General features: G+C 48.8%; 4 protein-coding genes across 5 annotated transcripts; 2 read left to right on the forward strand and 2 right to left on the reverse strand.

The window, feature by feature from the left end:
- Positions 1 to 20065: 20065 nt before the first annotated feature.
- Positions 20066 to 22823, reverse strand: LOC309381586 (GTPase IMAP family member 5-like). The gene is made up of 3 exons (XM_081932745.1): positions 22746 to 22823; positions 21546 to 21604; positions 20066 to 20943 (listed from the first exon to the last, which is right to left on the reverse strand). Exons 2-3 carry the CDS (start codon positions 21559 to 21561, stop codon positions 20093 to 20095), a joined length of 867 nt encoding a protein of 288 aa, XP_081788871.1. The 5' UTR covers positions 21562 to 21604; positions 22746 to 22823; the 3' UTR covers positions 20066 to 20092.
- A 377-nt stretch (positions 22824 to 23200) lies between these two features.
- On the forward strand, positions 23201 to 30958 carry LOC309381558 (GTPase IMAP family member 9-like). The gene is made up of 4 exons (XM_081932712.1): positions 23201 to 23210; positions 23747 to 23881; positions 24613 to 24668; positions 29528 to 30958. Exons 3-4 carry the CDS (start codon positions 24656 to 24658, stop codon positions 30184 to 30186), a joined length of 672 nt encoding a protein of 223 aa, XP_081788838.1. The 5' UTR covers positions 23201 to 23210; positions 23747 to 23881; positions 24613 to 24655; the 3' UTR covers positions 30187 to 30958.
- Positions 30959 to 44083: 13125 nt separating this feature from the next.
- Positions 44084 to 47256, reverse strand: LOC309381553 (GTPase IMAP family member 2-like). Of its 2 annotated transcripts, none has more exons than XM_081932695.1 (3): positions 47123 to 47256; positions 45995 to 46037; positions 44084 to 45310 (listed from the first exon to the last, which is right to left on the reverse strand). In XM_081932695.1, the coding sequence occupies exons 1-3, from the start codon at positions 47153 to 47155 to the stop codon at positions 44541 to 44543; spliced, it is 846 nt and encodes a 281-aa protein (XP_081788821.1). In that variant the 5' UTR covers positions 47156 to 47256; the 3' UTR covers positions 44084 to 44540. The 2 variants fall into 2 exon arrangements, with proteins under 2 accessions (XP_081788821.1, XP_081788822.1); XM_081932696.1 differs by having other exon boundaries at positions 45995 to 46022; positions 47123 to 47175.
- A 4173-nt stretch (positions 47257 to 51429) lies between these two features.
- LOC309401063 (GTPase IMAP family member 7-like) lies at positions 51430 to 54750 on the forward strand. The gene is made up of 2 exons (XM_081970001.1): positions 51430 to 51486; positions 53525 to 54750. The coding sequence occupies exons 1-2, from the start codon at positions 51468 to 51470 to the stop codon at positions 54181 to 54183; spliced, it is 678 nt and encodes a 225-aa protein (XP_081826127.1). The 5' UTR covers positions 51430 to 51467; the 3' UTR covers positions 54184 to 54750.
- The last annotated feature ends 15283 nt before the right edge of the window (positions 54751 to 70033 follow it).

The following is a 70033-nucleotide window of genomic DNA, read 5'->3' on the forward strand; positions in this document are numbered from 1 at the left end:
GCTGTCTAGTCCGACCCCCTGCTCGAGCAGGAGAGCCTTACAGAATCAGAGTTGCAAGGGACCTCAGAGGATATCTAGACCAACCCAATATAGTGCCCTTGCTGACCTTAATGGGGACACTAAAGAGATAGGTCAAGGTAGTTGTGATAATGATGACTCAAATAAGCAGGGGATTGTGGTCCAAAACGAAGAACCTTCTTCGGAAATGCAAAATGGGGAATCAGGTATCACATATCAGTCCCAGAAGAAGAGCAAGGTAAGCAAAAAGAGAAGTCACCTTCTGGTTGGTGATTCAATCGTAAGGGATGTAAATTTAGGAGAGGATATGGAGGTTTTAAAAGAGGTCAGGTGTCTGCCAGGTGCTACTGCCAGCAGAGACAAGAGGCGTATTCTTAAGATAGTCAAGAATGCAAGTAAGGACTGTGATGTTGATGCTATTATACATCTTGGCACTAATTATCTGTCCCAGAAAGATGTACTTTCTGTGCAGAATGATTTCCAGAACTTGGGGTATGAACTTAATAGTATAGGTTGTAGGCTTATCTTTTCAGAGGTTTTACCTGTATAAAAGGAACAAAAAGGGAAGGGCCAGCGTGTAGCAGAGTTTAATGTGTGGCTAAAGGAGTGGTGTAAAAGGGAAGGCTTTGGTTTTATTAGTCATGATGCCTGTAGCTGGTCCAATGAAAAACTGTACAAAAGAGGTTGCACCCATCCAAGAAAGGGACTGAGTTACTTAGCATTAAATTCACAGATTTTCTTGATAAACATTTAAACTGAAGAGCGGGGACAGAGAATTAATAGATACAAAACATTTCTGTCCCCAGCAAACTAAAATCCATAGGGTTATAAGTGCATGTAACATAGATGTATGTGTGGGTAAGATTATCACTCCTGCTGTCAAGCAAAACCAAGCATTTAATAGTGATTGCCATACCATGTGCATGAATCACACAAGTGGCAAGAAAATAGGGGCAGTCAGGCATAACACAGGTTATGTAGACAGTAAACACAAGGTCAATCAAAATGGACTCAAATGTCTATATACCAATGCACAGAGTATGAGGAATAAACAGGGCGAATTAGAAATTCAAGTAAAAGAGGGCAGATACAATATTGTTGCCATTGATTACAGAAACTTGATGGGATGAAACCGACAAATGGAACATACAGCTAGAAGGATTTAAATTATTTAAAAGAAATAGACCAAATAAAAGAGGAGGTGGAGTTGCACTATATATAAGAAATACCTACGTCTCTACAGAAATAGAGCACAACAATGATGAGAACTATCTTGGATGCATTTGGGTCAATATTAAAGATTGTGGGGGAAATGACATTGCCATAGGTCTATACTACAGGCCACCCAACCAAGCAGAGGAAGTAGATGAACTTTTTGCTAGTCAGCTAACTAAGGTATGTAGGAAACACACCACAATAGTAGTGGGGGATTTTAACTACCCTGACATCAACTGGGAAACAAACTCTGCACCAAGTGGAAGATCCAACAGGTTCCTAACAAACCTAGCAGACAACTTTGTTTCCCAAAAGGTAGAGAAGGGAACAAGGGGATCAGCCATATTGGATTTAATTCTCACTAACAGAGAGGAAATGAGATAAGGTGTTGAAGCCACAGGAACCCTGGGGGCAAGTGACCATGCAATATTGGAATTCAACATTATGCAAACACAAGTAGTAGAACAAAGTCAAACTAGAGTCTTGGATTTTAAGAGAGCTAATTTCAATAAACTTAGGGAGAGCTTGGGAAAAATTCCATGGATGAGAATCCTCAAGGGGAAAACAGCTCAAGAAGCTTGGGAAATTTTGAAAAATGAGATTACAAAAACCCAGTCTAGCACAATACCAATGAAGAAGAAAAATATCAGCTCCCAAAAGAAACCAGCATGGCTGCATAAAGAACTATCTGACAAACTGAAAGACAAAAAAGGTAAGTATAAAAAGTGGAAGGAGGGGGACATAACTAAGGCAGAGTATCAGCAAACAGCCCGAGCCTGTAAAGATGAAGTGAGGAAAGCTAAGGCTCACAATGAAGAAAGGCTTGCCACAAAAGTAAAAATTAACAAAAAAAGCTTCTTCCAACATGTTAAAAACAAGAAAAAAGTTAAGGAAACAATTGGTCCATTGCTGGGAGAAAATGGCAAGAAGGTGACAAGCAACAGGGAGAAAGCAGAACTATTTAACTCATGTTTTGCATCTGTCTTTACACAAAGGGATAAAACAGTCCAACCTATCAAAAGCAGCACCACAAAAATCAGATTAGGAACACAAATTGAAATAGGAAGAAAATGGTAAGTGAGCACCTGTCTACCCTAGACGAGTTCAAATCACTGGGACCGGATGGATTACACCCCAGGGTTCTGAAGGAACTAGCAGACGAGATCTCAGAACCACCGAACTATATCTTTCAGAGATCCTGGAGCACCAGGGAACTACCAGAGGACTGGAAAAGAGCTGATGTGGTTCCCATCTTCAAAAAAGGTAAAAAAAATAGATCCAGGAAACTATAGACCTATCAGCCTGACCTCAATACCAGGAAAGATTCTGGAAAAAATAATCAAGCAACGAATTTGCGAACACCTAGAAGCAAACAAAGTAATAGCCAAAAGCCAACATGGATTTGTCAAAAACAGATCATGCCAGACTAATCTTATTGCATTGATTGATAATGTGACAAAATTAGTAGACCAGAGGAATGCCGTTGATATAGTTTACTTGGACTTCAGTAAAGCATTTGATAAGGTAGACCATAACCTACTACTAGATAAAGTAGAAGAATGTGGGTTAGACAGCATCACCACCAGATGGATTCGTAACTGGCTGACCAACTGCACTCAACGGGTAGTCCTCAATGGAACTGCATCTACATGGAGGGAAGTATGCAGTGGAGTACCCCAAGGCTCTGTTTTAGGCCCAGTACTCTTCAACATCTTCATCAATGGTTTGGATGAGGGAATAAATGGGGAACTCATCAAATTTGCAGATGACACCAAGCTGGCAGGAATAGCCAACACTCCAAAAGACAGGCTTAAGATACAGAAGGATCTTGACAAACTTGAACATTGGGCACTATCTAATCAATTGAAATTCAATGGTGAAAAGAGTAAGGTTCTACATTTAGGCAACAAAAATGGAATGCACAGGTACAGTATAGACAATACCTTGCTCAGTAGTAGTAACTGTGAGAGGGATCTTGGAGTCCTAGTGGACAACCATTTAAATATGAGCCAGCCGTGTGCAGCAGCTGCCAGTAAAGCCAACGCAGTGTAGGCTGCATCAACAGAGGGATAGAATCAAGATCACGTGAAGTGTTAATACCACTTTATAATGCGTTGGTAAGGCCACACTTGGAATACTGCATTCAGTTCTGGTCGCCACGATGTAAAAAAGATGTGGAGACTCTAGAAAGAGTGCAGAGAAGAGCAACAAAGATGATTAGGGGACTGGAGACTAAAACATATGAAGAACGGTTGCAGGAACTTGGTATGTTTAATTTAAGAGAAAGAAGGACTAGGGGAGACATGATAGCATTGTTCCAATATCTCAGGGGTTGCCACAAAGAAGAGGGAGTCAAATTATTCTCCAAGGCACCTGAGGGTAGAACAAGAAGCAATGGGTGGAAACTAATCAAGGAGAGAAGCAACTTAGAACTGAGGAGAAATTTCCTGACAATGAGAGCAATTAATCAGTGGAACAGAAGTTGCCTCCAGAAGTTGTGAATGCCCCAATACTGGAGGTCTTTAAGAAGATGTTGGATAGCCATTTGTCTGAAACGGTATAGGATTTCCTGCCTAGGCAGGGGGTTGGACTAGAAGACCTCCAAGGTCCCTTCCAACTCTACTATTGTATTGTATTGGTATATCTCCTTTTTTTAAGAAAAGAGATACAAATAGAAAGAGAAAGGAACAAAGTGTAAAACAAATAACTCAGACGACACATTATTAAATTGGGCGGGGCGGGGTGGAATAGGAAAGTATTAAAATGCAAGTATACAAGTTCAAAAAGGATATAAGTGGAATTGTTATCAGGAATAAAATGTAACAGAGAACATTATTTGTATGGAAATATAAAGTTAGGGATTGCTGAAATGTCACCCCAGGAACCCATCAGAGAAAGCAAATAAGCAAGGGCAAGAACGGGAAGGAGGGAGGATGAGGAGGGAAAGGAAGAAAGGGTAAAGCAGAGAAAGCAAAGGAGGGGAATTAAGAGTAGGAGAGAGGGTAAGAAGGAGGAGAAGAGAGGAGGAAGGGGGAAAGAGGGGGAAGGAGAGGAGGAAAGAAGGTGGTAGAGGTTGAGAAGATGGAAGGAGCAAGGTTTTTGCAAAATAAGATGGAAGCAGGGGGTGGCAAGAAACACTGTATTCTGTATATTTGTAAGAAAATAACGATAAAGTTTAAGGATGAATAGATGAATGCTAACAGCAAATATAAGGATGTATATTTGTGAATAAATTTGAAAGAGACAAATAAAAAAAACTTTTTAAAGAAGAATGTAGACTCACAGAGTTGGAAGGGACCTTGGAGGTCACCTAGTCCAACCCCCTGCTCGAGCAGGAACTCCTCTGCCGTTTCTGCCTCTCTGGTCCCAGCTCAGCTGCTCCGGAGCGCCGGGCTCTAAAGTGGGGCGCTGTTGCCTCTAGCTCGGTTCCCACGGCCTCATCTCTCCTCCCCTGCTTCTCTCCTCTCCGCCGCAACCTGGGCGCAACTGGAGCGCCGAGGTCCCAAAGACGCTGTAGGAAGTTATCACCTAGCCCTCTCCCAGAAAAATGAAATATCCTAGGAAATATTGAAAAGGCAGAATATTATATTTTCCTGGATGTGAAAAAGGGAGAAACACATTTTAAACACTAAATTTTTACAGCTTCCTGCCCATCCCCACTTTTGTCAATGGGCCATTAAGAAGGCCAAGCTAGTCCACTTAACATAATAAAGAGTTCTCCTCTTCAGCTGTGATGGGATTAAGGCAGGATGATAAGCCTTTACTCAACTGACCACATGGCATCTAAACTCAATCAAACCTGGATTCAAAACAGCCTAGAGGGTTGCCCTTGCACGGGCCCATGGGAGTCTGACAACCAATCAGAATACACTTCTTACACAGGAACAGGAAACAGAGAGGTGGGGCAGAACAGATTATAAAAATCCCTGCAAGCCCTTCTTCAGCCCTTCTTCTTGTCTGCTCTTCCCCTTCTCTTCCCTTGTCTTCTCTTCTCCACCAACATTGAAGCATGTGATCACCTTTGCTGTTCAGGGCTCAGGCCATGTGGTCCTGTCCACCATTAAAACCATCTTTCCAAGCAGCTTCCATGTCTCCAGTGTCTTTTTCCCCACTTGGAGCCGAACCCAGAAGGACATTTCTCCCAACAATTGGCGACCCACAGATGGGACTCCAAGCTAGCCTAACAAATGGATATGGCCCAGGTAAGCCTCCCATGCCGACACAGACCCCATTGAGTCTGTGGATGGACTTTATCTTGGCCTTAGCCATTTGGATCTAGGCTTTAAAGGGGTTTTGAGTTTGAGCTCAAAGGCTGCCTGGAAAGAAGGTGAGTACCTCTAAATTTTAATTCTCTAAAATTTAATTTTAAAGCATGGGAAATGTGTGTATGCCTGCCTGTGTGTGACTAGTGTGTGTGAAAATGGATGGAAAAGTGAATGGATTTTTTATTTTTTGTTGTTGCTGCTGTTTTTGTCCTGTGAGAGAAAAAAGCTAAAGCCCATAAGAAAGTTAGTGAGAAAAAGGGAGGTACGCATACCCGCTCCGACAGCACCCCTCCTGGGTCACTGTGCGGCTGGTCCTCCGGGTCTCTTTCCCCAAGACTTGAAACTGTAAGAAAAGTCCCTGCGTGAAAGGGCGCGAATCGAGAGAAGGTTCCCGCGGTGAGGAACGCGTCAAAAGTCCCTCCGAAGGGCACCCCCAGAAAAGTCCCTCCGAAGGGCACCAATAAGACCCTCCGAAGGGCAAACAGAGAAAGTCCCTTCAAAAGGGCGCGAAAGGTCCTCTAAGGACGCGAAAGTAAAGTGGGGAAATACGAAGTGGCAAACCCGGCTAGGACGAAGTGAACCCACATCTAAACGGGATCATGGGAAGCGGTAGCTCGAGGGTAGCCATGGAAACCCCCCTAGGGGAGTTGTTGGGGGCCTGGGACGAAAAGGAAATGCCCGTCCTGGCCGGAATGAAGAAAAAAAAGAGCAGATTGTAGAAAATGGGCTTTGCTGAAAGATGATACAGGAAAAACTAATTTGGCTGAAAAGGTACTTAAAAGGAAATGGTGGGATTTCTTTTTTTTTCTCTTGTCTGTCTCTTTCTCTGTCTTCTATGTAACCACGTGGTTTTTGTTTCTTAAGATTTGTGCCTTCCCCAATTTAACTGAAATTCATGGTGGGAATGATTTTGTTTTTCCCTCTTTGTCTCTCTGTGTGTATGTCTAAGTCTTTGTGCACCCTCAAGGTAATTGTAACTAAGATGTCTCCAATCCAAAAGACAAGAATTTTAAAGTGTTCAAAGAAAGAAAGGAGTAAACTGGCAGAAATTGCCTTCGCTCAGTTTGTTGGGCCTAGAAAACTAACTGAAACTGGGAGGGGTCTTTATTTTGTGTCTGTTCTGGCCAGCAGAAACAGAGTAAAGATTTTTTTTTTCCTTCCTTCCTTGCCCATACCTTAAAGTAACAACCCTGGAAATGTTTGCAAGAAAAGTTTCATCCTTGCATTTATTGTGTGTCTAAATGATTTTACCTGTTCATTTCTTTCCTGAAGCATGTGAATCCAGACTCCATTTCTCATCTGTGATATCCCCATAATGTTTATCCCCATAATGTTTATCTGTTTATCTGCTTAGTAACTAATGGTTTTATTTTTTTCAAACTCTGCCTGCAAGCTATCTACCCCCCCCCCCCCGCCCCTCCCTTACCTCTAATCCTCCAACAATGCCTTTTCTGTGGGGGAGGGAACCTTGTTCTCATGTCTTTCAGCCCTAGAAGATTGTACTCTTCAGGTGAGTATAGATTTTTTTTCCTTTTGGGGGGAGGAGGAGAGTGTTGCCTTGTGTGTGCATGTATGAAATGAAGGAAATTCCTACTAAAGGTTTGCCTTCAACCTGAGTAAAAAACCCTCTGCACATTTTTCTGACCAACCTACTCTTATTAGTCCTAAAGTAAAAACCTGGCCTCCAGAAGGCAGTTTTGATTTAGATTTTGTCAACAAATTTGCTAATTTTCTGGCCACCATCAGATGAATCAAGGGCCCCACCCAGATGCAAATGATGTGTTAATGAAAGTCTCCATACATCTTGGATCTTTAAAAATATGCCAGCATGTGCTGGGAGCGCCAACCTAGAACACTGGCTGAATGCAAACAATGTGTGGACAAACATCTCTGTACATTGTTTCTATACATCTTGATATTTAAAAATGCCAGCGCGTGCTGGGATATCAAGATAGAATTTGGATCTTTAAAAATTAGCCAGCGTCCGCTGGCAGGTCCAAATTAGAAACGAACACCCCAGGGCAGAGACAGGCATTAACAATCTAGTGCGTGATCATTTCCAGACCTGGAGGGAAGTTGAGATCCTTTAATAATAGAAAATGGAGCCCATTGGCTTATGTACAGCTCCCTGAAGTAATTGTAATAACTGCCTTGCATGAAGAACGAATGAAATGGGATTTTTGTATGTGAAATTAATGATTGCAGTGCAAATGTGAGTATGTTGATGGTAAAGTTGGTATGAATGTAGTTTGATTCCCTTTCATATAAAGAAGCAGTCAGTTACAAGGTTGTTTAATGGTATGTGTGTGTATGCATGTGTGTTATCATTTCCAAACCTGAAGGGAGGGTGAGATCCTCTAATAAAAGAAAATGAAGCTTGGTGGCTTGTGAAAAAAAAAGCTTCCTGAAATACCTATGATTGTTTGGCATGAGCAAGCATGAAGGTCTGATTGCAATATGAATGTGAGTATGTGTCCCTCATGCCCCAGGGAGTGATAAGTGAATGGATCCAGAGATCCACGTGATTGCCTGTGTGAATTCCCTCTACCCCCCCCCCCCAATCTTGCTTCTGGGTCATTCTTTGGAGGGAAGTAGGAAAGGCGGGGAGAATGAGTGTCTGCTCATTTTTACCATGAGTGTGTGTATGAAACGCCCCAGTGATACCTGTGAATGCCTCTGGGCATTCCCCCCCTCCTTCTTTCCCTCCCCTCCTTCTTTCCCTCCTTCCTTTTGGGTCAGTAAAGGAGGCTAAATTTTTTTCTCCTCACTTTAACCACATTTTTTTTTCCTCTCTCTTCTGAGAAATTTGGAGTAAATGGGTGATCTGCTCCCGCTTACCTTTCACTATTGTGATCTTTTATCTGCATATAACAATTATGCAGTTACATTTCTTTGCTCTGAATACAATTTTGATTTTTTTTTCTTGAAATTTCTGAGGTTTAAAATGCTTAATTAAACCTATAAAAAGGAATGATTTTGAGATATTTTGCTTACGTTTGTAAATGTTTTAACATACTTAATGAGAATTTGCTTCCATCTGAATGGAATTTGATATTTTGTAGTGTTGACTCAAAGTACCTTTTTTTTTTAAAATTGCATTTTTTTTAAAAAAGCTGTTCTTCTTACCTCCCTCTTTTACACCTGAGTGCATTTTTAAACGCTTATGAGTCAAGGTGCTCTACCCTATGAGATTTTGTTTGTTTGTTTGTTTGCAACACAAGTTGTTGTCCCTCTTGGAAATTTACTCATCTTACTGCAAAAGTGTTTCAATCATACAGGCAGTGGGAATGTCATGTTCCATGAAATTTACATCGTCTGCCTCCTGAAATAATGTTTGGATTTCCACACTTGGACAGAATTGGTGAGATTCCACAACATGAGACTAAAGATATGTCTGTAAAGAACTGTATTCTTGGCCTCTCCTCTTTTTTTACCTCAGAAACAAAGGACTGCTAGCTCAAACCATAACTCTCCAATTTGCTGCTGGTGATTGCGTGCTGATAAAACCTGACATGAGGAAAAAAACTTAGCCAAGCCTGGAACAGACTGCCAAGACTGACTGACCACTCTTACCAGCCTTACCACCAAACCAAGCATGCCACCCTAGCAGACATGAAAGAACCCTGAAGGAGATGAAGAAGTAAAGACCAAAAGACTCTCTTCTATCCCCAGAAGGCAGCTGTAAAGACTATGGGGGAGGGTGGAAACTGATTGTAAAGTTTTGTTTCTTTGCCTCCTTCACAGAAATTGTAATTGTAATTCTTCTTTCCTGTCTCATTTATATTGTAATCAGTTTAATGTATTCATGTAAGAATTGTATTTGAGAATGGCTAGCACAGCAAGTCCTGAACACCTTAGATTTCTGGCTGGTGGGAGGGAAATTTCGTCCAAAATGTCTGTATTTTCTGTATTGTAGAAGCAGCTACACACACACACACACACACACACACACACACAAAGAGAGAGGGAGAGAGAGAGTCCCCATTCAGAATTAGATTGAAACTATCTCCTTGACTTAACTCCACAAAGCTTTTCCTAGGTTGATTTTGCCCTTGCACAAAAGCAGATATCTCCCTTTTAATCCCATGGGGGAGGGTCAGTTCCCCTCAGGCAATTCCCCCACTTGAAGAGTAGCAGAAAGGATCTTCAAAACTCAAACCCTGTGACTCAATTAAAAAAAAATGCTGCTGCCCAGTTGCCCAGTAAAGCAGGACATGGTGCACTGGTGGTCTCTGATAGGAGTCCCTGGGCTCATTGTGTGTAACTTTAAAAAAAAAATACTAAATAGTCTGGATTGCACACTAGCTAATCTCAATTTGGCCTCACTAAAATAAGAGCCAGGGCAAGTTAAAGAAATACCTTGGAAATGGGCAGCCTGTACTTCTTTAAAAGGAAGAATCCTTCAATGGCTGTGAAGTTTTTTTTTTGGGACTTCTGCTTGCTTGTAGTCTGGAAGCTCACAGAAAGTGATATCAAACACCTGAAAATAATTGGCTTGGTAAATTGGATATTGTAAATTTCTTTCCAGAAATTGTGCCCTGGTTGCTAAGACCTTCATGGTTGAAAGCTCTCTGGGAGCCACTGAAGGGATCCTTCTGCTGTCTCTTTCAATGCTTTTCCATCAGAAAAATTAAGTTTCCCTGATCTGACCAATTTTATCTTTTGTCAAAAACATGTGTGTTCCACTCACATTTTTTTGAAAAAAAAAAAGGAGGGATTGTAGGAAGTTATCACCTAGCCCTCTCCCAGAAAAATGAAATATCCTAGGAAATATTGAAAAGGCAGAATATTATATTTTCCTGGATGTGAAAAAGGGAGAAACACATTTTAAACACTAAATTTTTACAGCTTCCTGCCCATCCCCACTTTTGTCAATGGGCCATTAAGAAGGCCAAGCTAGTCCACTTAACATAATAAAGAGTTCTCCTCTTCAGCTGTGATGGGATTAAGGCAGGATGATAAGCCTTTACTCAACTGACCACATGGCATCTAAACTCAATCAAACCTGGATTCAAAACAGCCTAGAGGGTTGCCCTTGCACGGGCCCATGGGAGTCTGACAACCAATCAGAATACACTTCTTACACAGGAACAGGAAACAGAGAGGTGGGGCAGAACAGATTATAAAAATCCCTGCAAGCCCTTCTTCAGCCCTTCTTCTTGTCTGCTCTTCCCCTTCTCTTCCCTTCTCTTCTCTTCTCCACCAACATTGAAGCATGTGATCACCTTTGCTGTTCAGGGCTCAGGCCATGTGGTCCTGTCCACCATTAAAACCATCTTTCCAAGCAGCTTCCATGTCTCCAGTGTCTTTTTCCCCACTTGGAGCCGAACCCAGAAGGACATTTCTCTCAACAACGCCAACCGCGGAGATGGCTGCATCAAACCCGAGACGCTGTGCGGTAGACCCCATGCCGGGAGAGAGAGGGAGGAGGGGCTCGTGTCCTGGGGAGAGGCGGCTGGCCGTGGGGGGGGCAATGATAACTCTTACACTTAGGCAAGAAAAACGCAAAGTGCACATATAGACTGGGTGAAACCAGGCTTAATAGCAGAAACTCTGAGAGGGATCTTAGTGGACAATCAATTAAATATGAGCAAGCAGTGTGCAGCAGCTGCCAAAAAGACCAACACAATCCTAAACTGCATTAAGAGAGGGCTCCACCCTTCCCTCCTGGGGGCTGGGGAGGGCACAAATGAGCAAATCAATTCTCCCCCCCAGGCCCCAGGAGCACTCTATAACCTTCCTAAAGGATATTCATGTCCTTTGGGGGGGGGGGAACAGGCCCATGTCCATGAAAAATGGGCCATTTTTGGGAGGTTTGCAGAGTGCAAAAACCATTTTTTTTTATTTGCCTCTTCAAAACTTGGTGCGTCTTATACTCCAAAAACTACGGTAATCCAGCAGCTCCCGACTCTGATACCTGCATTCCAGTCTACCCCAGTTTATGTTTGTTTGTTTATTGGATTTATATGCTGCCCTTCTCCCGAAGGACTCAGGGCGGTGTATAACATTCAAAAACACATATTACAAAATTAAAAGGAAATTAGAAACAATCCAAGAAACAAACCAACTTAATATAACACTAACACTTTAAAAATTAGATAAAATGTAACAGGCCAGGCCGGCTTGCTGGAAAAGCCAACTTTTTAGGGTGCGACGGAAGGACCGGAGATCGGGGATTATGCGAAGCTCCGGGGGAAGCTCATTCCAGAGGGAAGGTGCTCCCACAGAGAAGGCTCTCCCCCTGGGGGTCACCAGCAGACACTGTCTGGCCGACGGCACCCTGAGGAGGCCAACTCTGTGGGATCGTACTGGATGGTGGGAGGCTACTGGTGGCAGTAGGTGGTCTCGCAGGTACCCTGGGCCTAAGCCATGGAGTGCTTTAAAGGTCATAATTAATACCTTGAATCGCACCTGGAAAACAACCGGCAACCAGTGCAGGCCGCCTAAAAGGGGTGTAACATGGGAGCACCTAGGTAACCCCATGATAACCCGCGCGGCCGCATTCTGGACCAGCTGAAGCCTCCGGGTGCTCTTCAAGGGCAGCCCCATGTAGAGAGCATTGCAGTAGTCCAGGCGAGAAAGGACGAGGGCCTGAGTGACTGTGCACAGAGTATCCTGATCCAAGAAGGGGTGCAACTGACGTACCAGGTGAACCTGGTAAAAGGCCCCCCTGGTCACGGCAGTCATGGGGTTCTTCTAAACTAAGCCGCGTATCCAGGAGGACTCCCAGATTGTGGGCCCTCTCTGAGGGGGCTAAAATTTATCCCCCTATCGTCAAAGATGGAACAAGATGCACAAATTGGGATGACGGAAACCACAGCCACTCAGTCTTGGAGGGATTGAGCTTGAGCCTGTTCCTCCCCATCCAGATCCGCACAGCCTCCAGGCATCCGGACATCACGTCGAGGGCATCGTTTGGGTGGTTTGGGTAGAGATAAAAAGTTGGGTATCAACAGCATATTGACGATACTGTACCCCCAAACCACGGATGATCTTGCCCAGTGGTTTCATGTATATGTTGAACAGGAGGGGTGAGAGAACTGACCCCTGGGGCACTCCACAAGTGACATGCCTCAGGGTCAATCTCTGCCCTCCAGTCAACACAAACTGCGACCGATCCGACAGGTAGGAGGAGAACCACCGTAAAACGGTGCCCCCCACTCCCAACCTCCCGGGTCGTCGCAGTAGGATACCATGGTCAATGGTATTGAAAGCCGCCAAGAGGTCTAATAGGACCAGGACAGAGGAGCAGCCCCTGTCCTGGGCCCACCAGAGATCATAAACCAACATGACCAATGCCGTCTCCGTGCTGTACCCGGGCCTGAAACCCGACTGAAACGGATCCAGGTAGACAGCTTCATCCAGGTACTGGGGAAGCTGGCGTGCTACCACACTCTCGACAACCTTTGCTACAAAGCGAAGGTTGGAGACCGGCGATAGTTTGCTAAAGAAGCTGGGTCCAGGGAAGACTTCTTGAGGAGGGGCCTCACCACCGCCTCCTTCAAGGCGGTGGGAAAGAACCCCTCTCTCAATGAAGCGTTGGTAATCGCCTGGAGCCAGCCTCGTGTCACCTCCCGGGAAGCCGAAACTAACCAAGATGGACACGGGTCCAGCACACAAGTGGCAGCACTGAGTCTCCCCATAATCCTGTCCATGCCTTCGGGATCACAGGGTCAAACTCATCCCAGATTGTCTCCTCAAGATTCATCCCCGTCGGCTCGCCTGAATCTACCCAGTCAGAGTCCAAGCCTGTCCGGATCTGAGCGATTTTATCCTGCAGATACTGAACAAATTCTTCAGCCCTACCCTGCAAGGGGTCTTTCCCAGTTCCTTGGTTAAGTAAGGAGAGGGTCACCCTAAACAGGGCGGCTGGGTAGTTATCTGTGGACGCGATAAGAGCGAAAAAATGTTGTCGTTTTGCCGCCTTTATCGCCACTAAGTAGGATTTAATATGAATTCTTACTAGTGTTCGATCAGATTCGGACCGGCTGGCCCTCCAACCACTCTCTAGGCTTCTTTTCCAGCATTTCATCTCACGGAGCTCCTCGGTAAATCAGGGAGCCAACCGGGATCGACACCGGGTCAGAGGCCGCAAAGGCACAACGTGATCCAAGGCCCCAGTGGCTACCCTATCCCAGGCTCCCACTAGGGCTTCTGTCGACTTGTGAACAAGGGATTCAGGAAAAGTCCCAAGCTCCATCAGGAACCTTTCAAGGTCCATCAGGTGCCTGGGGCGGAACCATCTAGTCAGTTCCCCCTCCCTGCGGCGAGGGGTAGCAGTATGGAAGTCAAGCCTGATGAGGAAATGATCAGACCATGACAAGGGTTGAATAGAAATATCCCCTAAATCTAGATCATTCATCCACTGCCCAGAGACAAAAATCAGACCGAGTGTGTGTCCCCTATTATGGGTGGGGTCTTGAATTAACTGAGTTAGGTCCATAGCCATCATGGAAGCCATGAACTCCCGAGCTGACTTGGATGTCTCGCCAATGGAAGGCAGATTGAAATCCCCCAGGACCATAAGCCTGTGGAAATCTACCGCCAATCCGGCTAACAAATTCAGCAGCTCCGGCAGGGCCGATGAAACGTAGCAGGGAGACAGTCACGTAACAAAAAAGCCCACCTGAGCTCCAAGGCACCACTTCATAAAAAGGGACTCACACCCACCTATCTGAGGCACAGTGACCTCCTGAGGTCTGAGACTTTCCCTAATAACCACCGCCACCCCCCCACCCCTGCCCTGGGTTCTCGGCTGGTGAAACGCCCGGTAGCCTGGTGGGCATAGTTCACTAAGGGGAACACCCCCTTCATGCCCCAACCAGGTCTCCATAATGGACGCCAGGTCCACTCTACCCTCTTGTATGAGGTCGTAAATGAGGGGAGCCTTATGTACCATGGACCTGGCATTAAGCGACACCAGCTGGAGACCAGGGTCTTGTAATCCCGAGCACCTGGGGGTGCGAGAAGGGCGATGAGGGTCGGAACGTGCAATTGCTCTTAAACAGGGAACCCGCGTCCCACGAACATAATTTGGCCCTCAGCCCCCACCATATCTGCCTCTCCCACAAACAGTAGAGATGGTGAACCCCCAATGGAATGGCTGATTGCGAGGTGGTGATGCGCCCAGTGATGGTGGTGGTGAGGACAGCAGCGGCAGTGACGGCTGCTCCAACCTCAATGACTCCCACAGCTAAGCTCCGTCCACACCAGCCGCACTCATATCTGTCGCCAGGACCGCACTCCGTTGACCCAGTCCGTAGTGTCACAGGAGGAGGGGCCAAAAGGCCAAATGGCACAGTGCGGTGGCCCAGGCAATGGCGGTGATACCAGAGGGGACCACAATGAAGGACCCTCCCCACACTCCAACTGGGCCCATGCCAACTACTGAAGCCATCTTCCGCTGGCATCAATATCTATGCCAGCTGCCTTAGCCACTCCCCGCTGATCCAATTGATCATGTCCATAAGCAAGGTGGAGGGGGGGGGAGCAACCGGGATAACACCACGGCGTGGGGAGCAGCAGCTGCAGAGACCCCAGGCTGGGCATCCCACTGCCACTGCCGCCAACCACACCCACACCGGCTTCAGAGACCCCAGGCCGGGTGTCCCACCGCGGCCGGGCAGGCGGGTGGGCCAAACGAGCCACCATACCAGAATGGTGGCCGCTGCTCCCAGCTATTTCCAGTGTACCACCCGGAACCCACCACTGGTCTCCCCCAACCCCAGAGGCTTTCCGCTCTGAGTCCAGGAAGGGGGTCCTTCTGTCTGGAAAGCAAGCCCCTGCTCGGTCCTTCCACCTTTGGCATAGTTCCTCTTCACTTTTAGCAAATCTCTTTGCTGACAGGCCGGAAGAGAAGGATCAGATGTCCAGGGACCAAAGGGGCCCGAAGGAAATTCAGGTTTGTCCAACATGAATTGTTGACAATATTCAACTCCAGCTCCCAAAGGGCCCTTTCTTTTCCATACCCTCTCCCATTCCTTCCCCAGCCTTGACAAGGACTCCCCCCCTTCCAGAGGAACTCCTCTGCACCCTCCCAGACATCCGAGCCCCCAGACCCATGTCTCTGGGGGTACTTTGCTGCTCTCTTACATAAATTCTGTATAAGGCAAACCAGCCTTCTCTGGCCAATGTTAACCCAGTTTGGTCGAACAGCTAGGGACGATTGACTTTGGTCCTGTGAACCGGTAGTAAAAAATAAAGCTTCTGTGAGCAATTGTCGGAAGCTTTCCCCCCGCTTTTTAAAGCATTTTTTCCCTACTGGTTTGGGTGGGGGGAAAGAGACCGAGAGAGAGAGACAGAGACAGAGACCAAGACAGAGAGACAGAGATCGACAGACACACACACACAGAGAGAGAGAGAGAGAGAGAGAGAGAGAGAGAGAGAGAGTGAGACACATACACACAGAGACCGAAGCAGAGAGAGACAGAGAGAGAGAGAGAGAGAGAGAGAGAGAGACAGAGACAGAGAGAGAGACCAAGACAGAGAGACAGAGATCGACAGACACACACACACAGAGTGAGACACATACACACAGAGAGACTGAGGCAGAGGGAGACAGAGAGAGAGACAGAGACAGAGACAGAGACTGAGAGACTGAGACACACACAGAGAGAAAGAGACTCGGAGAGACAGAGAGACAGACCAAGACAGAGAAAGAGACTGAGAGAGAGAGACAGAGAGAGAGACAGAGAGAGAGACCAAGACAGAGAGACAGAGACCGACACACACACACACACACACACACACACACACACACACATACACACAGAGAGACTGAGGCACAGAGAGACAGAGAGACAGCGACAGAGACACACACACAGAGAGAGACTCAGACAGAAAGAGACAGAGAGACAGAGACAGAGAGACAGAAACAGAGAGAGACAGAGAGACAGAGAGACAGAGACAGAGACCAAGAGACACACACACACAGAGACAGAGACAGAGACTGAGACCGAGAGAGAGAGACCGAGACAGAGAGAGAGACAGAGAGAGAGACCGAAAGAGAGAGAGACAGAGACAGAGAGAGACAGAGACAGAGAGAGAGAGAGAAAGAGAGCGAGACAGAGACAGAAACAGAGAGAGACAGAGACAGAGACAGAGAGAGACAGAGACCGAGAGAGACACACACACAGAGACAGAGACAGAGACTGAGAGAGACCGAGACCGAGACACAGAGAGACAGAGAGAGAGACCGAAAGAGAGAGACAGAGAGAGACAGAAACAGAGACAGACAGAGACAGAGAGACAGAAAGAGAGAGAGAGAGACCGAGAGAGAGAGACTGAGAGACAGAGACAGAGAGAGACAGAAAGATAGACAGAGACAGAGAGAGACAGAAAGAGAGAGAGAGAGAGACAGACAGAAAGAGAGACAGAGAGAGAGAGAGACCGAGAGACACACACACAGAGAGACAGAGACCGAGACCGAGAGAGACCAAGACTGAGAGAGAGAGACAGAGACAGAGACAGAGAGAGAGACAGAGACAGAAACAGAGAGAGACAGAGACCAAGAGAGAGACACACACAGAGACAGAGACCGAGAGAGACCGAGGCCGAGAGAGAGAGAGACCGAGACAGAGAAAGAGACAGAGAGACCGAAAGAGAGACAGACAGAGAGAGACAGAGAGAGACAGAGAGAGAGACAGAAAGAGAGAGAGAGACCAACACAGAGAGACAGAGACAGACACACACACACACAGAAAGAGAGACAGTGAGACACATACACACAGAGAGACCGAGGCAGAGAGAGACAGAGAAAAAAAAAAGAGAGAGAGACAGAGACAGAGATTGCTGAGTTTGGAAGATCTGTGCAAGAGCCAGAAGGATTTTGATAGACTCTGCAGCTCTTTGGTGAGAAAAGGAAGGTTTTACTCTCAGGCCAGAAAAACAAAAATGCCCAGGTACAGAATAATCGGTGGCCCCTGGCTCAGGAGCAGTAATTTAGTTATTGTTTAAGGTATTTGGAAAACGTAGATTGCCACCTACTCGCTCATGACAACTCAAGGCGGCTTACAGGAAATAAAAACATGATATAAAAGATGTGAATAGCAATAGTACTTGAGGCTTAGATCCCGCTTCCCAGGGCTTTTCCAGCCCTCTCTAAGTGGTTGACAGAGTCCGCCTCTCGACCCCAACAATCTGGGTCCTCATTTGACCCACCTGGGAAGGATGGGAGGCTGAGTCAACCTTGAGCCTGGGGGGGTTCGAACTCCCAAATTTCAGGCAATCGGCAGAAATAGCCTGCAGGATTCCATTCTAACCACTGCGTCACCACGGCTGGAGGTTGAAATGAAAAGAATATAGAAAATAAAAGTAGTACAAAAATAACACAGCTGGCCTGGCACTCTCTTAGTTTTACCTCCCGGGGATTTATTTTAATTGGGTTTGGGTTTTAATTGGGGATGTTTTTAAGGTTTTAACTGCTTTACTTTAAGATACAGTCTTCTAACCTCCTCATTTAATTTAAGATTTGTGTATTTATATTTATTCCTATGTATTTGTGTTTTAATTTGACTGTACACCGCCCCGAGTCCCTTTCGGGAGAGGGGGCGGTCTAGAAATCTAAATAAAGTAAGTAAGTAAGTAATAACCCCCCTCCAAACTCCCCCCTGGAGGCAACACCCATTCATACCAGCCATTGAAGGGGCTGTGCAGGGGGGTGCATTTGTGCGCATGCAGGGGGTGTAGCGCATGCACGGGGGGGGTGGAACACTCATTGCGTTGGAGGGTTCGGGCATGCGCTTGCGCCTTGGGCCCTCGGTCCAGAAAAGGTTAGCCATCACTGATCTAGAAAGAGTACAAAGAAAAGCGCCCCCCCAATGATCCGGCCGCCCCCTTTAGCCCTGCTGGTGGATCTGAACAGTGAGGCTGCAGCCTTGCCCCACCAAATGAGGGACACCAGTTGGAGAGCGAGTTAAGGGAGTCAGGTGGGGCGTTTGGTTGTTGGAGGCAACTGGCTCCATTGTTTTCGTTAGGACTTTCCGTGTTTGGAGTTCCTGGACTTCATTGACTTGGCTGGAACTTTGCGGTTCTCCTGCGTGTTTGGATTTGGGCTTTGAGTTACCTTGCTCGCATCTCCCCCCCCCCTTTCGTGCATAGAAGCCTTTGGACTATGGCCAGCTGGAAATGGACTATTGACGGACAGCACTTGCAGGGGAGTGACGAAAGGGCTTGGCGTTGTGAGATAAACACAGTCGTGGCTGCCATTCTGCCTCTCGCTTCGCCTTTGCGACAGCGGGAGGGGGAGAGATCGGGGAGTGGGTGGTTAAGGGGGGAAGCGTTTGCGATTGAAGCAGAGCTGGCCCTGACTTTGAGACACACCAATCAAGCACAAGGTCAGCCAAAAGAAGGCAGAGATGGGAAAAGCGCTGTCACACCTGCCACCGTCTGATCCCTTAGAAAAAGAAGACCCTTGACTCCTTTTGCTGTCTCCGTGGTAGAGGGGCTGCATGTCAGCTCCGCTGAGCCCACAGGCCCGGAGCTGCCATTCGGGGGGGGGGGGGGAATCCCCTCCGAACTGAATTTCCTGTGCTCAAACGATACAGAAAGCTTTCCCCACACCTCAGCCCTTCCCACACGACCAGCCTGTCTTCAGCCAATAAGAGTCTGCCTAGGTGTTTTGAGAACACTAAGAAGTTTAGGGTAATTCACATTCCTTCTCAGGATGCCTGACCTTGGGTGCTGTCATCTCCCCTCCCAATTTCTCCTGATGTACAACTGCACTTGCTTTGATGGCAAGATGCCAGCCGAAGATGGCAGACCAGACGGGAGCAAACAAGGGATCCGTTTCCAGAACTTTTAATTGGACATGGACAGGAAACAGGGGGATGGCCAAAGAAGAAAAGAGGGAGGAAGTTCATTGCATCATTTTCACCCCGAGCAAACAGATTCTGCCTGCTCTAATCCAGTGGCCCCCAATCCTTTCCTGGATCCTCGGAGGTCATCTAGTCCAGCAGCCCCCAACCATTTGGGCACTGGGGGTCCTTTCTGTGGAGAGAGGTTTTTCCATGGACCGGAGCGGGCATGGTTTCACATGCTGCCTGCATCCTGTGGATGGGGCATCACATGCCCAGTTTCTGGTGTGTCATAGCCCAGTGCTGGGGGGTCCAGGACCCCTGCTCTAATCTCTAACCAATTTGTTCTCCGTATAGTATAGTCTTGGAGAAAAAAATGAACCAGAAGTCTTTCTTTGCTAGTTAAACTAAGTGGGATGGATGACAACTATATTGAATTCCCATCAGATGTGCAGAACAGATTTCATGCACCTGGGGTGCTATTGGCTTAAGGGGGAAACACCCCTTTGATACTGGTGCAACTGGGGAAGGGGCACTCCTGGGCCGGACTGGGACAAAGGCAAGAATGTGAGGCCGGTCTGGCATTGAGGAGTTATGGGGTTATTCTGCCCTTGAGCAGGTGGAGGAGAATGTTAAAAGATAAGGACCTGAGTCTCTCACTGGCCCCCAGGAAGGGCAAAGAAGACCCCCAGCTGATGCCCCCAGGCCCATTTCAGCAATCAAAAACAAAGGAGAAGTGGAGGGGACACCACACCACCAAACTGGCAGGTCTGCGATTGTTTATTTCCCAAACAAACGGAATTAAAAATCATGTCGTTTCAGGACTTCAGGGGAAAAGTAGCGATACACTGCGACAAACACCCTTTTTGGAGTTTTCATGATGGAATACACTTCGACAAATACCGCTTTTGTGGTGGAGTACACCTTTTGGCAAACCCCACAGGTGAAGCAGAATGGAAACAAGACCAGGTCAAGGATCCACCTGTACGGATTTCGGTTTTGCTCGACGAACAGCCGGATGTGCTCATCCCGTAAGCTGGGCTCCAAGTACAGCCGGTTGACGTAGTATCGCCCGCCGTTCTCCAAATTGATTCTCTGCACCATCTCCATCAGCTCCGAGACCTGCCTCTCCCTCTCGGCTCCCGCGGCCTTGTTGTTGAACCCGCAGAAGCGGTTCCCACACTGCCGGATCAGGTCGCACAGATTCCTGTTGTCGGAGTTTTGGACGTACTCCTGCAGGGGGTCTCCACCCAAATCCTCCGCACAGGTGAACAGGATGATTGTGTGCCTGGTGGACTGGGGTCCAAAAATATCCCGGACATATTTTGCAGCATCCGCATCTTCGGCAGTGAAGCGCCCAACCTGGGTCACCAAGATCAGGGCGTGGGGGCCAGGCCGGGAGAGTTCAACGCAAGCCATAATCTCCCGTTGCAGAATCTCATCGTACTTTTCTGAATCAAACATGGCTGGTGTGTCCACCACAGAGATCTTCGTGCCCTGCCAGATTCCCTCTCCCCTTTGGCACCTCAGGGTGGTGGCTTTGGCCCCCAAGATGGACTCGAACACCCTCCGGCCGAAGATGGTGTTGCCCGTGGCGCTTTTCCCACCTCCGGACTTTCCAACCAGGATCAGCCGGAATTCTTTGTCCTCTCCTGCAAGTTTGGAAGACGACGTTAAAAAAAGGAATTGGGACATTGTCCAGGAAGGACCTCTGAAGACCACACTCCGGACCTCCATTGTGGCCTTGGAGTGCTGCTGAAGCACTCTTCTTTCTTTCTACTCTTCCTTCCTTCCTCCCTTCTCCTCCCCTCTTCTCTCCATCCCTTCTCCTTCATTCCTCCCTTTTACCTCACTCCTTCCCTTCTCCTTCCTTTCTTTCTGCCTCCTTCCTCTTTCCTTCTTTTGTTCTTTCCTCTCTCCTTCTGTCCCTTCTCCTCCCTCCCTCCCTCCCTCCCTCCCACGCATAGCCTTCCTTCCTTCCCTTACTCCTTCCTTCTTTCCTTCCTTGCTTCCTGCCCTTACTCCTTCCTTTTCTTCTTTCCTCCCTCCCCCTTCTTTCCCTCCCTCCCTCTCTCTTCTCCTTCCTTCCTCTTTCCTTTCTTTCCTTCCTTTTTGTTCCTTCCTTTCCTTCCTTTGTTCTCCTTCCTTCTTTCTTCCTTCTCTTCCTTTCTTTATTTTTCCTCCCTCCCTCCCCTCTTCCCTCCTCTCCCCTTCCTTTCTCTTCCCCTCTCCTGATTTCCCAGGAGGCTTTTACCTTTGTGGACGTCCATCCCTCCTCCAAGGCCACTTCAGATCTCCAACTGCTCAAAATCTCTGCAGGGAGAAAGCAGAACCCAAAGTTAGTTTTTTTCCTCTTCCTGCTTGAATCAGGGGCTCCAGAGGAGGATCTGTCCATCCCAGGAGACAGCTGAGCTCTGAGGAACCTCTCGGTGGGGTAGGGTCCCCCCAACAGCCGTGACCAGTCAGAGACACAGCCAGCAAGGTCTAAAGCAAGGTCACGGCACACACCTGAAAGTAAATCAGGAAGACTGTAATTGGTGTGTGTGTGTGTGTGTGTGTGTGTGTGTGTGTCTGTCTGTCTGTCTGTCTGTCTGTCAAAGTGCAAAGAATGCTTATCAACAGGAAATATGCATGTGTAAAGCTTGTAGCGATTATGGGTAGTTAGAAAGTTGATAAAAGTAACAAGGATTAGAGAACTTGCAGACCTCAGCTAAAAGTTAGGAATAGAGATGGTCTTCAGCAAATAAAATGTCTATCAGAGAACTCCTGGAGCATTCACTAGCCAAGGTTTAGGAATGGGAGAGCTATAGACCAATAGAACAAATTGTAGAATTATTGCTAAAATGTTGATTAGAGGATATTTCTTATTATCTCTCCTTGTCCCGCCTTCTCCTTTAGTGAAAATACATAAAGCTTTCTTAGTCCTTTGTTCTTGGCCTTTTGATCAGGAGAATTCCAATTAAAAGCAATTAGAAAACCTGCACCTCGTGTCTGGCGCCCATCATTGGCTTCGGCCCCAGGCTCTGACCCGAATTGGGGACAACACTTTGGTGACCCCCAAAGCCCCTCAGCCGGGCTCCCTTTGGAGGAGCAAGTCCCAGAGCAGAATCCCTCTCTAGCACCTCTACCTTAGAGACCCCAGACCCAATTCCCTGACCTCCCCATCACGGTCCCCCACCGTAAGCCCCCTTTGCAAAACGGCTGAAGGATGCTTGGGAGAGAGCCGGCTGCGCCAGGTTCCCATGACCCCCTCCTAGGGGAAGAAGACCCCATCCAATATGTCTCGGTCCTCCGCCCCCCCCCCCACCCCCGAGTGCGCAGCTTCTGCTCTGGCGAAGCGGTTGCACCAGGAAGCCGCGGACCCCTGAGAAGAGAAGCAGGTGGGCGGGGGACTTCCTCCTCCCCATTTAAGCCGCCGCCCCCAGACCCATTTCAGCAACGAAGAGCTTCCTACCGAGAAAGAGAAGGAGCGAAAAGCGCTTTTCCCGGGCGCAGCCAGGCGGACGATCGAAAGCCCGAAACCGCCGGGCAATTCGGGGAAAGCACGTGACTCCTGGGCCGAAAGTGAAAGTGAATTGATGAAAGGAAAAGCGGCCGGGTGGGGAGACGGGCGTGGGGGGGTGGGGGCTTCCGGAGATGGGCCTGAAGGACGGGCTGGCCTTTGCAAGCCGGGAGGCTGGGAAGGGGGGGTCCCATTTCCAAGGCGAGGGACCACCCCTCCAGCCCTTGACCACTGAGCTGCACAGCCAACCCACCTTTGGAGGAGCAAGACCCAGAGCCAAGCAGAATCCGTCTCCGGCACCCTCCACCCTAAGAGACCCCAGACTCAATTCCCTGCCCTTCCCGATCTCCAGACAGCCTCTCACCGCTGCCCAGCCCGCAAGATGCTCACGGGGGAGCCCAGCCCCGGGCCGTGGAGGTGCGCAGTTCTCCCGCAACATTTGGGCGGCCACTAGCTGCACAGTCCGGTTTGTGTGTGAGAAAGAGACCTTCCCCATATGCTTGGGTTGCCCCCCCCCAATCTGAGAAAAAAGGGCTATGGCAAGCTCTTAAAAGGAAGTAGAGAGCTGGGGAGTGGGAGAGTGCGTGGGTGCAATTAGCATCCTCAACAGGAAAGCAGGGGATGCCGGAAAGAAACACACACACACACCCAAAAAAAGACCGCCCCGGGAAAGATTGCTGCGTGTTTTCCCAGGGTGCGTTTCCTTGGAGGCGAGGAGGGGGGCAGGATGATGTGGGATGCAAAGATTGGGGAAAGCTTATAGGGGGAAAGCGGGGTGTGTGGCAAGACATCTGGGCGGGCATTCAAGCCTGACTCCCCCACCCCCAGACTTGGGGGAGCAGCCTGCGGGGCCAAAGAGGCGCTCCAGGAGGGGGAAAGGGGGGGGGCTCAATATCTCAGGAATGAGGGAGGGCAAGGAAACTCCGCTCACCCAGAGTGCCCCGCCCACCCAGAGAAATAGGACTTTATGGGCGGCCCTTGGCGGACGAGCACAGAAGACGCTCGCAACCCCCTCGGTGGAGCCCGGAGAGCGGCGATCGCGAAGCCCCCACAACACCCATCAGCTGCTTGGCGGAGGAGGGTCTCAGGTGGGTGTCTGGACCGCAGCGCCTCTCCCCTGGGGGCAAGAAAACGGGGAGGGGGCGCCAGCCATCAGCCTACGGCAGGTAGAGGGAGGAGGGGGCGTGCGGAAAAGACGGAGGAGGGGAGGGAGCTGCATTTGAGGAAAGGGCTGCGCCGTTTCCTCTTCCTTGGTTCCCACGTCCGCTTCTCTCTTCCCGGGGCGCCCGGAGCCTAACCGGGGAGGAGGCTGGGTCAGACCTGAGACCCGATGCGGCAGTGGCTAATGGGATGAGCGGGTGATAAGTCTGGCGGTGGGCGGCTCCAATGCGGCAGCGCTTGGAGGCGAAATGGCAGGGTCTCCTGCTTGGACAGGGGCTGGACTAGAAGACCTCCAAAGTCCCTTCCAACTCTCTGATTCTGTAAGTCTCTCCTGCCTGAGCAGGGGGATGGACTAAATGACCTTCAAGGTCCATCCCAACTGTCTGATTCTATAAGGGTGTCCTGCTTGAGCAGGGGGTTGGACTAGATGTCCTCCGAGATCCCTTCCAACTCTGTCCTTCCATGATTCTGTAAGGCTCTTGTGATTGAGCAGGGGGTTGGATCAGGATGACTCTGGGTCAAGGTAAGTGGGGGTGTGGGGTTGGGAGGAATGTTTTAAACCCCCTCCTCCAATTCCTCTTTTGGTGGGGGAACTCCTGGCAACCTCCAAGTAAAGCAGGTCTCTCCTTTGGCTGATTCTGTTTCACTTTTCATCCAGAAATCCCCCAGATTGGTCCCGTGTGTGTCTGAATCTTCTGGAAATGGCTGGAAGAGGTAAAGTCTTGGGCCCCTGGGGGGTGGGGCTTGTGGGGTGGGTGGGAACTCCCTGTTCTGTCCTCACTACATGCTAGTCTGTGTGCAGCTCGAGATATGCAGCAAGACTCATCGATCCTCTAATAAAACAGGCCGTGTACGTAGATCTGATTGCTTTATTGGAAGAAGAGGATATGCTGAAACTGGGGAAAACAGGGATACATACAATGAGAACCAAATACGAGACAGGCAGTGTGTCAGGCCTGTAATTATATTCTTTTTAGGATCTTTGGCCTGCCACACTTTTTAATAATTCTCTATGCTGTTTCAATAGTGTAGTACTTGGGAGGGGGGAATAGAAAGGAGTAGGATTGTAGAATGGATTGTTGACATTCTTTTGCAGAAGCCAAGGTCATCTTTTGTCTTCGCATCTGGACACCTGGCCGGAAGAAGATGGGTGTACATGCCAGCGTGGAAGATGATGATTGGAACATGTGATGGATTTGTGGGTGTGGGGAGAGATCATGAACTCTCAACTGGGTGAACTTACAGGATGTAATTCAGAGTTGAAATTTTCCATAGCCGTGCTAACATGCCTGCGGAATAAATTGCACCATTAAGGATGTTTTGCCTTGGACAATGATTTATTTCTGCATGGTATTTAGAACCCTAACATTATTTCAACTCTCTACTTTAAAATAATTCACTAGCTCCCTCCCCCTTTCAAGGGGGAAGGGCTGGTGATGGAAGATCTGGTGATGGGGTCTCGGCATTCCCAATGCTGACCGGGACAGCGTAAATATCAGCGAAGATTTAATGAGAAGCTTTTGGTGATAAGAAGCTGAGTACGGAACTTCAAAGGCAATGGAATGCTGTTTCCAGTTTAATTGCATCTGGAGGAATGCAGGAGGAGACGCGACAAGACGAAGGAAATCTCAGACGGACTTCTTCAGGAAAATTGTGAGTGCATGCTCCCCCTCCTTCCCCACAGCTTGGAAACAAGGCTTGGGAAAAAAAAAACCCTTAGAACAGAGGTTTGGGCTCCTTCCAGATGGCAATAAATGAAATGGCTTGTCACCCTGCAATTAGCTGGGAGAAAGATTCCCTTTCAAAATGGGAATTTCAAAGGAGGCAGGAAGAAGGAATTTTTCCAGCATCTGTCACTTGCAAGCCACCACAAATGGGGCTGCAAACAGTAAATGAAGCAAATTGGGCAGTAAATCGGGCTTTCCTCCCAGGACTTGGATGGAAGAGATGCTACTTACCAACTCCTTTGCCATCAGCATGGGGAAATGCTCCAAGCCAGCAGGGGGCACCTACTTGGCCCATAACTCATCCAAGCCAGCAAAGGGCACCTACTTGGCCCATAACTCCTCCAAGCCAGCAGGAGGGTCCTTGGCACGTAAAACCCCCTAGCCAGCCATCATTGGTTGAGCTGCAACCTGTGAAGCAGCAACCCCGGGATGGGTCTTAACCCCAGGTCATGGATGGGAGGGATGCCAGTGGGCACCTGCCCTCCCTCAGCAGATGGCACCATGGCAGAAAGCTGGGCAGTGGCCAACCGAGGGATTGACCTCCCCACCGGTTCCAGTCTCCCCTGCAAGGCCCAAAAAGGTTCTTACCAGACCTTCCTACAGAGAAGAAATCTCCATGGAAGAAGGGATTACCAAACAGAGGCCTGCAGTGTGGATGGCGGGAAAATGTGCACCTGCAAGGCCCCAAGTGGTTCTTACCCCTCCTTCCTACAGAGAAGCAATCTCCACCATGGAAGAAGGGTTTACCAAGGGGGCAGCTGCAAGTTGGAGAGCAAGGCAGTGTGATGAAACGGTTCCTGAGTTTAGAGATGTAACTAGGTTCCATTCCTCGTGGGGCCCAATTAAATGCCACCATTGTTGTCAACTTGGCCACAGAGCGTCAGAGTGCTTGGCTCCAGCCCCAATGCCACAAACGTGCGCACCAACCACCACGGCGGTAAAGAGAGGGTCCCAGATGCCACCACAGAAGAGTCATCTGGGCCAACAACCTCTGGAAGAGGATCCCCAACTTAAGGTGAGGAAGTGTCCTACCAAGGGGGAGGCCTCAGAAGAGGAAAAGGGCAGACAATCTCCGGAGGAGGATCCCCAACTTAAAGTGACAAAGAGTCCAACTAAGGGGGAGGCCTCGGAGGGGGAAAAGCCTAAACGACCTCTGGAAGAGGATCCCCAACTTATGGTGACAAAGAGTCCTACCAAGGGGGAGGCCTCGGAGGAGGGAATTGCCGAAGAACAAATGTGTGTACCAGTCGCCATGGTGGTAAAGAGAGGGCCCCAGATGCCAGCACAGAAAAGTCATCTGGGCAAACGACCTCTGGAAGAGGATCCCCAGCTTAAGGTGACAAAGAGTCCTACCAAGGGGGAGGCCTCGGAGGAGGGAATTGCCGAAGAACAAACGTGTGTACCAATTGCCACGGTGGTTAAGAGAGGGCCCCAGATGCCACCACAGAAGAGTCATCTGGGCCAACAGCCTCTGGAAGAGGATCTCCAACTTAAGGTGACGAAGTGTCCTACCAAGGGGGAGGCCTCGGAAGAGGAAAAGGGCAAACAATCTCCGGAGGAGGATCCCCAACTGAAGGTGACAAAGAGTCCAACTAAGGGGGAGGCCTCGGAGGGGGAAATGCCCAACCGACCTCTGGAAGGGGACCCCCAACTTCAGGTGATGAAGAGTCCTACCAAGGGGGAGGCCTCGGAGGAGGAACAAGGCCAGCCGTGGATGATTGGATCCAAGAGCCCAGAACCTACAGCACCTGCAGCAGAGAGCCCAAAACGGCCATGGGAAGAGGTCGCAATGGACTTCATCATGGAACTCCCAGACAGCAGTGGGCATAAAGTAATTTGGACTGTTATTGATTTGTTTTCTAAGCAGGCACACTTCATTGCTTGCTCAGGATTGCCATCCGCAAACGAAATAGCGAAAATGTTTGTGAAACACATTTATCGCCTGCATGGAGTACTCAAGAGGATCATTTCAGACCGCGGAGTCCAGTTCACAGCCAAGTTCTGGAGAGAGGTCCTGAGATCTATTGGGTCCACACAAGAACTGAGCTCAGAGGTTCATCCCAGCATGAACGGCGCAGCAGAGGGAGCCAAGGCGGTGGTGGAACAATACATCAGGTGTTTTGTGGACTATCAGCATGACAACTGGTCGGACTTGCTACCCTTCGCCGAAGTGGCGTACAACGATGCGGTCCACAGCAGCAGAGGATTAGCGGGTTTCCAGTTTACCAGTGGCATGGAAGTTGTTGCCATGCCTGAGTTGCCTAGAGAACCTCCTTCTTTCATGTCTTTGAGTGAATGGATGGACATGCTAAAGAAAGGATGGGAGAATACGAAGAAGGCTCTAGCAGTTGCGGCAGAAGCCTACCAGAAGCAAGATGATCAACGTCGCTCACTCCTAAACCCCTAACGTGTGGGGGACAATGTTTTTGTATCTACCAAATACATAAGATTAGAAATGCTTAGCAAGGAATTGGGTAAAAAATTTCTAGGTCCATTCCCAATAGTGAAGATAGTTAACTCAGTTACAGTTCAACTCAGTCTACCCAGAAGTCTAGGGGAAATTGACCCAGAATTTCATTGTAGCTTGTTGAAACCAGTAATTGGGTCTAACAGAAGAGCATCCACCCAAGCTCAATCTCCTCCTTTAGTGATGGAAGGGGAAACACAATCTGAGGTGGAAAAAATTGTAGATTTCAGGCTGAATAGGGGTTGCTTACAGTACTTAGTGCATTGGAAGGGTTACCCTTGGTCTGAAGCTAATTGGGTCAACAGTGGGAACCTGAAAGTGGAGAAGTTAGTAAAGCAAGTCAATGGGAAGTTTCCCGAGAAGTCAAGGGGTTCCCCTGGGTGGAGAAGAGGTGGTTAATTTTGTTATGTTAACTTTTAAGTTATTCTCTTTGCAGGAAACGTTTTTCTTTTGAGGAGAGGCCGCCTGTCAGGCCTGTAGTTATGTTCTTTTTAGGATCTTTGGCCTGCCACACTTTTTAATAATTCTCTATGCTGTTTCATTGGTGTAGTAGTTGGGAGGGGGGAATAGAAAGGAGTAGGATTGTAGAATGGATTGTTGACATTCTTTTGTAGAAGCCAAGGTCATCTTTTGTCTCAGCATCTCGACACCTGGCCGGAAGAAGATGGGTGTACATGCCAGCGTGGAAGATGATGATTGGAACATGTGATGGATTTGTGGGTGTGGGGAGAGATCATGAACTCTCAACTGGGTGAACTTACAGGATGTAATTCAGAGTTGAAATTTTCCATAGCCGTGCTAACATGCCTGCGGAATAAATTGCACCATTAAGGATGTTTTGCCTTGGACAATGATTTATTTCTGCATGGTATTTAGAACCCTAACACAGTGTTGAGTTACTGCTGAACATAACAATGAATAAATACAAGCAATCCAAATTTCACCAGCGATGCTCTGGGTGTGGGATGTGGGCTTGTCCTTGGATGACCCTGTGCCACAGATTAAGATGGATTCTTCTTTGTGCTTCTGCCTTCTCCAAATGCTAAAAGAAATGGAGCCTGGCTTCATTTTCGTGCGTGCACTTGGTTTGAGAGTGCTGGCTGATGGGTAAAGGGGTTGGTCAGCTTCAAACAATATACTGGGTATTTTGCCTCTCCGGCCACAAGATGGGGCTCGAGAGCAACAACGGTATATAAAGATTGTATGTTGGGGCATATTTCTCCCTATGGCCACTAGATGGGGATAGAGCACAACAACAGAATATAAAAGTTATATGCTGGGGCATGGGACTCCCCGTCCTGGGTGGAGGGACAGGCTATGATGGACGTACGCTGCTGCCCAACTCCCCTTTCTTCTCTCTTGTCCTCATTGGGTTGTAGGGTCCGAAAAGAGGATCGTGCTTGTGGGCAAAACCGGCAACGGCAAAAGTGCCACGGGAAATGCCATTCTGGGATCCTCAGCCTTTAAAGCGCTCATGTCCTCAAAGTCAGTAACCGTGACTTGCCAAAAGGGCGAAGCGAGCTGGAAGGAGAGGAAGATTGTGGTGGTTGACACACCGGGCTTTTTTGACACTGAAGTCCCGGTGCAGAAAACTGCGAAGGAAGTGAGCAATTGTGTGAACTTCTGCACCCCGGGTCCACACGTCATTCTGCAGGTCATGCGTCCCGGCCGTTTCTCCGAGGAGGAGATGAAGGTGGCTCAGCTGATCAGTGAGATCTTCAGCTTGAATGCCAAGAATTACTTGATCACCTTGTTCACCCGCAAAGATGACTTGGAAGGGCAGACTCTGGAGGAATTCCTATCTGGGGGAAACTCTGCGCTTAAGGACCAGATGGCGCAGTGTGGGAACCGCTACCTGGCTTTCAACAACAAGGCCAAAGGAAAAGAACGAGAGGACCAGGTGGCCCAGCTGATGACCATGATTGATGAGCTGGTGGAGAAGAACGGAGGCGCTCCTTATTACACGGAAGAGATGCTGAAGAAAGACAAAAAGGAATATGAGGAAGTAAAGAAATTATCCTGGTGTTCTATTGTCTAACAAAGATCGGAAAGCCTCTCTAGTTGACCTTCTGCTCCAACAGCTTTGCATTTCCCCCCTTCTGCTCCAAGTCCCAATCCTGCCCTCACCTGGAGCCCTCCCAAGGACCCGCGTCAAGAGATCCTGGGCCGATTCCTTCGTCCGGGAAAAAGAAATACATATTCATGTTCGCCTGGCTCTGGGAAGCTGAAAAACCACTCCATTTTGTGATCCGAGCTTTCCCTGAGGAGTTTGACCAAAGTGTATCTCAGAATTGGTGGCAGAACTCAATTCAGACAGAAAAGCTCACTTTTGACACAGAGGCCAGATTCTCCCCCCTGGATGACAGGATGGAAACACACAAACACACATACTCAATTGGCCCCATAGCCTAATTTTCTACCAGGCTGACCTACTTCCCTTCGGAAAGACACACTCTCTTGGGCTTCCCACCTCTCAGTCCTTCGAAGTAGACCAGGCCAGGAAACCACTGACATGAGAAATATTAGAGCTTGACTTTAGAGGTGTCAAGGACAGTAGCAGAATCCTGAAAAAGTCTCCCTTCAACCGCAGTGGGCACCAAAGAGCATCAAGAGAGGGCAGCCTTGAGGTTCTTGTTCACCAGCCCTGTTTTCCTGGGGAGAATTCATGTTTTTCTAATAGGGGCCACCTGTTTTCTCGCGAGGCCATTTTTGTACTCTTCTAGATCGCCTTCCGAGGGCTAATGTGGACTCAGGAGGGAAATTGTTTCTCTTTCAACCGCTAATAAATCTACTCCTTGCTTAGGAAAGAGGCCATGTGTTTTGAAGAGGTGATTTGGGGAGAAGGGCGTGTTCAGTCCTCTCAGTCTATGGCTCTGTTGCAGCAATGCATCACCAAAGCAGAGGAGAAGGGGGCCAAGGAACAGGGGGTGGGTGGGAATGCAGAGTTTCCCCTGAAAGCTTTCCAGGAAAGGGGTCCATTTGCCTGGCAAGTCATGCCCTCTTTGGTCCTCCCCCCCTTTACCTTTGCTCCAAGTCTCTTCCCTCTCCTCACCAAGCAGGCGGGGAAGGGTTGGATGTCCAGTGGCCAAAGGGGAAGAAGAAAGTTCAGGCGTGTCTCCTGAACAAGTTCATTTCTGACGCAACTCAACTCCATCTCCCATGGGCCCCTGCCTCCCCCATACTCACTCCCATTCCTCCCCCTGTCACCTCATTGTCATCACCATCTTCTTTTAATGACCCCATAATCCCTTGCGGGGGGGAGTCTGGGCAACTGAATGGAGCTAGCAGAGTGGTTTTTTTTTGTCAAAATTTTTTATTGATTTTAAAAGTTTTACAAGGGAAAAGGGGTTAAGAGGTTATGGAACATTTTGACAGCTACATTGTGTGGGGGGAGAGAAGCCCCCCGGGTCTTGCAACTTTTACAAAAAGGAGAAATAAAAAACTATAAACTTTTGCATAGATATTAGCAGTTTTAAGTTTACACAAAATCATCAATATGTTTCAATCATTTTACTTTTGTCACTTCCTTGAAAATACATTGTAACAACATTTAGAATAGTGTTTCAATTCACTTTTGTGATCTGAGTCTTCTTGTTGTCGCATCCTCCCCCCCCTCCACTGGCATAGCCTCAGCCCCTCCCTGCTTTGTTTCTTGTGTGACATCATCCCGCACATCACCTAAGAGAGCAGTATGTTTTTTCATAAAAGCCTCTGTTTCCGCAACTGTATTAATTCTGATTCTACTGCCCTCCCAAAAAATCAACATGCCTTCTGGTAACAACCATTTAAACCAAACCCCGTTATTATATAATTTTTTTGCTAAGAAGGAAAATTTCCTTCTCTTATCTCTTACTTTCTTTGGGATCTGCTTAAGAATGGTTATTTCTTTATCCTTATATTTTAATGGTCTTCCCCTTTGAGCTCCTAGAACCTCATCTCTTGTGGTTTCTCTAAGAAATTTAACATGAACTTCCCTTGGAACATTATGTGTTCTTGCATAGGCTGAGTTAATCCTATAAATCAGGTCAACATTCCACCCAAACTGTTGTTTATCTCTATTAATATATTCTGCTAACATTGTGGTCATGATCTCTTTAAGATCTTCATTTTCAACTTCTGGTAAATTTTGAAACCTAAGAAAAAAAGACAACCTTTCAAATTCCGTTTTTATCACATGATTCTCAAATTCTGCGTTCCCCCTTTGGACTGCCTCCAGGTCGCGCCTCATCCCAGCCGCATCCTCCTCCAGTACACCTATCCTCTGCTCATTCTGTATAGTTTTTTGTTGTGTCTCTCTGAGCTGGTCATTTAAGTCCTGCAGCTATTTTTTCATTTCGTCCTGTCCCTTTAAGAGAGCCTGAAGCATCTGCTCAGTAGACAAGTCCTTTGAGCTTTCTTCAGGGGCTTTAGGTTGTAAAAAAGATCCCAATTGTGACTGGTGGGCAATGGGGCTGGACGTAGAAGATGTCAGGGCCGATGAGGCCTTTCCAGGTGGTAATTTTTTTGGACCCATCATGAAGCTCAGAGATAGTTATTGTTCTATACAGGGAATGGTGTCCGTAGGAAAGCACAGCAGGTAGAGACCACCAAACAGGCAGATCCAAAGGAGAATAAGTTGTTTAGTTTAAGACCAAAGCAGATGGGTGGATCAAAACATTCCAAATCCAGGGAAAAAGTTTGTTTGAAGAGGCTCCTGGAGGTCTCTGGGGTGAAAATTAAATCAAGGCAACAAAGTTTTTCAAGGAAGGAGTCTCATGCTCAAAGACAAAGAAGAAAGAGGAAGTGAACCATCTTGGCTCAGCCAGCACCGGTGGTCAGGAAACAACAAAGTCAGAGTTCCCATACATAGCTTAGAGAAGAATCAGTTCAACCATCCTTTCTCTCACAGTTGTAGTCAGAAGAGGAAAAAAAAAAGATTTTCCCCCCATTAATTAAGGGAAGTGAAAGTATTTTAAACTTTTTAAAAACTTTCTCTCCCTTGCGAGGGAGAGATTTTCCAAGTGCCGCTTTTCCGAGGGGGGTGGAAACTCCCTCCCCCCTCCAATTTTGATTCTTCCACTGGTTGAAACAAAGTCCAAGAAAAAACTGCAAGCCAGTCAATAAGGTGTTAAACTGTAAAAGACCCGGGGAGAGCCTCCACCCCACCGCGCTTCAGCTGTTGCATTCAAATTGATCGCTTCCTTCCTGGCTGCGCTCAGCGAATCGCGCGTTGGCATTCCGCGCACTCCCTATGATCCACGGCTCCTGAGGCAAAGCTGGATACCCCCCCCCGTGGCCGCCGCCATTTCAGGGGGTCCCAGCAAGCCGCCCCTATGGCAGGGCGCCACTCCAAGGCACCCTGTGCTCCCCTAGGATTCAGGGGAGCCCACCGAAGCAGCGAGAAGGCGGACGCACGCGTCCATCGCCTTCAGCCACCGGAAGTGGTCTCGCTAGCAGAGTGTTTAATGGCCAAATGCCCTTCTTGTTGCCAGGGCAGAGTTTTGTTCAGCTGATATATTCTCATGGTGCTCAGAGAGAGAAATATCTGCCTCTACCTAGGATCGAACTCACAGACCCCTGATTGTGAGGTGAGAGCTCCACCCTTAGGCCACCACCTGGAAGCATCGTGGAGGTGGCGGCATGTTATGGCTTTGATGGGGAACTTTAATCCTGATTGGTGAAAGACTCCAGGACAGCGACCTGCAGGTGGGTCCAAGCGGCAAATGAATGCATGGCTGCAGCAGGGGGTGTTTTTCTGGTCCCCACATCCTCCACTAGATGACCTCCAAGGTCCCTTCCAACTCTGTGATTCTGTCATTCTGTAAGGGTCTGCTGCTTGAGCAGGGGGTTGGACTAGATGACCTCTGATGTCCCTTCCAGCTCTGTGATTCTGCAAAATCTCCTGCTTGATGCGGGGTTGGACTAGAAGACCTCCAAGATCCCTTCCAAATCTGCTAATCTGTGAAGAATATGGAATCCTGATGGCAAACCTATGGCAAGCCATCCCTGTGGGCACACGAACCATTGCCCTATGTCAGCTCCAGCATGCATGCATATGCTGGCCTGCTGATTTAGAGCCTCTCCGGAAGGCCGGGTGAGGCCATTTTTGCCCTCCTCCAGGCTCCAGAAAAGCCTCCGGAGGACAAAAACTCTCCCTCAAGCTTGGGGATGGGTGGGGTGTTGCATGCACCTGTGGGTGGGGGGTTGTACGCACATGTACAGGTGGGTGGGGTGCATTGCATCGTGTGTCGGGGCACACACAATTTTGGCATGTGAGGACAGAAAGGTCCGTCGTCCCTGACATAGGACATCAGTTGGAAGGGACCTTAGACGTCATCTAGGGCTAGCCCAGCCCCCTGCTCGAACAGGAAGCACTGAATTGCAGAGTTGGAAGGGACCTTGGAGTCCAGTCTCTTCTTGAAAGCCTCCAGTGATGCACTCAAACTTCCAGTGGCAAGCCGTTCCACTGGTGAATTGTCCTCCCTGTTAGGAAGTTTCACCTTAGTTCTAAGTTGCTTCTCTCCTTGACTAGTTTCCACCCGTTGCTTCTTCTCCTGTCCTCAGGTGCTTTGGAGAATAGCTTGACCCCCTCTTCTTTGGGGCAGCCCCCCAAATACTGGACTCCTGCTACCATGCCCCCCTAGAGTTCTTCTTTTCTCTGGACTAGCTGTGCTCAATTCCTGCAACCGTTCTTCATTCGTTTTTGTTTCCGGGCCTTTAATCATCTTAGTTGTCAAGGTCCCGATGAAACAATTTAAAAAACAAAACACCTGGTTTAAATGCTTCCTTGTCACACCGGTGCTAACTGACCCCCCAATTCTTGAAAAAATGGAATAGTTGTTGGAGCTGCTCCTCCATGCTGCCTTCCACCTTATAAGCCAACCCCTTGAGCCCCACTCAGCCCCCAGGGGCCAATCCCTCCCACCTTCCCACTTTCTCTCCCCCTGAGCCTCCCCCCAGTGCCCTCTTGGAATGCATAAAGACCTCCCAAGCAGCCCCCTCCCCACTGGTCTATTCCTCCATCCATTAAAGATAAGTTCATTTTGGCAGTTGAACCCGCTTTCCCAGGGGTGTATCTGATAATCGTCACTGCGGTAAGCCTTGATTCCATGGAGTCATGCTTCTTGTCTGGCTGATAATAGCTGCGGTTGCTTCAGCTGCTGGGCTGAGTGGAGAGAGAGAGAGAGAGAGAGAGAGAGAGAGAGAGAGAGAGAGAGAGAGAGAGAGAGAGAGAGAGAGAGAGAGATGAGGCTATCGCAGTCCAACAGAGGCAATGAAGATTAGCCGGAGGATGGTAGGAGCTCAGCATACCCAGGGGGCAGCCTCAGAGGCTGACATGGCCTTGGTATGTTTTTGTCTGCAGACCACTGGTGGGTTTCTACCGGTACAGGCCGGTTCGAGAGAAGAGGTAGCGGGCAGGCCTGTCACGTCCCCGAACCAGTTCCCTGTGGGAACGAGGTCGCCATGTTGTTTTTCAGTTCTGCACATGCACAGAACAATTTGTCCCAGATCAGGCAAACTAGTAGTGGCAGTGGTGGGAGACTCTGCCTACCCACCTGGTTGCTTCTGCGCATGCGCAGAAGTGTCATGCAAGTGCGTGAGTGCGTGAGCAAACTCGTAGTAATATAAATTAAAACCCAACACTGCCCCGGGTCCATGGGGTGGTTAGATCTGGCCCGCAGGGCTGCCTTGGAAACAGAGAAGGAGCAGCCTGCAGTGCCTCTGCCAGGAAAAATGGAGCTTGGGAGGGCCGCGCACGGCAGAGGGTTGCAGGAAGCTGTCGCAGCTGAAAATGGAGCTTGCACGAACCGTCCATGCCCCCCCCCCCGGAGCTCGAATTTCACTGGCAGAGGGCTTCAGGAGGCCGTCACAGACAAAACGGAGTTTGGGAGCTCGTTTTCATTGGCAGAGCGCTTGGGCCACCTCAGGCAACCCCAACATGAGTGACGCTGAGCTGGCCATGCCCACCCTGGCCCCAAAGTCAAATGCAACCATAATGCAGCCCCTCCATGAAATCAAGTTTGACACCCCTGGTTGAAATGGTCTTACCACCCGTAAAAGCAGTACTAACGCTTCTCGTGAGTTTGAGTCTATTCCCCTGGTTAATGCAGCCTAAACAAAATCCACTACGTTTTGTTGTCCATTTACTCCCCGAAGAAAAGTCATCTGGGCTTGTACATTAGTCTTTAAAATCTTCCAAATGAGCGTATACCTCAAGCACAGTGGATCAAGACCCTGTTACGTTACAGCATGTCGCAAGGGATCAAGACCATATGTGAAGTTATGGTGTGTTGCAAAGGATCGAGACCATATTTTTGGGGTGTCATAGGGGATCGACATATATGTTAAGTGACGGCATGGAGCAAAGGATCGGGACAGATTTAACAGATTAACAGAGTTGGGACCCTATAGATCATCTAATCCAACCCCCCCCCCCCCCGCTCAAGCAAGAGACCCTACATCATTTCTGACAAATGGCACTCCAATCTCTTCTTGAAAGTCTCAAGTGATGGCTTCCGGTTCCGGCGGCTGACGGTGACGGGCAGAGACTGCTCGCCCCGCGCATCCCCGGTGGGCTCCCCACCCCTTGGGGGGCACAGGACGCCCTGGAGAGGCGTTCTGCCGGAGGAGCGGCGCAGCGGGAGGACCCCTGCATCGGCGGCGGCCGTCGGGGGGGCTCTCGCTTCGCTCCAGGCACCGAGGAGCGCGAAGGGGAGACGCGCTAAAGCGTCTTCGCTGCGAGGCTGTCCGGAAGAAAAAAAGAAAGTTGAAGGACGCGGCGGCGATGCGGTGAGGTGTAGACTCCTTTCATACCTATCACCAACTCTAAAACTCGTCAGTTGTGTTTAATTGGAACTTTTGGCTAATTCGGAGAGGTGTGGCTGGAGGGGAGGGGGATTTCCCCCCCCCTCGGACAAGCGGCTAGAAACAAACGTGCTCGTAGCCCCAAGGGAAGGAGGAGGGGGAGAGCCAAACCAAAGAGGTCACACTCCAACTAAATGGATCTTCGGATTTAAACCTTTAGGTTTCAAGACAATGGGATCTGGAAGCCTTGGGAACTTTGAATTTTGAAAACTTTATTTGTTGCCTCAGTACCCGAAGTTGGCAGGGCAAGATGGCACACTTCCGTTGTCTTCATGAAAGGTGAACTTGACTCCACCTCTTAGCTTCAGGCTTCCAGTCTTTGTCTCCGTGTTATTTGGATAATTCTCTTGTGGATTGTTTGCTTTTGAACTTTCTGGAGTGAAAAACGTCTGTTCCCTGCCAGGGTGATTAGAGAGTTCCCTTGTGCCTGGTCTCTCTACCCCCCGGACTCCCTTGGCTGCTCTACCACTCTGACTGATTCTTCTCTATACTGACTGGACTCTTTATTACTAACAATGACATCTAAAAGACCACCTCCTGGAAAGTCCGGCTTTGCTGCCTCTGCCCCGACATCTGCAACCTCAAGTCCGAGCACACAATCAACATTGACAGCCTTCAAACAAGTTAAAACTACGGACTTGGAGTTTCATCAAATGTTTCAGCAAATTCTACAGGGACAAGAGGAAATAAAGAAACAACTGAAGGAGATGAAAGAAGAAATTAGAGGGAACTACGAAAATATTAATAAGAACTCACAGAGACTGGATCTTTTGGAGCAGGAGGCGGCTGAGATGAGGGGGGGGGTTGGAGGGCGTGCAAAAGGGAAACAAAGAGCTTGACACCCAACAAATGAAAATAGAGTTTGAGAGAATGTCCTTTTATCTTAGGTTTCAGAATGTGATGGAGACAGATGATGAAAACATTAGGGACATCATGACAACTATCTTGGCTGAGTATACCCAGAAAGAAAAACAACAGATGGGGTGGGAAATAGACCTGGTTTATAGAGTGAACTCCGCATATGCTAGAACACACAATGTCCCCAGAGAGGTACACATTAAATTTCTTAGGAAAAGCACAAGAGATGAAATTCTGAATACACAAAGGGGACAAGCCCTGATATACAAAGATAAGGACATAACCATACTGAAACAGATCCCCAAGAAAGTGAGGGAGAAAAGAAAATATTATTCGCAATTGGCGAATAAATTATACCAGAAGGGGGTGTGGTTTCGTTGGTTGCTGCCTGAAGGTATGTTAATATTCTGGGAGGAGACAAGAGTCAGAATTAATACACCCATAGAGGCGCAGGCCTTTATGGAAAAAAATAAACTACTCCTAGAAAAACCAGAAGATATTCCAGTAGATGCACAAGACACGGGAGGGGCCGGAGCACGGCCAACGGGGGGAGACGGGGCGACATCAAGAAAGCTCAGATCACACAAATAAGTAAGAAAATCCACATGACACAAATTGATTGAAATTACTTATGAATTTACCACACTGACTATATGTTATTATGTAATATTTGAATGCTATGCAAATGTACACCATGAGTCTGGAGGGGGCGTATACCTACCGCAGTTTGCGGCTGCCACAATTTGTAACTTTCCCCATACCTTTTCCTTTTGTAAAACACCAAAAAACCAATAAAACTTTGTTTAAAAAAAAAAAGAAAGTCTCAAGTGATGGAGTTCCCACAACCTCCGAAGGCAACTTCTGTTCCATGGATTGCTTGTTCTCACTGTCAGAAAATTCCTCCTCATTTCCAGGTTTAATCTCTCCTTGGTCAGTTTCCATACATTATTCCTTGTCTGGACTTTAGGTCCTCTGGTAAACAGCTTGACTCTTTCCTCTCTGTGATAGCCCCTCAAATATTGGAAGGCTGTTATCCTGTCTCCCCTGGTCCTTCTCTTCACTAGATTAGCCATGCCCAGTTCCTGCAACCATTCAGGAAGGAGGAGGAGCTTCCGGAGGGAAATGGCAACCGGCTTGTGAGCTCCGCATGATTGCGGGGGGCCTCCCTGATGGGGGGGTGGTGCTGCCAGCCCTCTGCTCCATCCTGAGGGCAGGAAATTTGTTGACGACCACCCCGGCTTTGCCCTGGCTTTGGGCGGGCCCACCAGGGTGGTCAGACAGCCAGGCAGAGAAGCAGAGGAGCGCGGAGAAGCGCGCTAGCTGGAGCTGGAGCTGGCGACTGCCGCTTTTGTGTGGAACGGAATGGAGCAAAGCAGAGTGGAGTAGAGCGGTGCGGCAATAGCCTGAGGGAGGAAAGGAGTGGCGACGGGGTGGGGACGACCCAGACAACCCATGCAGCCCAGGCGGCGAAGGTTTGGCGACAGCGGTAGTGGAGGTGGTCGGAGACGCCAAGCGCCAGACCTCTCGGCCACCATGAATCCCGGACCAGCGGGGGGGCTGCGAGAGGAGAGAACGAGGCCCGGGGCGCCAGAGAACGCTAGCAGATCAGCAGGAGGACTGCAGGGAAGCTTCAGGGAAGCCAAGACGGCCCTGCGGGCTTGGGAACAACAGCCCCGGGCCGCCGGGTTGCCAAGGAGGCAAATGGCCACTCATGTCGGAGACTGGATATGGAGGAGAGACACTTGAGAGACTGGTGGCCATTTGCTGAAGGTATGACTCTTTACCCTTCCATCCTTGCTGACAACTTGCCTCCCCTGTTCAACTTACTATCTTGACTATGGCTTTGCCCTTAACGCCCTGCTACAAACTGCCCCCCAGTACCACCTTGAGACTCCACCTTTAGACCAATCTGGCTAGCCGGCTAGCTCACCAACCTACCCTTTCCATCCAGGGTAAGGACAACCATCATCTGCTTACCCCTTTTGTAGGGAGCCCTGGCTTACGAACAAACCTATGATTTCAATCACAGCACCCGAAAATGAGCTCGCCCCTATGACAACTATATGAACTCAATACATTCAAGGTGAGACCTACTGCTACTGCGAGAGTCCCCCCTCTCGCAGGTATGGCCCCCAGCCCTTTCAAGGGCCCACCTTGATGATGGGTTTATTAACCCAGAGAGGTGGAGGAAGCGGAAATTAAGGGGTTTTTTAATCAATTGTTTTTTAACAGTTTTAAGGGGTTCCAGGGCAGGGGGGAGGGTGAATCAGGCCAGGAGTGAAAGTAGAGCCAGGCAAATAGGTGTGGGAGGGAGGGGAGGGAGCAGAGTGGGGGAGGAGAGGGAAAATAGCATTCCAGCACAGGGCTCTGTCATACCAATAGTCGTGGGGAGGGGTGGGTGCGAGGACAGACTAAGAACCTGCAGTCGGTTGGGAGACCGTGGATGTTGGTCACACCCGGTCGCTTGTACCAACCCCCGCACTCTAGGTGGCCAGGATCTACAGAGCCAGGGCCTGAGGCTGATGTTATGCAATGCGAGGCCCGTTGTTAACAAGGCCCCCCTCATTAATGATCTGATTTTGGAGGGGGAGCCGGACCTCGCAGGAATAACAGAGACCTGGTTGGGCCACGAGGGAGGTGTACTCCTCGTGGAAATGTGCCCACCAGGCTATCGAGCATTCCACCAGCCACGGGCCCAGGGTAGGGGCGGTGGGGTAGCGGTGATTATCCGGGAAGACCTGGAGCCGAGAGAGTTCACTGTGCCACAGATATCTGGGTGTGAGTCTCTTATCGTGAGATGGGGCCCAGAGAGACAGTTGGGCCTGCTGATTGTATACCTGGCTCCTCGCTATACATCAGCGGCCCTGCCTGAACTCCTCGAGCTGATCGCAGCGATGGCAGTTGAGACCCCCAAACTTTTAGTTATGGGGGACTTCAATCTGCCATCGATGTGAGAAGCATCCGAGGCGGTTCGGGAGTTCATGGCTTCCATGACAGCCATGGACCTGACTCAATTAATTCAGGGTCCCACGCACGAGGGAGGCCACACGCTGGATCTTGTTTTTGTCTCTGGCCAGTGGACGGGTGATCTGGGAATAGGGGACTTAGCTATTACTCCCCTGTCATGGTCCGACCACTCACTTCTCCGACTTGACTTCCCTGGTGCTACCCCCCGCTGCGGGGAGGCGGAACCGGAATGTCCTAGATGGTTCCGCCCCAGGCGCCTGATGGAACCGGATAGGTTCCAGACGGAGCTTGGGCCACCTCCTGTAGACCTGACCCGTCCCCGGATAGAGGACCTGGTAGCCACATGGAATAATGCGGCCGCCGGGGCCTTAGACCGGGTGGTGCCTTTGCGGCCTCTCCTGCGGCAATGAACCACCCTGGCCCCTTGGTTTACCGAGGAGCTAAGGGTGATGAAACGCCACAAGAGACGCCTAGAGAGCCGATGGAGATCCTCCCGTTCCGAACTTGACCGAACACAGGTACGAACCTATTTAAGGACATACCTTGTAGCAATAAGAGCGGCCAAACGTCAACATTGTGCCGCTCTTATTGCGTCCGCAGATAACCGCCCTGCCACCCTGTTTCGGGTGACCCGCTCCCTTCTGTTGCAGAGGCCGCGGGAAGCCCCTCTACAGGGCAGGGCAGAGGAATTTGGGAAATATCTGCAGGATAAAATCGCTCAAATCCGGAGGGAATGGGTCCCCCTCAGTGGGCTAGGAGGGATGCCCGAGGCGAGTCTTGAGAAACCATTCTGGGAGGAGTTTGACGCTGTTGCCATCGAGGATTTGGACAGGTTACGTGGGCGACTACGAGCTACCACATGTTCATTGGACCCGTGTCCCTCCTGGCTTGTACTGGCATCCTGGGAGGTTACACGAGACTGGCTCTTGGGACTAGTGAACGCTTCATTGGGCGAGGGGTCTTTACTGGCCGCCTTGAAAGAGACCCTTACTCAAGAAGCCTTCCCTGGACCCAACGGAGCTAGCCAATTACCGTCCTGTCTCCAACCTTCCCTTTTTAGCGAAGGTTGTAGACAGTGTGGTGGCCCAACAGTTTCCACGTCACCTGGAGGAAAATGATTATCTAGACCCGCGCCAGTCCGGCTTCCGACCCAGGCACAGCACAGAGACGGCCTTGGTCGCGTTGGTAGATGATCTCTGGAGGGCCAGGGATAGGGGTTGTTCCTCTATCCTGGTCCTATTAGATCTCTCAGCGGCTTTTGATACCATCGACCATGGTATCCTACTGCACCGGCTGGAGGAGCTGGGGGTAAGGGGCACCGTTTTACGGTGGTTCTGCTCCTACCTCTCCGACCGGATGCAACGCGTGTTGGCAGGGAAGCAGAGGTTGACCCTGAGGCCTCTCACTTGTGGGGTGCCACAGGGGTCGGTCCTCTCGCCTCTCCTGTTCAACACATATATGAAGCCGCTGGGTGAGATCGTGGTTTTGGGGTGGGATATCATCTGTACGCTGATGATACACAGCTGTACATCTCCACCCCGAACCACCCCAACGAGGCCGTCGAAATGATGTCCCGGTGTTTGGAAGCCGTACGGGTCTGGATGGGTGACAACAGACTCAAGCTCAACCCCTCCAAGACGGAGTGGCTGTGGCTTCCGGCCCCCCGGTTCAACCAGATGATCCCATCTCTGGCCATTGGTGGCGAGCAACTGGCCCCCATGGAGCGGGCGTGCAATTTGGGCGTCCTCCTGGATGCCTGGCTGTCCATGGATGACCATGTGGCAGCTGTGGCGAGGGGGGCGTTCCACCAGGTTCGCCTGGTGCGCCAAATGCGCCCCCAATTGGACCGGGATGCCCTTCACACAGTCACTCACATGCTGGTGACGTCCTGCCTAGACTACTGCAATGCTCTCTACATGGGGCTTCCCTTGAGATGCACCCGAAGACTACAGCTGGTCCAGAATGCGGCCGCGCGGGTGATTATGGGGAGTACCAGATACTCCCATATAACACCTCTCCTGCGCGAGCTGCACTGGCTCCCTGTGGTCTATCAGGTGCGTTTCAAGGTGTTGATCACCATCTTCAAAGCGCTCCATGGCACAGGACCTAGCTACCTGCGGGATCGCATCCTGCCCCATACATCCCTACAACCAATTCGCTCTCACAGAGAGGGACTTCTCCGGGTGCCGTCCACTAAGCAGTGCCAAAGGGCGGCGCCCAGAAGCAGGGCCTTCTCTGTGATGGGCCCAGCCCTCTGGAATGACCTCCCCCCCGACATTAGGATTACTACTGACCTCCGCTCCTTCCGTTCAAAACTCAAGACCCACCTTTTTTAACTAGCCGGCCTGGCTCAACCATAGTTCCATTTTAATCCTCCTGGCAATCTTTTAAACTTGTAATTTTATACTGGGGTATTTTAATTTTTAATCTTATTATTACTATTTCTATGTACTGTAATGATTGTTGTGTGATTTTTTTACCTCCTCCGTGGAATGTTTAATTGTATAATATGTGCTTTTTTATTTATTGTACGCCGCCCCGAGTCCCTTCGTGGAGAGGGAGCGGCTAACAAATCTAATAAATTCAATTCAAATTCAATTCATCGTGTGTTTTAGCGTCCAATGCCCTAACTATCCTGGTTGCTCTTCTCTGCACCCTCCAAGATCCCTTTCACAGTCACTGTTATTAAGCCTGGTTTCACCCAGTTTATATGGGTACTTTTCGGGTTTTTTACCTAAGTTAGGACTTTATTTTTCTCTACATTGAATTTCATTTTGTTAGTTAGGGCCCAGATTTCAAGTCTGTTGAGATCCCTCTGGATCTTCAGCCTATCTTCTAGGGTGTTGGCTATTCCTGCCAGCTTAGTATCACCTGCAAATGTGGTAAGTTTCCCTTCTATTCCCTCATCTAAGTCATTTATGAAGATACTGAGGAGTACTGTTCCTAAGACGGAATCTTGTGGTACCTTACTGCTTACTTCTCTCCATGTAGACTTGGACCCATTAAAGACTACTTGTAGAGTACGGTTTGTCAGCCAGTTGCAAATCCATCTGGTGGTGAAGCTGTCTATCCCACTTTTTTTCTGGCTTACGAAAAAGTAGGTTGTGGTCTACTTTGTCAAATGCCTTGCTGATGTCTATTATGTCCATAGTAACTTAGTCACTATGTTGACTATGTCTTAAGTTACATACCTTAAGTTAAGCATGGCACGGAGGATTAAGACCATATGTTAAGTTACAGCGTGGAGCAAAGAACCATCTGGGAAGTTACAGCATGTTCGATTTATTATTTGGGTTAATACACAAGAATCTGGACAACTAACAGTCAGCACTAAATTAGCGGGAGAGAAAAGTTAGCAGAATTCAAAATCAGATGGACAGATCTCATCGGCAGGATGGGACTCAAGACTCATGACAGCCTCGACCCCTTCCTTGGGCTCAATGTGGTCATTTACATCAGGGGTCCCCGTCCCCAGGGCCGTGGAGCAGCACTGGTGTGTGGCATGCCAGAAACCGGTTCGCAGAAAGAAGCAAAGCCGCATCCGCAGGTTGCAGACGGCAGGTGAAAACACGGCTCCTTCAGTCTGCAGAAAAACCTCTCTCCACGGAACCAGTCCCCGGGGCCCAAATGGTTGGTCTCCCATGATCTACATGAACTTAGACCAGCCCCCTTCCCACATTCAGATCAGAAGATCTGTCCCGAAGATGTCGAACGAAAGAAGACTTAAGATAGTTTGACTAGAATATATATGGTTATGAAACCTGTAGTGATGATTGCAGCCACTAAAATTATTTTTTTCCACTTCAAAGCATTTGCTGCCATTTTTCGGGCTTTCTGGTTCTCCGCCAGGAAAGCTTTGACAATGCCATCCTTCAGGTTGGGCTCCAAATACAGCTGGTTAGTGTAGTATTCGCCCCCGTTCTCTGAAACGGTTCTCTGCACCATCTCCATCAGCTCCGAGACCTGCCTCTCCCACTCGTCTCCCGTGGCCTTGTTGTTGAACCCGCAGAAGCGGTTGCGGCATTGCCAGATCACATCCCGCAGATTTTTGTTGTCGGAGTTTCGGACGTACTCATGCAGGGGGTCCCCACCCAAATCCTCCACACAGGTGAAGAGGACGATCGTGTGCCTGGTGGATTCTGCCCCAAAGATATCCTGGACGCACTTTGCGGCAGCCGCGTCTTCGGCGGTGAAGCGTCCCACCTGGGTCACCAAGATCAAGGCGTGGGGGCCAGGCCGGGAGAAGTCAATGCAAGATATGACCTCCCGTCGCACATACTCATTGTAATCGTCAGAATCAAACATGCCTGGTGTGTCGACCACGGAGATCTTTGTGCCCTGCCACCTTCCCTGTCCCCTTTGGCACCTCAGGGTGGTGCTTTTTGCTGACAAGATGGAATTAAACGCCCTCTGTCCGAGGATGGTGTTGCCCGTGGCGCTCTTCCCACCGCCGGACTTTCCGACCAGGATGAGCCGGAGTTCGGCATGGTCCGCTGGGAGTTTGGAAGACAGGGGGACAGTGTTAGGGCAGAGTATAGTTACACTGCTCAATGGAATTCAGTTCATGTATTCAACTGTTGACAGAGAGAGGGAGAGGGAGGGAGAGGTGGAGAGAGAGAGAGAGAGAGAGGGAGGGAGGGAGGGAGAGAAAGATGGAGAGGGAGATGGTAGAAGTAGAGATGGGGGAGAGAAAGAAATGGATGGATAATAGGATAGATGGATGATAACAGAGAAATAGGCAGACAGGATAGATAAATATGGATGGATAGATGGATGGATGGATGGAAGGGATAGATAGATAGATAGATGATAGATAGATAGATAGATAGATAGATAGATAGATAGATATAGATAGATAGATAGATAGATAGATAGATAGATAGATAGATAGACAGACAGACAGACAGACAGACGGATGGATGGAAAAGGATAGATAGATAGACAGATAAGAATAGACAGACAGAGAGAGTATTATCTGGTTTCCCTCTTGACTTTGCTGGTCAGAAGGTCACAAAAGGGGACAACATAACCCCGAGACACTGCAACCGTCATAAGTACAAGTCAGTTGCTGAGCATCTAAATTCGGATCCTGGGACCCCGGAGACTCTAGGGACGCTGCCATGGTTGTACGTGTGGAAAAAACGGTCCTTTTTGTTCGTTGTGATTGTGTTTCTTACCTGTTAAGCCTCTCCACTCCACGGCAGTCTGAAATATTTGGGGCTGGGGGGAGAGAAATGGAGAATTAGGAACGACTCCGGTAGGATAATCCACAGACAGGCAGCGGGTGGCAGGTTTGAGACGGAGGAAAGGAGGGACGAAGGCAGGGAAGGGAGGTGAAGTGTCCCTGGGAAAGTGGCATCATAGTCAGGAATTGGACCCCAGCTGGGAGCTTTGAAAAGGATTGACCAAGAATGAAGGAAGAGGGAAGGGAGGGAAAGGAGGGAGGGAGGGAGGAAGGAAGGAGAGAAGGAAGGGACAGAGGATAGGAAAGAAGGGAGGGATGGAAGAAGGGACAGGGAAGGAAAGGGATGGAGGGAAGGAAGGGGGAGGGAAAGAAGGGTGGGAGGGAAGGAGAAAGAGAAAAGGAATGAAAGAGAGAGGAAGGAAAGAGACAGGGAGGAAAGAGGGAGGAATTTGGGAGGAAGGAAAGGGAGGGAGGGAAACGGAGGGAGGGAGGGAGGAAGGAGGGGGAGGGAGAAAGAAGGAGGAAGGAAGGAAAGGGAGAGGGAGAGAGGAAAAGGATGGAGAGAAGGAAGAAGGAAGGAGGGAAAGGAGGGAGGGAAAAAGAAGGGCAGGAGGGAGGGAAGAAAGAAAGAAGGAAGGAGAGAGGGAGGGATGGGAAAAGGTAGGGAGAAGACAAAAGAGAGAGAGGAAGAGAGAAAAGAAATCAGAAAGAAAGGAAGGAAGGATAGGGAAGGATAGGGAAGGGAAGGGCCTCTTCCCAGCTAGCCATGCTCTGCTCCAGGAAGTTCTAGATTCCCGGCCCCGGGTGCAAAGCAGGAGAGAGATTAGCTGGCTGGGTGGGTGGGTGGGTGGGTGGGGCTGGGAGCCAAGAAACCAGGAGGGGGGAGCCCGCCCCAGAGACCCTGGAGGATAATGCGGGGTGGGGGGCACATGAGAAAAGAGGTTGGCATCCTCTCCTTCCAAGGCACCGGAATCAAACTCAAGGCACTGGGAAGACAAGCGTGGAGCCGCCTGGGGCTGCCTCTTTGCCAGAACTCCCATTTAGGCAGTCCTGACTTCGGGAATGGAAGGGCCGGGACCCTCCCTTGAAGACAGCGCCCCATTCTTCTCCCCATACCTACCTGGCAAGGGTCGCCCAACGACTGGTAGGCCATTTCTTCCTTCCGTTCTCCCTTCTTTTCTCTCTCCCTCCCTCTTCTCTGTCTCCTTCCTTCCTTCCTCTTCGCCTCTTTCGTTCGTTCTCTTCTTCTTTCCTTCTTCCTTTCTCCTTCTTTCTCCTTCGTTCCCTTCTCTTCTCTTCCCTTCTCTATCTTCTTCCTTCTCTTCTTCCCTCCTTCCTTTTCCCTTCTCTTTCTTCTCCTTTCCTTTTTTCCTTCTTCCTTCCTCTTCCTTCCCTTCTCTCTCCTTCCTTCTCTTCTCCTCTTCCCTTCTCTATCTTCTTCCTTCCTTTTCTCTTCTCTCTCCTTCTCTTCTCTTCTCTTCTCTTCCTTGGACGGTGCAATCTGTGTTAAGATCAGAAGGAGGAGGGGGAGTCACAGGGTTGCCACGGCAATCTCCAAAGACGCAGGAGGGCTGCCCCTACCCCATCTGGGGGCCCATTCCTTCCTCAGACCCCAAAGGCCTGCTCATGACACCCGACCCCCCCAACCTGGGCTCACACTTCCAGCCCCCCAAAGAAAACTTTCATTTTGGTGAGGTCTCCTGCTCCAGCTAGATGACCTCTTGAGGTCCCTTCCCACTCTGTGATTCTGTTCTGTTGAAAAGTAAAACAGCACATCAGTCCCAGGGCTGGAAGGGACATTGGAGGTCATCTAGTCCAACCCCAAGTCAAGCAGGAGACCGTTGCAGAATCACAGACTTGGAAGGGACCCTTGGGAGGTCATCTAGTCCAACCTGGGCAGAATTTAGCTGTTTGGGGGGAGGGAGTCTCCCCTTAGCTCCAGTGGCTTCTTTTATTATCCCTGGGCTTCACCGTTGGGGGGGGTATTTTGAGCCCTATGGCGGTGGAGGGGATACCACCGTTGTCTCTTACATTCCCGGGATTTTCTCCTCTGCCCATGCTTCTGGGCATGTACAGAAAGTTCTTTTGCGGCTTCCGGTTACTAGAGCCGGGCGGGTGGATTCCTAAGACTCGGTGCCTTGGGGCTGAGGGGGCTTTTGGGGGTTTCCCAGGTGCCAATGGATGGGTTAACAGGAAGGAAGATGCCACCTCCCCTTGCAGAGTCCGGGGGAGTTCCGTCCCCCAACTGGGAAGGGGGGGCTCCGTCCCTTAAGACACCGGGTGGGGGTTACGTCCTCTAAGGCCCCAAATCTACCCTGAAGACCCCGGCGGAGGGTCGTCCCCTAAGATCGCAGGGGCGGGGGGGGGGGAATAAGTACCCTAAGATGCCGGCGGGGGGGGAGGGTATCTCTGTCCCATAAGACCCCGGGAGTTTCTGTCCCTTAGACCCCGGGGGTTGGGTTTCGTCCCTTAAGATTCCGAGGGGGGGCTTCGTCCCCAAAGACGTAGCGGGGGGGGGGGACTACGCCCCTGTAGGGCTACGGACTCTCCTTGTCCCGCTTTGCAAGCGATCGACACGTTTCCCCCCTTTGCCCCCGCCCGCCGCACCGCCCATCTCCCCCTCACCAGATCGGCTGAGATCCCCGGCCCGCCCTACCTGAGCTCTCGCTCCGTGGAGAGGACTGGGGGCGTCTCGGTCGGAAAGCGAAAGCCGGAGTGGGGGGGTCGATTCCGTCCCTCCGACAAACTTTGGCGTCCCGCGAAGCTGCGGCCGCAGGAGGGGGCGCTGGGAGCCCCCCCACGGAAAGAAGAAGAGCCGAGGCTGGGTGGAAAGTGGGTCGGGGGGAGATCTTGGCTCCGCCACCTTCCAAAGACTAACCGAGCGCTTCCAGCTGCGTTTTCTGAAAAGTCCAGACGGGAAACGCCCCGCCTGTTCGCCTGTCCCCCCCCCCCACACCACATCGGAGGCGGGGCGAGCGTCTTCTGCGGGTGGGGAGGGGGGGGCTACGCGGCAGGGCATTGACCAGATCCGGTTGGTCAGTTCAGTGTCCTGCTTGAGTTGTGGGAGAGGGGGAGGTCGGACTAGTTGACCTCGGAGGTCCCTTCCAGCTGTGAATCTGTAAGGTCTCCTGCTTGACAAGGGTTGGACTAGATGACCCCCAAGGTCCCCTCCAACTCTTTAATTCTGTAAGTCTCCTCCTCCTTGAGTATCGGGTTGGTCTAGATATCCTCTGAAGTCGCTTGCGACTGTGATTCTGTAATGCTCTCCTGCTCAAGCAGGGGGTCGGACTAGACAGCCTCCAAGGTCCCAAGGAAGTTGGGGATAGGGCGTGCGGGGGGGGGGGCGCTCTATGCAAAAGATAAAACGAAAAATTTAAAATTAAAGTAAAGATATAAATTATAAAGTAAAATAAAGTAATAAAAAAGGTCTTTGCGCTCAATGACCCGGTTGCATCCTGTGAGCGGGTGGGGGCCGCCGGCGCCTTTGTTTCCGCTCGCGCGCGTGTGTATGTTGACTGAGGGTGGGGGGAGAATCACTTTCTTTCAATCACGTGACTTCCAAACAAAGCAGCCCCGAACACTTTCGCTTTCCCCCTCTCCCACCCCTCCGCCGCTTCCAGCTAGCGCAGGCGCATCGGCTCTTCTCCCAAGCGACAGCTGCATCACACCCCAGGAAGGATTCCGACAGAATAGAATAAAACAAAAAGAGTAGGAAGGGACCTTCGAGGCCATTTAGTCCAATAGAGAGAGGGGGAGGGGGAGGGAGGGAGGGAGGGAGAGACAGACAGACAGACAGTCTAGCCAAATTTGGGCGGGTGGGAGATGCCACCTTTAGCCAAGTTGGGACTTTGCGGGGAGGGGGAGGCGTGGAGGATGGAGAGGGGGCTGGGATGGCGGCAGATGCCTCTCCCCCCCTTTTTTTCTCCGTCGGTGCAGCCAATCCAAAGAGACTCCGCCCTTCCCCCGGCAGCCCCCCCCCCCGCTTCCCTTCTTTCGGTTCGGCCAAGGCTATTTCTGCGCGGCCGTCGATGGACAGACGGGCAGCGACTCGTGGACCTTCAGTGGAGCAAAGAGAAGCGGTGGCCGCATCCCTCCCCCTCCGCCAGAAGGAGCCGCTCAGGTTGGTATCTGTCCGGGGGAGACTCTCCGGGGAGGGAAAGAGGGGAGGGGGATACATGAGTAGGTGAGTACACCCCTCCCTCCCTCTCTTCTGAAGGGAGACCTGGACTGAGGCGACACGGGTCCTAATTCAAACCGGCTTATTAACAGCTCTGAACCAGCAAAAGGCAAAGCTTCTGTCTGACAGCTACTTATATACACGCTGTCAGACGGGGCAACCAAGCGGGACGCTCCATTCTCCCACTCTGGCTGTCAAACCTCCAGCCAATCAGGGACCATCTTGCATTGGCATGTTGGCGAAGCCACCTCCTTCCCTCCCTCCCAGGAAGGCAGCTGGAAGCCCCGGAGAAGAGGGTCCCGTCGAGCCCCCCCCCCCTCATTTCCTGAAAAACTCTCCAAAGTAGCACCGCCCCCAAAATGTAACGGCTGCCTGATTGGGGGGAGGGGGGGTTGGACTAGATCAGAGAGGAGCAATCTGCGGCTCTGGAGCCGCATGTGGCTCTTTCATCCCTCTGCTGTGGCTCCTTGTCATCACAACTGCCAGTGTGCGACACCCACCAGCACACAATTTATTCAGCTTTTCAACCCCGGTGGGCCAACCACGGATAAGTCCAAGAAAAGAAAACCTTCAGAAGAAAACAGAAACGTTTAATTCAACTACATCTGCAAGTTCTGTGGCGGCTCAGGAAATAGTCAGGAATGGGAAGAGTTTTGTGGTTTCCGGAGTTTTCTTTTCTGTGGGAAAGGGGTCCAAATGGCTCTTTGAATGATTAAGATTGCCAAGCCCTGGACTAGATGACCCACAAGGTCCCTTCCGACTCTATTGATCTGTAAAATGGGCTGAGGAGGGCGCAGGATCAGTGGGGAGGGCCCCCTGTTAGCCCCCCCCCGATTCCTCCCTGGGTGGGGGTCAGAGACTTCCTGGCTGATTCTGATTTTTGTTTTGTTTTTTCCTCCCTCCCTTTTTCTTTCTTTCCTCCCTTTTCTCCTTCCATGACTCCCTCCCCATCTCTCTCCCCTCCCTCCTTCCTTAATTCCTTCCCTCCTCCCTCCCTCCTCCCTCCCTCCTTATTTCCCTCCCCTCCTTTCTATCTCCTCCCTCCCCTCTTTGCCTTGCTCCTTCCCCCTTCATTTCCCTCCTTCCTTCTTCCCTCCCTCCCTCCCTTCTTCCTTTCCTCCTTTCCTTCTTATTTTCCTTCCTCTCTTTCTCCCTCCCTCCCTCCTTCTTTCCTCCCACTGATTTCTCCCTGGGTCCTGTGGTGGGTGGAGAGACTCTAACTGATTCTAGTTTTGCTTTTCACACAGAAACACCTACAGTAGATTTGTGCTGTGCAATTTCTCTGGAAATGTCTGGATTTTTGCAAGGTAAATTTTTTGGGCTGAAGGGGGAAGTTGGTAAGAGCTGCAGTCCTGGGGGGGCGGGGGGGTTGGGTGGGATGAGCTACAACAGGGATGGCGAACCTATGGCACGTGTGCCACAGGTGGCACGCGGAGCCATTGTCAGGGCACGTGAGGCACTGCCCTGTCAGCTGGCCAGCTGAGTTCACCCTTTTTTAAAGCCATTTTTCACCCTCCCCAGGCTCCAGAGGCTTTATAGGAGCCTGGGGAGGGCGAAAAGAGCATCCCCCCCCCCGACGCCCTCTGGAGGCTTCATGAGCTTCCATGAAGCCTCTGGAGCGCAAAAAACCTGCCCTGTAGGCAAACCGGAAGTTTGGGAACGGACTTCCGGTTTGCTTAGAGGGTCGTTTTGAGCGCTCCGAAGGCTTCAGGGACCATCCGGAGGCTTCTCTGACGCCTCCGGAGGGCATCGGGGGCGGGAGAGGCTGTTTTCGCCCTCCCCAGGCTCCTATAAAGCCTCTGGAGCCTGGGGAGGGCGATAAAACCATGTAAAAATGGGGGGGCAGTGCCTGTAGTGCACGCATGCGCACTGGGGGGAGCACATTGCATTATGGGTGCGGCAAGCCCGCACACTCCCCCCCTGCACTCCCCCCACTTATGCCACACGAGCCAAAAAAGGTTTGCCATCGCTGTGCTATAATGACCTTACGCTTGTTAAGCACTGCGGAAATAAGGAGATTCAGGCTACAGGAAGTCCTCGGCTTTACGACCAGCATGGAGACCCAATACTTATGTCGTTAAGTGAGATATTGAAGAGAGCTTTGCCCCATTTTACGATTTTTCTCACTACAGTTGTTAAGGGAAGCTCTGAGCTTTCCCGGATGGGAGAGTACATGTAGATCTCGACTTACAACCAAAATGGAGTTCACAATTTTTCTGTCGTTAAGTGAGACATTTGTTGAAGGGAGTCCCCCCCCCTTTGATGACTTTTCTTGCTGCCACCTTAAATGAATCGCCATGGTTTAAGATGAGCTGGATTTTGATTGCTTGCGAGCGCATAGCAATTCGTGACTTATGATGCCTTTGACCCCTCCCTCGGCTCAGCCCAGTCATCTCCCACAAAGGATGGATGGATATAGATAGATAGTTAGATAGATAATAGATAATAGATAGATAGATAGATAGATAGATAGATAGATAGATAGATAGATAGATAGATAGATAGACAGACAGACAGACAGACAGACAGACAGACAGATATGGAAAGAGAGACACAGAAAAATGAGAGAGAGAAAGAAAATAGGAAAGAAAGAAAGGAACGAAAGAGAGAGGGAGAGCCAAGTGCCAGGAAAATCAGGAAGTTCAGCAGTTCAAATGAGTATCAAGATTGATTGCAAGCTTAAGCTCACTATAAGAATCTGACCTATTAATGTTCAAGGGAAATGAGCGAGAGAGAAGAAAGGCATTCATGGTAGGTTGGATTGAGATTGCTTGTGAGCACTCAGGGATTCATGACTGATAACGCCTATGACCCCTGTGGGAACAAGGTCGCCATGGTATATGTGCAGATCAGTTTTCCTGATTGGAACACATATATGGAATTTGGGAGTGGAATAAATTGAGTAGTAAATGCGGGTTGAGATGAATGCCCACTGGGAGGTCCCAAATTAGAAAGCTGTGCTTGCAAAGCTAAAGTAATATCGAAACCATCTTAACAGGGACTTTCAAACTGAGGATGTTACTAGCTGCATAGGAAACACGTGGTAAAAGCGCTTAAGCAGGTATAGCTAAAAATAACCATATTAGGCATAACGCTGTATTTTAACCAATTATCTATCAGAATGCTTTTATTTCCTTATCGGCTCTTAATAAAAGCAGGCTTCAGATAACATTCTGTGCCACTCATGCATCTAGGAACCTTGTGTGTTGTCTTCATTATGAGTGGTCCACTCTTTGCGGGGGGGGGGGGGCAAACCCGCAGACCCCTCCCTCAGGCAACAGCCTACCCATCTGCAATGCTCCTGACTGGTCCCCTTCTTGTCTCCTCTCCCCCTTTCGGTTGTAGGGCAGGAACGGAGGATTGTCCTGGTGGGCAAAACCGGCAACGGGAAAAGCGCAACGGGAAACACAATCCTGGGAAAGCAAGTCTTTGAAACCAGGATTGCTCCCTGTTCCATCACTCAGTGTTGCCAAAAGGAGGAGGCCGAGGTGAATGGCAGGAAGGTGGTGGTCGTGGATACGCCTGGATTCCTCGACACCTGGTGTCCCTATCAAAAAACGGCCAACGAAGTGAGAAAGTGCTTGAAGTTTTGCTCCCCGGGTCCCCACATCATTCTGCATGTGATTCGTCCCACCCGTTTCACCCGAGAGGACGAGTACGTGGCTCAGTTCATCAAGGAGATCTTCAGCCTGAAGGCCAAGAATTATATGATCCTCTTGTTCACTCGGAAGGAAGATCTGGAATATATGACTCTGGAGGACTTCATCGCCAAGGGGAACGTCGGGCTGAGAGAGCAGGCGTACAATTGTGGTGGCCGCTTTCTGGCTTTCAACAACAAGGCCAAAGGAGAAGAACGAGAGGCTCAGGTGGCCGAACTGATGACCATGATTGATGAGCTGGTGCAGAAGAACAAAGGAGCTCCTTGTTACACGGAAGACATGATGAGGGCCGACAAGGAGAACTTCAAGAATAACAAAAACTTTCCCTGGTGCCCCTTGTTTTAGGGGACGCAAAAAAAATTATCTCTGAGCCTCGGCCTCATAGTGGCAACTTGGCAAAAGGTCCCCACTCTGCTCTTCTCCCTTCGGCTTCCCTCCAGAACACCTGCATAAGAAATTGGTAGCAGAGTCTCCCCGACCCAATTCCGTCTCCCGAGAACCTGGTTTTTCCCCTTGGATGAAAGGACTTTCATTCATTCTTTCCATCCTTCCTTCCCCTCCCTCCCTCCTCCCTTCCTTTCCTCCTTTCCTTGCTTCGTTCTTCCCTTTCTTCCTCATTCTTTCCTTCCTCTTTCCTTCCTTTCCGTCTTCCCTCCTTCCCTCTTTCCCCCCTCTTTTCCTTCCTTCCTTCCTTCCTCCTTTTTTCCTCCCTCTCTCCCTGCCCTTTTGCTAATAGTAGCAAAATCTTGAAAACGTTTCCCTTTCACTCCCTCTGGCCCCAAAAAGCATCAAGGCAAGACAGCCTTGGGGTATTTCTTCACCCCATTTTCCTAATTTATGTATTCTTAATGGCTGCCACCTATTTTCTACATCACAAGAAATATATACATGTTTTCCTTTGCATCATAATAAATCTCCTTGCTTATCAAAAAGGTTGTGTGCGTTTTGTGTATGTGTGTGTGTGTGTGTGTGTGTGTGTTGGGGGTCAGGGAGTTCGTGTTTGCTCTTTGCAACCATTTAGTAGCAGGTGCCATGAAATCTGGGGGGGTGGGGTGGGCAGATGGGAGGGGGGATGCTTCGGGCTCTCTGAGATGGGCTTCAAGCACAACTGAATGGGAACGGAAACGACCCGCTCTTAAAACATTCTCGTGTGAATTTGATTGGACGGGGCAGCCCAATGATGGAAGGCAAGTAAGGGAAGGAACAGTTAAGACTTGGGGGATTTGGGTGCGCAATTTTCAGTTCTGGCTTTGCCTTGCGGTAATTCACTTGACTTGATAAAGGAAACGATACCTTCATTGATGAATTGAGTTTTTACTTAAGTCTGACCCAGGGACACTGGTGAAGGTGGTCCACTCAGCCCAATCAGCACCATGCCACGATGCGCTTAAAAGGCAGAGGGGAGGGGAAATACAGGTATACTCAACTTACAACAGTTCCCTTAGTGACCGTTCGAAGTTACAACGGCACTGAAAAAATGGAGTTACTACCACTTTCACATTTAGGTCCCTGGCAGCATCCCTGTGGTCATGTGATCAAAATTCAGATGCTGGCAAACAGACTCCTATTTATGACGGTCGCAACGTCCCGGGGTTGCGTGATCCCCTTTTGCGACCTTGTGACAAGAGGGAGGCTGATTTGCTGAACAGCCAGAGGATTAACTTCACAACTGCAGTGATTCACTGAACAACTTTGGCAAGGAACGTCGGGTTGAAACTCACTTGAGCAATGTCTCACTTAGCAACATAAATGTTGGGCTCCAGGGATGACTGCCAAGGTCCCTTCCGGCTCTGTGATTCTGTAAGGGTCTCGAGAGTGGGCAGGGGGTTGGACTAGATGACCTCCAAGGTCCCTTCCAACTCTTATTATTCTGTCATTCTGTAAAAGTCTCCTGCTTGAACTCCGACTGTCCTTGGGTAATTGTGCTGCGACCGTCATAACTACAAGTCAGTTTGCAAGAGTCTGAATTTTGAACACCTGACCATGGAGCTGCCACGACGGTCCTAAGTGTGAAAAACCTTCCGTAAGTCCCTTTTTTTTCCTGTGCCATCATCACTCTGAAGCAGGGGTGAAATGCTACCAGTTTGAACTGGTTCGCCCTAACCGGTAGTAAAAAATGCTACCGGTTCACCTGAACCAGTAGTAAAAACACTACTAGTTTGGACGAACTGGTAGCATTTTTTTTTACTACCGGTTTGGCTGCAATGAAACCACCCCTGCTCTGAACGGTCACTAAATGAACCGTTGTAAGTCGAGGACTCTCTCCATTGAAAGGGGGGAGACAGAGGCCCCTTATCTTTGGGGCCGGTGGCTCAGGAGGCCCAGGGACGGAGCGGGGAATTGGGGAGGAGGCTGCTCAGAACGACGGGGGACATCGGTGGCTCCGCGGGTGATACAGCAACAATGGAGGTTGTGTAGGAATGGCGACAACCACAAAGAACAAAGAAGCAGCGTTGAGGTCAGCAAAGGAAGGGACCCCTTGGAATTTGGCTGGAGTCTGAATTTCTGAATCAGAGTTTGCTGAAGAGGAAATCGGATTTTATTGTGTGGGGGATTCATTGTACCTGCAGCAAACCTGGGTTTAGGAGGCTTCCTTTTCTATGATGGCCACATTTGGGATGACAGTTTATTTCCATGGCCATTTCCTGGCTTTGGTCCCCAATCTGGGGCGTTGGATGCTTCTAAGCCCCCACCCCGCCCTCCCCGTTTCCTGGCTGCCTTGATAAAGAGCCAAAGAACTCTTTGTTTGTGTTGAATTGGAAGCCTTTCAGCTTTCCCTCTTTTTCTTCTTTTTTTTAAAAAGGGTTGTCCGGTTTTAAAGTTCCTTTTTAATTGCAATATTTTCTCCAAATTGTTAAGCCACCCGGATTCATTGGCTGTGACGAAATCTCCAGGAAAAAAATTGGATGGAGGGAGACACACACAGAGGGAAAGAGGATAGAGAGAAAGATAGAGAAAGATGAGAGAGAGAGAGGATAGATAGAAAGAGAGAGATGATAGAGTGAAAAACAGATGAGCGAAAGGATAGAGAGAGAGACATGTGAGAGTGAGAGAAAAAAAAGGAAAGGATCTTGGGGGGGGGAACCCCACCAAGGGTGCTTTTCTCCACCCTTGAACTTGGCTGCAGGGAGGGAGTGGGGAGGAAGGGGTCGCTCCTGCAAAGCGGCTTGCACAGGGCGGAGGAAGCAAGGCCCTTCTGCTTGGAAAAGAGAAGAGGAGAAGAGATGTGACTCACATGGGCTTTTATCTTCAATCAACTGGTTTCCAGGCGGCCCTTCCCAGGCCAAGGGAGGCAACCACTTTCGCTTTCCCTGGGAAGGACTGTAGGCGGTAAAAGGTGAGGGGGGAGGCAGAGGGAGGGAGGGAGGGAGGGAGGGAGGACGGGGTAGGTAGAGAGAGGAAAGTGGGGGAGGCAGAGAGGGAGGGGGAAGTAGAGTGGGGGAGCAAGAAGGAGGGAGAGGGAACAGACAAGGAGGGAGAGAAAGAGGAGGAGAGGACGGAGGCAGGGAACAGGAGGGAGGATGTGAAGGAAGTAGGGAAGGGGAGGGAGAGGGAGAGGAGGCAGGAAGGAGAGGGAATAGGAATTCAGGCAGGTCCTTAAAGACCCAGCTCCACAATTTCCAACTCTGTCCTATGATTCTGTCCAGGTCTCCTGCTTGAGCAGGGGGTTGGACTGGATGACCTCCAAAGTCCTTACCAACTCCGTGATTCTTTGATTCTCTCAGGGTCTCCTGCTTGAGCAGAGAGTTGGACTAGAGGACCTCCAAGGTTCCCCCATGCTAGACTTCCCCCCTCCCCCGCTGCCTAGAGAACGGCGACTCTTCCAGAGAAGCAAAAGCAATTTGCGATTCGCTTAATGACATCAGCAAGCACAGCCATAAAACAGGTCAAAACTGACTTCAGGGATGTAAATTTGGGGCGGTGCCATTGCCATCGTAACTCGAGGACTGCCTGTACGGGGCGGGGAGTCACCAGCCTTTTCTGGCTTCAAAGCTCATCAGTCTGATCACAAGAGGGCTGGTTGAAAAGGAGGCGGGGACAGGATCAGATGGGTCTGCCCCCTGGGCGGTGAGGAAGGGGGCGGGTCCTTTTAAAACCCCACCCCCTTCCATTCTTGCTTGTGTCTTTTGGAGTTGAAGTGAGTTCCTGTCCTTCGGCTGACTCTGTTTTGCTTTTCATCCAGAAATCTGAGGCTTGTGCAGTTCAACCTGTCGGGAAATGGCTGGAAGTGCCGGAGGTAAAATCTTGGCTCCTGGGAGGGGGGATGGGGTGGGGGCTGCTGCCCTGGGTGGAGGGTCAGGCTATGATGACCTTAGGCTTGTCACAAGACAGGGAAATTCAGGTGGTTCAAATGAGCCCAGGGAGTCCTCGGCTGACGACCAGAATGGATCCCAAAACCTAGGTTGTTAAGTGAGACATTGAAAGGAGTTTGGCCCCATTGGACGACTTTTCTTCCCACTGCCATTAAGTGAATCATTGCCGTTGTTAAGTCAGTCAATAAGTGAATTCAGCTTCCCCATAGACTTGGTTTGTCAGAAGGTCGCCAAAGGGGATCGCGTGACACAAACACACCCCGGGACGCTGCGACAGTGACGTGCAGTCAGGGGAGGCAGAGCCTCACCGCTCTCATCATGAAAAAAAAATGTAAAAGGGAAAAGGAGCCTCCTACACATACGTGGTCCCATTCCCCTCCTTCCTGAGTCAAGGGGAATGGGACCACGTGTGTTCAGGAGGCTCCTCAGCGCTAGCTTCTAACGTCCAGGGGCAAAGCGCGCCTCCTCGGGGCTAAGTCTGCTTATTCAGCACGGCTGCCTTTCCCTGCCAGAGATGCTGCGAGGAGACGGGATGTCCCAAGCAACAACCCTCGGGGCAGCCTGAGAATGCGCTCAGTGCTGAAGGAAGGGCCGGACGGAGCTTCGGGCTGCTCTTTTGAGGCGCTCGTCTCACCTGCCCAAAAGCCCCTTTTCTTCCCCATGTGGGATTCTCTCCCTGGGAGTTTTTCGACGGGTGTGAGCGCCGGAACGTGAGGCGAGGAGCACCCCCCCCATGGAGTTCCCGAATGGGGTGGCCGTCCCGTAGCTGGAGCAGAGCGTGAACCCTGAGCAAACCTGGCTCTCCCCCTCCCACCTTTTTATTAGACACCCCCCTCCCCGCTTCCCGCTCCCCCCCACTCCCCTTCCTTCGGCAGAATGGTCTCTGTCCCGAGGTCGAACTCAGTTGCCAAGCTTTGTAAATGTATTTTACTTAGCTTTATATCCAACCAAAGCCAATAAGTGAAGGCATTAAGCCATTATTTGAGGCAACAAAGCTGTCCCATTCCCCGGGGGAATGGGACCACGTGTGTGGTCCCATGCCCGACCGTGGCTCACGCTGATGATGTCACCAGCCTCACCAGCCATAAACCTCACCGCACGTCACTGCGCTGCGACCGTCATAAATATGAACCAATTGCCAAGTGTCCAAATGTAAATCACATGGCCATGGGGACCAATGTTCCCTCTAATTTTTTTTCAGTGTGTGCGGAAAAATATAGTGTTTGAGCGGCACATTTTCATCCCTGAGCACCTGATTTTTTTTAGCCATAATTGCTATCAGAGCAGATGTTGGGGAGGGGGGTAAGGAGGAAAAGGGTCCCCTCCCTCTCCCTCAGATCCCCAGGAAGGAAGGAAGGGAAGGGAGGGGGAGGGAAAGGAAAGGAAATGGGAAAGAAGAAAAGGAAAGGAAAAAGGAAAGGAAATGGAAAAGAAGGAAAGGAAAAGGGAAAGGAAATGGGAAAGGAAAGGAAAAAGGAAAGGAAATGGGAAAGAAGAAAGGAAAGGAAAAGAGAAAGGAAAGGAAAAAGTGAAATTAGTGAATTAGCTAATTACATAGTGAAATTAACACCAACAGTAGCATCTCTGTCTAGTTGTATTTATCTTTAAGAAACAAAAAAAATCAAGCAGGGTGATAGATTGCAGAACGGCTTTCTGAAGTGAGTGTCTTATCTGAGCAATATGAAGACCTTTTCTTGAGCTTTACTTCAGGAAATCAGAAGAATGAATAATAATCACTATGTAGTGAGCAGACTAACCCGATTAGTTCACTTCCAAAAACTACAGGAAAAACATGACATTATAGAAAAACACAAAAAAGTTCTGGTTTTTTGGCAGCAATCTGCTGTGCAAGTCACTCAGTAGTGATTCATTAGCACTTCCTCAGTCATCCTGCATTAAAAAAAAGCTAGCAGAAAGCCCTAACATTAGCTGACTTAGGCTAGCAACATCAAAAGGGCTCTGAAAAAAAAATCCAGAGATATGAGGATTCTGCTTCCATTGTAGCGATCACTGGCCTGGATTGAAGCTAGGCCCAAGTACAAGATAAGTTTCGCTTTTCCATTCCTGAATATTTACAAGATTTCCTGTAAATCAGGTGACCATGAAGAAGCTATGTGCAGTATCATGTTTCTGTATATGTGGCAGTAGTTATCTATGCATATGCTTGGCTCTTTGACCAATAGAATGTTACTTCTTTGTGTAAGCTTCCTAATAAAAGGGGTCGGACGGAGCAATCTGTGTGCACCCCACCTCGAGGACTTTATGGTGTCGAGTTGTTCTTGAGCCAGGTGCCCCCATGCTATGGCATGCACCCTTGCGAGGGTCCCCGGAGAAGCAAGCCTCCCCCCGGTCCTTGCAGGTGGCAAGGACCCCCACACCAGTGCAGCTTCGCAACTGGTGACCCCGACGTGATTCCTGTCTAGGTCTGCGTCGCCTTCACCCCCCCCCCCGTCTTACGCACCTGGCAAAGGATTGATATGGGGACTTCACTTTCCAAAGCTTCGTCAGTGCATAGGGACGAGCTTCTTATCTTGGTGAAGGAGGAAAATTGCTTGCAAAAGGTTAACGGCATCACTATTTATCCTCTTTCTAAAGCTTCTTTAAGTAAATTTTTCTAGTACTTAGAAAAACAATGTCCGGCTTATCTGGAAAAGGCTCCATAAAAATGTCTATGTGGGAGATTGGGAATTTATTTCCACAAGACAAAGAGCCCCTGCAAAAGTGTTATCTATCAAGTAAAAATTTTTTCTCCAAAATGATCTTCAATTGGCCTCTCAACTCCTCATGGAGATGTTAATTTTTCAGCTCCTCCATGGTTAGAGAAACGATTAGCAAAAGAGGAGGGGAATAAACATGTTTTCTGCCTCTCCACCTAAATTTATTCCACAAGATTATGAAATAATTAGTTTAAAGGATTGCTTTTTTTTATCCTTCCTTGCCCTGCTTCGCAAGAAAAGCCTTTTACCTCCCCCCACCTCCCCCTCTCGGGGATGTCTGTTGTTTCCCCCACACACACACACACACACTTTTCCCTCTTTAGAAAGACTCTGTGTCGGCTTCTGCTTGCTGTTTCCCCTCCCACATTCTTTTCTTTTGAAATGTTCCCTCCCCCCCACCTCCCCCCCTTTTTTGGAAGAGCCTGTGTAAGATGTTATAGAATAACAACAGAGAGATAATTTTGAGGCTCAGATGGAATTGTTGGTAAAATTAGCAAAGGGAAATGTTATGTTTGAATGCTAGTGTAGGAAGTTATCACCCAGCCCTCTCCCAGAAAAATGAAATATCCTAGGAAATATTGAAAAGGCAGAATATTATATTTTCCTGGATGTAAAAAAAGGGAGAAACACATTTTAAACACAAAATAAATTCCTGCGGCTTCCAGCCCATCCCACTTTGTCAATGGGCCATTAAGAAGGCCAAGCTAGTCCACTTTACATAATAAAGAGTTCTCCTCTTCAGCTGTGATGGGATTAAGGCAGGATAATAAGCCTTTACTCAACTGACCACATGGCATCTAAACTCAATCAAACCTGGATTCAAAACAGCCTAGAGGGTTGCCCTTGCACGGGCCCATGGGAGTCTGACAACCAATCAGAATACACTTCTTACACAGGAACAGGAAACAGAGAGGTGGGGCAGAACAGATTATAAAAATCCCTGCAAGCCCTTCTTCAGCCCTTCTTCTTGTCTGCTCTTCTCCTTCTCTTCCCTTCTCTTCTTCTCCACCAACATTGAAGCATGTGATCACCTTTTCTGTTCAGGGCTCAAGCCATGCGGTCCTGTCCACCATTAAAACCATCTTTCCAAGCAGCCTCCATGTCTCCAGTGTCTTTTTCCCCACTTGGAGCCGAACCCAGAAGGACATTTCTTCCAACACTAGAGAGTAATTATTGGTTTTGAGAATGATTTTGATTGGAAGGAGTGCAGAGAAGGGTAATGAAGGTGGTTGAGAGACTGGAGACTAGAGCATGTGAGGAATTGTTGCAGGAACTGGGTATGTTTAGTTTATTGGTGAAGGAGAGAGATGGCTTGGAGCTAGGGAAAAATTTCCTAACAGTTAGAGCAGTTGGTTAATGGAATGGCTTGCCTCCAGGGGTTGTGAATGCCCCAACATTGAAGGTCTTTGAGAGGATGTTGGATGGTTATTTGCCTGAAATGGTATAGGGTTTCCTGCCTGGGCAGGGGAGTTGAACTGGTGGACCTCTAGGGTCCCTTCCAACTCTGTTATTGTATTGTATTGTATGAATTGCAGATTGTTTCAGTAAAGCATAACTGCATGAAATGTTATAAATTTTTTTGCTCCAAATTTTTCTTTGTTTAAATGAACACGGAGTTATTTTGCTAATTAATTTATGGCAGCTATTGGGGAATTTTTGTTTGGATTTGTCCGTCTTTGTCTGCCGCTATCTAAAGTTTTTTCTTTGATTTATTTTTTCTCTTTTTCGTGCCCTTGCCACAGTTGAAAAGATTAATGAGATTTTGAGCATTCCATTCTTGGTTTGCGTAATTTGTTAGTTAATTCTTTTGATGTTTTTTTAAAAAATAAAAAGGCTCCGTTTTAATGACTTTTTTGCTTGTCTATTGTTTTTGATTCTCTGCTTTCATAAGACTGTTTTTTTTGGATGGAAGGTCAAATTGCTTATAAGGACTCTCATGAAAGTTTCCTACCTTGCAATACTGTTGTTCTTGCAACACTAAAAATTGTCTGTTGCTATTTTAACTTTTCACATTTTTTCTTAACAAACTTTTAAACTATATTTCTGACTTTCATTATCTGTGTCAATTTATTTTTAAATTTTTAGGTTTTTTTTTAAAAAAAATATGTTTTTTCTTCAGATTTATTTTTTTGATAATTTTTTTATCAAAATGCCTGGGGACTAGCACAATTTTGCCATATGCCACTCAACCAGGCCAAACAAATTGTTTTATTTTGCCCCCAGTGTTCTGGGGCATCCCCCTCTGGGGACAAGGAAGTTAATTTTTTTAATTTGGCCTTTAATCACTATGGCAAATGGATGTCACCTATGTTTCCTTTTTTTTTTTGGCTTTTTAAAAATAAATTCATTTATTTAGTTAGGGGGTTGGACTAGAAGACCTCCAAGGTTTTTTCCAACTCTACTATTGTATTATTATTGTATTATCTATTTTTTAATTTTTGGCCACATTTTCTCATTTTTTTTCAGCCTTTATTGCTTTGGGCACACTTTTCCTTTTAAAGACTAACAATGGCCTGGCCTATTTTTCATTGGCCTTTTTGTAATTTTGTACTAATTGGAACATAGTTTTAAATTTTTGGTTTTTTTTTTTTCCTTACAAATTCCACAGGTTAAGCCATTGTGGAATGTGTTAATTGGTCCTTTAAGGACTGTTTTTTCAAACAAATAAAAAAGAAGTGATTTTGGGTACCTAACAATTTGGTGTACCCCAATTTGGCTAATTTGGCGTAGGTAACATAATAGATTTAAAAAGTTTGTTTGCCTCCCCCGCAAGGGGGACGAGGATATGCTGTGCTTGTTTTCACAGATTTTTATGGATTCTAGTACGTGATGTTTGTCTAGACAAGAATATTGTCGTACCAGTTCCCAAATCCAGTTCCAGAGATGACCAAGATGACTTTACAGACAGCACAGTGGCCAATACGATCTTGCCAAAACAGCTGTCCAGTGATAAGAAAAACCAAAAACCACCAAAGCAGTGCTGAAACAACGACACGACAACTTATGTGCTGCCATTTTTGCCAAGTTCTTAGTCATCATTACTCATCATTTGTTTATGTTTACTTGTTTTGTCATCTCACCAAAAAACTCATTTGAACAGTGACTGCAATAAAAATCTATGGGTACAACTAACATTACACACACTGACTTGAACTGTACATGAAACATTTGTTTTCTACATGTTTGGATCCTGTTTGAATTTTGTCTGCAGTAATTCAACATTTTATTGGTTCGAATTATAAGACTATTTCTCATTGAGGATTAATTGCTTATGATCCTCCCCCTGATGCAATTGCTTTGTATATATTGATAGTAGCAGTTCCTGAAAATGTAACATGTGCTAAAGTAGTTAACTGTATATTTTTAAGTAATAAGCTTTATTGTCTCTTATTTCCTCCTCCTATTTTGCTCTTAATAACAGTCATGCCTTTCCTAATGCTGATCCGGAGTGTTGGATGTGCCTTTTTTTCCCAACCACCATTTTATGAGGCCATTGGCTCACCCTTCCCCTTTGTAAATGCTACTTCAGATACCACATGTCGTTGGAGTAATTCTTCTATTACTGTTTTTTCTATTATTGGTCAGGGTTGTTGCATAGGCTATGTTCCCTCTAATTATTTACAATATTGTATTAATGTTTCTACAGATTTATATCATCAATGTATGATTTATTTGCCTAAATCTCGGATGTCTTCTTCTGTCCAGTCATCTGGTATTCATGGGGGTTGGGTGACTTTGTTTTCTTCCAACCCCACTGCTGATTTTTCAAATTATTTTACAGGATACTTTTTTATTCCCACCAATGGCTCCATTTGGGCTTGCTCTACAGGAGCCACTGCCTGTGTCCAAGGAGACATTCTTCAACAACAATGCTCCTTTTGTATCCAGGTCCACTTGTTGCCTAAGATATCTGTTTTTTCCAACTTCCAATTTATTGATATCATGGTCCCCTCTCACTATTTTTTGAAAGCCAAAGGAGAGATCGTTACAGCACTCACTTTGTCGGTCCTTTTGGGCCTGGGGGCAGCAGGAGCTGCCACTGGAATTACTGGTCTTGTGGTTAATGATCAGCAAATTCGCCGCCTTAGCATTGATGTTGATGCTGACCTCCAGCGCATAGAAACATCCATTGTGGCCCTCCAAGACTCTTTGACCTCTCTTTCTGAAGTTGTTTTGCAAAACAGACGTGGGTTAGATCTTTTGTTTTTGAAAAGCGGGGGATTATGTGTTGCCCTAAAAGAAGAGTGTTGCTTTTATACAGACAGCTCAGGTATTGTACTTGACTCCATGGCAGAATTGAGCAAACGCCTTAAAGAACGAGAAAGGGAAAGGCAAGCAACACATAGTTGGTATCAAGGTCTGTTTACTCTTTCCCCTTGGTTGACTACTTTACTTTCTGCCATCATAGGCCCCGTAATATTCCTCCTTCTTGTTTGTACAATAGGACCATGTGTGCTGGGAAGACTGCTTAAATTCTTAAAGAATCGCTTATAAAATTTGGATGACAATGTTGCTGAAACACGTAAAACGGTTCAATTTCTTAGTCATGTGGTTAAACATTCAGGTGATGATGTCAAACAACCGCTTTTAAATTTCCTTGATAATGAGAGCGACTTAGAGGGGGAACTGGATGCCAAAGAGGTATTTGGTGAGAGCGGTAGGTTGGAACCGAAGGGTCTCAGCCTGCTACCTCAGACCTGCACTCTGGAGGCATCGAAAGCCCCTGGTTTTGAGTTGCTTTAAGAAAATAAAAACAGAGGATATGTAGCGATCACTGGCCTGGATTGAAGCTAGGCCCAAGTACAAGATAAGTTTCGCTTTTCCATTCCTGAATATTTACAAGATTTCCTGTAAATCAGGTGACCATGAAGAAGCTATGTGCAGTATCATGTTTCTGTATATGTGGCAGTAGTTATCTATGCTTATGCTTGGCTCTTTGACCAATAGAATGTTACTTCTTTGTGTAAGCTTCCTAATAAAAGGGGTCGGACGGAGCAATCTGTGTGCACCCCCACCTCGAGGACTTCATGGTGTCGAGTTGTTCTTGAGCCAGGTGCCCCCATGCTATAGCATGCACCCTTGCGAGGGTCCCCGGAGAAGCAAGCCTCCCCCCGGTCCTTGCAGGTGGCAAGGACCCCCACACCAGTGCAGCTTCGCATTCCATCATTAAAGAGAGCTGTCAATTTGCAATTATCAAAAACAAGATACCATTTATTTGGCCTCTGCACCAATCCATCCTCAAACTTTTGCCCCATATTCATGAGAAGTAGAAATCACAGGATGAAAGGTATGGGACTTGAGTTTATTTATTAGATTTTTATCCCACCTTTATTACTTCATAGGTAACCCACGAAAGTGAACATACATAAATACTTGGGTATGGAGAAAGGAAGGGAAATGGAAATGAAAGAAAGGAAAAAGGAAAGGAAAGGAGAAAGGAAAGCAAAAGAGAAAGGAAAGGAAAAGGAAAAGCAAAGGAAGATAGAAGAAGGACAGAAAGAGAAAAGGAAAGAGTGGAATGGTACTGCTCAAAAACCAAGTCTCAAGATGCTGTGGACCCCTTTGGCTCAGGCAGTACAATTCCCCGCTGCTTCCCTCTCTCTGCAAAGCGAAGGGATCTCAGAAAGGCTGCCTAGCCCAGAACGAGGCTTCAGAGGACGCAATGCCTGAGAAACCCCCGATGTGCAGGGAAATGCAGGCTACAACCAGCGAATCGCGTTTTCCCAGGAACCAATGAAGCCCCAGAGGACCAATGAGAATTCTCCCTTCTGCAGCATCATCAGTCTCCGGGTAGAGTCTTCCTTGATTTGACCAATCACCAGATGGAGGAGAGAGTTCGGTGCAGAGAGAGGGGAGGGGGGATATTTTCAGTAATATTTTAAGACGTTAAAAAACACTGCATGCAGTTTGAAACTTCTGCGTGGTGTTTTCTTGTTATATGCGCGGCTGCGCAGGCAGGCAGCTTAGAGGGAACAGTGCTTATAACCCCAACTGGGACCTGTTCTGACTCAGCTCCCAAACACAACAAGCCCTTTGTAGTTAAACTTTCTTTATTAGGAGCACCAACAGCCGCTCTCTCACAGCAGGCTACGAAGTCTCTAAGTCTAACAATTCAATTACCGAGAAGAAATCCAGAAACTATGCTGATGTTCGCCATCCCCATTTCATGTTGTCCCTCCTTTGGCATCCATTCCTCATCGCTGGAAGCATTCAAGAGACTGGACTGCCATCCGTCAGAAAAGATGTAGGTAGGTCCTCCTGTTTGGGGGGGGGGGGGGGGTTGGACTAGATAACCTAAGAGGTCCCTTCCAACTCTATTCTCTTCTGTTCTCCTCTTTTTTGTCTTTTAATGACCCCATAATCCCTTACATCAGGGTGGAACTGGGCCAACTGAATGGAGCTGAGTCTTTACTGGCTGGATGCCCTTCCTGTCACCAGTGTGGAGTTTTGCTCAGCAGATAACTACTCACTGTGCCCAGAGAGAGAAATACCTGCCCCTACCTAGGATTGACCTCACAGCCTCCTCATTGTGCGGCAAAAGGGGTCCATACAGAGTAAGGGGCTTCCTTCTGAATTGCACTATTTGGGAATCCAGAAGCCCGGCGTTCCCATTGAAGCCCAGCGAGAGATGAGGGGTGTTACAGCCTTTCTCTCTGTCTCTGTCTCTGTCTCTGTCTCTGTCTCTGTCTCTGTCTCTCTCTCTCTCTCTCTCTCTCTCTCTCTCTCCCTTCCTTTTATTTTGTGGGCTGTTTCTAAAAAGCATCCAAGTGGACGCTCCCCAGCCCATCCCCACCACATCTCCCATGCCCCACAACTTCCCAGGCACTGCAGGAGCCACAGAGGCCAAGGGCAATGGAAGCGCAGTCTCTTTGCAAGAGCAAGAAGGGAGGGAGGGAGGGAAAGAGAGAAAGAAAAAAGGAAGGAAGGAAAGGGAAAGAGAAAAAAGGAAGGAAGAGAAGGGAGGGAGGGATGAAAGTTAGAAAGAAAGAAAATAAAGAAAAAAGGAAGGAAGGAAAGAAGGAAGGAAGGAAGGAAGGAAGGAAGGAAGGGGTGGCAGGAGGAAAGAAAGAGACAGACGGAGGGAGGAAAGAAGCAAAGGAAGGAGAAAGGGAAAGAAGGAAGGAAGGAAGGAGGGTGTGAGAAAAGTCCCCGAGTTCTCCTGGATTTAAGTTTTGTATATTGTTTTATTTGTGGTCTGTACACCACCCCGAGTCCCTTTGGGGAGAGGGGGCGGTGTATAAATTTAATAAAATTAAATTAAATTTAAAAATTTTCCCTAGAAACGCAGGAGAAAGGGAGAAGAGGAAAGGAGTGGAAAGGAAGTGGAAAAGGGAGGTAGTGATGAAGGAGTAAGGGAAGGAAGGAAGGAGAAAGGGGAAAAAGGAAGGAGGGAATAGGAGGCAGGGAGGAATGAAGAAAAGAGAAATGAAGAAGGAGGTAGGAGGGAAGGAAGGAAAGAGACAGATGGATGGAGGAAGGAAGGGAGAAAGGAAGGAGAAAAGGAAAGAAGGAAGAGGAGGGAGGGAGGAAGGAAGGAGGGAGGGAGAGAGAAGGAAGGAAGGAAGGAAGGAAAGGAAAGGAAAGGAAAGGAAAAGGAGGGAAGGAAGGAAGGAAGGAAGGAAGGAAGGAAGGAAGGAAGGAAGGAAGGAAGGAAGGAAGGAAGGAAGGAAGGAAGGAAGGAAGGAAAAGAGGGTCGGAGGGAGGATTGGAGACCAGGTCACATCGTACCGGCCCGGTATTTCCTTTGCATTCAGAGACCGGGTTCTGTCTTCACAACTGGTAGACCGGGATCCGCTAAGTCTGCTGTCCTCGCAACTGGCAGATCGGGTTCTGCTTTCACAACTGGTAGACCGGGTCCTGTCTTCACATTTGTAGATCGGGCCCCGCTAAGCCTTCTATCATTGCAACTGGTACATCAGGCTCTTTACAAGCGGTAGACCGGGACCTGTGTTTACAATGGGTAGATCGGGTCTCGCTAAGCTTGCTGTCTTCACAACTCATAAACCGGGTCGCTCCAAACCAGACCACTTTCACAAGCGCCCTTCAGACACCGCGCAAGCCCAACGCAGCTTACATTTTTCACCACTGCACCTTCACCAAAATGGCCGTGCATAGCTTTTAGGAGGCTTTCAGAAACTCCGGGGGGCTGGAGAGGGCAGAAAGGAGTGAAAAATGGGCTTTTTTTGCCCTCCCAGTCCCCAGCAACACTCTAGAAGCCTCCATAAGGCTATGCAGGCAAATTTCTTTTACAAAAATAATGGGCCCGTTTTCGTGAAAAATGGGCCATTTTTTCCTTGGTTTTGCCCCCCCCCCCCGGAGCACTCTGCAAGCCCCCCCGGATATTCATGCCTTTTTTGGGGAAAAAATAGGACCTGTTTCCGTGAAAAACGGGCCATTTTTGGGAGGTTTGCAGAGTGCAAAACCTTTTTTTTCCTTTTGGAAAGCTTTTTAACTGATTGATGAGAATTCCATTGATCAAGTGCTGTGCCAGCAGAAACAGAAACACCTCCCTATCTACTGTATTCTCTCTCTCTATTTCTCTCTCTCTATCCCTTTATCTACCAACCTACTTACCTACATGCTCTCTCTCTCTCCCTCCCTCCCTCCCTACCTACTGTATTTCTCTCTCTTTCTCTTTCTCTCTCTCTTCTATCCCTTTATCTACCTACCTATCTAGCTACTCTCGCTTTCCCACCCTATCTACTGTATTTCTCTCTCTCTCTCTCTCTCTCTCTCTCTCTCTCTATCTATCTATCTATCTATCTATATATATATCTCCCTCTACATACCAACCTAGCTTCTCTCTCTCTCCCTCCCCTATCTACTGTATTTTTCTCTGTCTCACTTTCTTTTTCTCTCTCTCTATCCCTCTCCCTACCTATCTACTCTCTCTTCCTACCTACCTACTGTATTTCTCTCTCTCTATTTCTCTCTCTCTCCCTCCCTCCCTACCTACCTACTGTATTTCTCTCTCTTTCTCTTTCTCTCTCTCTTCTATCCCTTTATCTACCTACCTATCTAGCTACACTCCCTTTTCCTCCCTATCTACTGTATTTCTCTCTCTCTCTATTTCTCTCTCTCTATCCCTCTACCTACCTACCTACCTACCTACCTACCTACCTACCTACATGATCTCTCTCTCTCTCCCTCCCTACCTACTGTATT

This window comes from Natrix helvetica, assembly GCF_964273705.1.
Source record: "Natrix helvetica genome assembly, chromosome: Z".
NCBI classification, from domain to species: Eukaryota; Metazoa; Chordata; class Lepidosauria; order Squamata; family Natricidae; genus Natrix; species Natrix helvetica.

Coding starts and splice junctions, on each gene's coding strand:
- LOC309381553 (XM_081932695.1), bottom strand. CDS start 47,155: ATGGCCTACCAGTCGTTGGGCGACCCTTGCCAG. Junction 46,038..47,122: donor CGTTGGGCGACCCTTGCCAG/GTAGGTATGGGG, acceptor CTCTCCCCCCAG/CCCCAAATATTTCAGACTGC. Junction 45,311..45,994: donor GGAGTGGAGAGGCTTAACAG/GTAAGAAACACA, acceptor CCAAACTCCCAG/CGGACCATGCCGAACTCCGG.